This window comes from Ranitomeya variabilis, chromosome 3 (genome assembly GCF_051348905.1).
Source record: "Ranitomeya variabilis isolate aRanVar5 chromosome 3, aRanVar5.hap1, whole genome shotgun sequence".
NCBI classification, from domain to species: Eukaryota; Metazoa; Chordata; class Amphibia; order Anura; family Dendrobatidae; genus Ranitomeya; species Ranitomeya variabilis.
In genome coordinates, this window is record NC_135234.1 from 378284009 (window position 1) to 378355816 (window position 71808).

General features: G+C 44.3%; 2 protein-coding genes and 8 non-coding genes across 10 annotated transcripts; 1 reads left to right on the plus strand and 9 right to left on the minus strand.

Moving 5' to 3' along the window:
* Positions 1–14612: 14612 nt before the first annotated feature.
* On the minus strand, positions 14613–16883 carry LOC143818245 (uncharacterized). Its single transcript, XM_077299603.1, has 2 exons — positions 15787–16883; positions 14613–15711 (listed from the first exon to the last, which is right to left on the minus strand). The coding sequence occupies exons 1-2, from the start codon at positions 15966–15968 to the stop codon at positions 14709–14711; spliced, it is 1185 nt and encodes a 394-aa protein (XP_077155718.1). The 5' UTR covers positions 15969–16883; the 3' UTR covers positions 14613–14708.
* A 743-nt stretch (positions 16884–17626) lies between these two features.
* On the minus strand, positions 17627–17809 carry LOC143763473 (U2 spliceosomal RNA). Its single transcript, XR_013212525.1, has one exon. It is a non-coding gene; the product is annotated as a U2 spliceosomal RNA (small nuclear RNA).
* Positions 17810–21077: 3268 nt separating this feature from the next.
* On the minus strand, positions 21078–21260 carry LOC143763589 (U2 spliceosomal RNA). The gene has a single exon (XR_013212626.1). It is a non-coding gene; the product is annotated as a U2 spliceosomal RNA (small nuclear RNA).
* Positions 21261–24528: 3268 nt separating this feature from the next.
* Positions 24529–24711, minus strand: LOC143759451 (U2 spliceosomal RNA). Its single transcript, XR_013212224.1, has one exon. It is a non-coding gene; the product is annotated as a U2 spliceosomal RNA (small nuclear RNA).
* A 3273-nt stretch (positions 24712–27984) lies between these two features.
* On the minus strand, positions 27985–28167 carry LOC143763702 (U2 spliceosomal RNA). Its single transcript, XR_013212728.1, has one exon. It is a non-coding gene; the product is annotated as a U2 spliceosomal RNA (small nuclear RNA).
* An 8689-nt stretch (positions 28168–36856) lies between these two features.
* Positions 36857–37039, minus strand: LOC143763820 (U2 spliceosomal RNA). The gene has a single exon (XR_013212831.1). It is a non-coding gene; the product is annotated as a U2 spliceosomal RNA (small nuclear RNA).
* A 7757-nt stretch (positions 37040–44796) lies between these two features.
* Positions 44797–44979, minus strand: LOC143818719 (U2 spliceosomal RNA). The gene has a single exon (XR_013224676.1). It is a non-coding gene; the product is annotated as a U2 spliceosomal RNA (small nuclear RNA).
* A 3257-nt stretch (positions 44980–48236) lies between these two features.
* Positions 48237–48419, minus strand: LOC143818730 (U2 spliceosomal RNA). The gene has a single exon (XR_013224677.1). It is a non-coding gene; the product is annotated as a U2 spliceosomal RNA (small nuclear RNA).
* An 8971-nt stretch (positions 48420–57390) lies between these two features.
* LOC143818246 (uncharacterized) lies at positions 57391–59876 on the plus strand. The gene is made up of 3 exons (XM_077299604.1): positions 57391–57529; positions 57623–57770; positions 57850–59876. Exon 3 carries the CDS (start codon positions 57872–57874, stop codon positions 58502–58504), a length of 633 nt encoding a protein of 210 aa, XP_077155719.1. The 5' UTR covers positions 57391–57529; positions 57623–57770; positions 57850–57871; the 3' UTR covers positions 58505–59876.
* Positions 59877–63748: 3872 nt separating this feature from the next.
* Positions 63749–63931, minus strand: LOC143759257 (U2 spliceosomal RNA). The gene has a single exon (XR_013212201.1). It is a non-coding gene; the product is annotated as a U2 spliceosomal RNA (small nuclear RNA).
* Between the last annotated feature and the right edge of the window lie 7877 nt (positions 63932–71808).

The following is a 71808-nucleotide window of genomic DNA, read 5'->3' on the forward strand; positions in this document are numbered from 1 at the left end:
ACCAACACCGGAGCAGGAGGCTCAGCAGAAGGAACTACAGGCACAATGTACCGCCGCAACAAGGACCTATGAAATACATTGTGAATAGCAAACGACACAGGAAGATCCAGACGAAAAGATACAGGATTAAGGATTTCCAATATCTTGTAAGGCCCAATAAAACGAGGTTTAAATTTGGGAGAGGAGACCTTCATAGGAACAAAGCGGGAAGAAAGCCATACCAAATCCCCAACGTGTAGTCGGGGACCCACACCGCGGCGGCGGTTGGCAAAGCGCTGAGCCCTCTCCTGTGACAACTTCAAGTTGTCCACCACATGATTCCAGATCCGCTGCAACCTATCTACCACAGAATCCACCCCAGGACAGTCAGAAGGCTCCACATGACCCGAAGAAAAGCGAGGATGGAAACCAGAGTTGCAGAAAAAAGGCGAAACCAAGGTGGCGGAACTAGCCCGATTATTAAGGGCAAACTCAGCCAACGGCAAGAATGTCACCCAATCGTCCTGATCAGCAGAGACAAAACACCTCAAATAAGCCTCCAAAGTCTGATTGGTTCGCTCCGTCTGTCCATTAGTCTGAGGATGGAAAGCAGACGAAAACGACAAATCAATGCCCATCCTACTACAAAAGGATCGCCAGAACCTAGAAACGAACTGGGATCCTCTGTCTGACACAATATTCTCAGGGATGCCGTGCAAACGAACCACGTTCTGGAAAAACACAGGAACCAGATCGGAAGAGGAAGGCAGCTTAGGCAAAGGAACCAAATGGACCATCTTGGAGAAGCGATCACATATCACCCAGATAACGGACATGCCCTGAGATAGCGGAAGATCAGAAATGAAATCCATGGAGATATGTGTCCAAGGTCTCTTCGGGACAGGCAAGGGCAAGAGCAAACCGCTGGCACGAGAACAGCAAGGCTTAGCTCGAGCACAAGTCCCACAGGACTGCACAAATGACCGCACATCCCTTGACAAGGAAGGCCACCAAAAGGACCTGGCCACCAGATCTCTGGTGCCAAAAATTCCCGGGTGACCTGCCAACACCGAGGAATGAACCTCGGAAATGACTCTGCTGGTCCATTTATCCGGGACAAACAGTCTGTCAGGTGGACAAGACTCAGGCCTATCAGCCTGAAATCTCTGCAACACACGTCGCAGATCCGGAGAAATAGCTGACAAGATAACTCCATCTTTAAGAATACCAACAGGATCAGCGACTCCAGGAGCATCAGGCACAAAGCTCCTAGAAAGAGCATCGGCCTTCACATTCTTTGAACCTGGTAAATACGAGACAACAAAATCAAAGCGGGAGAAAAACAATGACCAGCGGGCCTGTCTCGGATTAAGGCGTTTAGCAGACTCGAGATACATCAGATTTTTGTGATCAGTCAAGACCACCACACGATGCTTAGCACCCTCGAGCCAATGACGCCACTCCTCAAATGCCCATTTCATGGCCAACAACTCCCGATTGCCCACATCATAATTTCGCTCGGCAGGCGAAAACTTCCTGGAGAAAAAGGCACAAGGTTTCATAACAGAGCAACCAGGGCCTCTTTGCGACAAAACGGCCCCTGCTCCAATCTCTGAAGCATCCACCTCAACCTGAAAGGGAAGTGAGACATCGGGCTGGCACAAAACAGGCGCCGAAGTAAACCGGCGCTTCAACTCCTGGAAAGCCTCCACGGCAGCAGGAGCCCAGTTAGCTACATCGGAGCCCTTCTTGGTCATATCCGTCAACGGTTTCACAATGCTAGAAAAATTAGCGATAAAACGACGGTAGAAGTTAGCGAAACCCAAGAACTTCTGAAGACTCTTAACCGACGAGGGCTGAGTCCAATCAAGAATAGCTCGGACCTTGACTGGGTCCATCTCCACAGCAGAAGGGGAAAAAATGAACCCCAAAAAGGGAACCTTCTGTACACCAAAGAGACACTTTGAGCCCTTGACAAACAAAGAATTTTCACGCAAAATTTTAAAGACCAACCTGACCTGCTCCACATGCGAATCCCAATCATCAGAAAAAACCAAAATATCATCCAGATAAACAATCAAAAATTTATCCAGATACTTCCGGAAAATGTCATGCATAAAGGACTGAAAAACTGAAGGCGCATTGGAGAGCCCAAAAGGCATCACCAAGTACTCAAAATGACCTTCGGGCGTATTGAATGCGGTTTTCCATTCATAACCTTGCTTAATGCGCACAAGGTTGTACGCACCACGAAGGTCTATCTTGGTGAACCACTTGGCACCTTTAATCCGGGCAAACAAGTCAGACAACAGCGGTAAAGGATACTGAAATTTGACAGTGATCTTATTTAAAAGCCGATAATCAATACAAGGTCTCAAAGATCCGTCCTTTTTTGCCACAAAAAAGAATCCCGCACCAAGGGGGGAAGAAGACGGACGAATATGTCCTTTCTCCAGAGACTCCTTGATATATGAACGCATAGCGGTATGTTCAGGTACCGACAGATTAAACAGTCTTCCCTTAGGAAACTTACTGCCTGGGATCAAATCTATAGCACAGTCACAGTCCCTATGAGGAGGCAGTGCACTGGACTCAGACTCACTGAAGACATCCTGATAATCAGACAAATACTCCGGAACTTCCGAAGGCGTAGAAGAAGCAATAGACACAGGCAGGGAATCCCCATGAATACCACGACAGCCCCAACTTGAGACTGACATAGCCTTCCAGTCCAGGACTGGATTATGGGTCTGTAACCATGGCAGCCCTAAAACAACCAAATCATGCATTTTATGTAAAACCAGGAAACGTATCACCTCGCGGTGTTCAGGAGTCATGCACATGATAACCTGTGTCCAATACTGCGGTTTATTTGCTGCCAATGGCGTAGCATCAATACCCCTAAGAGGAATAGGATTTTCTAATGGTTCAAGAGTAAAACCACAGTGCTTAGCAAATGACAGATCCATAAGACTCAGGGCAGCACCTGAATCTACAAACGCCATGACAGGATAAGACGACAGTGAGCAAATCAAAGTTACAGACAGAATAAATTTAGGTTGCAAATTACCAACGGTGACAGGACTAACAACCTTAGCTATACGTTTAGAGCATGCTGAGATAACATGTGTAGAATCACCACAGTAGTAGCACAAGCCATTCCGGCGTCTATGAATTTTCCGCTCATTTCTAGTCAGGATTCTATCACATTGCATTAAATCAGGTGTCTGTTCAGACAACACCATGAGGGAATTTGCGGTTTTGCGCTCCCGCAACCGCCGGTCAATTTGAATAGCCAGTGCCATAGTATCATTGAGACCTGTGGGAATGGGAAAACCCACCATAACATTCTTAATGGCTTCAGATAGGCCATTTCTAAAATTAGCGGCCAGTGCACACTCGTTCCAATGTGTCAGCACGGACCATTTCCGAAATTTTTGGCAATACACTTCAGCCTCGTCCTGCCCCTGAGACATAGCCAGCAAGGCCTTTTCTGCCTGAATCTCAAGATTGGGTTCCTCATAAAGTAAACCGAGCGCCAGAAAAAACGCATCAATATCAGCCAATGCCGGATCTCCTGGCGCCAGCGAAAAAGCCCAATCCTGAGGGTCGCCCCGTAAGAACGAAATAACTATTTTTACTTGCTGAGCAGAGTCTCCAGATGAACAGGGTCTCAGGGACAAAAACAATTTACAATTATTCACAAAATTCCTAAACTTAAACCTGTCTCCGGAAAACAGTTCAGGAATCGGTATTTTAGGTTCTGACCTAGGATTTCTGATAACATAGTCTTGTATGCCCTGCACACGAGTAGCCAGCTGGTCCACACTTGTAATCAAGGTCTGGACATTCATGTCTGCAGCAAGCATAGCCACTCTGAGGTAAAGGGGAAGAAGAAAGAAAAAAAAAAAAACTCAGAATCTTCTTTCTTATAATCCCTCTTCTGCAACGCATTAAACATTTAATACTGGCCTGGCAAACTGTTATGACCCCAATGGCGAGGGTCTCAGAGGTACGTGGAAGTCTGCAGAATACAAAAATCCAGCTCATAGGGCAGTGGTAACTGGGTTGACCATATATCTACTCCTAACGCCAACACTAGAAGTAGCCGGGGATCATTCCTACGTTGATTCTAGATGACACGCTCCAGCCGGAGAATCTAGCTACCTCTAGTAGAGGAAAACAAAAGACCTTTCTTGCCTCCAGAGAAGGGGACCCCAAAGCTGGATAGAAGCCCCCCACAAATAATAACGGTGAGGTAAGAGGAAATGACAAACACAGAAATGAACCAGGTTTAGCACAGAGAGGCCCGCTTACTGATAGCAGAATAAAGAAAGGTAACTTATATGGTCAACAAAAACCCTATCAAAATCCACACTGGAAATTCAAGAACCCCCGAACCGTCTAACGGTCCGGGGGGAGAACACCAGCCCCCTAGAGCTTCCAGCAAAGGTCAGGATATAGATATGGAACAAGCTGGACAAAAATACAAAACCAAAACAAATAGCAAAAAGCAAAAGGCAGACTTAGCTGATATAACTGGAACCAGGATCAGTAGACAAGAGCACAGCAGACTAGCTCTGATAACTACGTTGCCAGGCATTGAACTGAAGGTCTAGGGAGCTTATATAGCAACACCCCTAACTAACGACCCAGGTGCGGATAAAAGGAATGACAGAAAAACCAGAGTCAAAAAACTAGTAACCACTAGAGGGAGCTAAAAGCAAATTCACAACAGTTTCCTTGTCTGAGCTCCAACCTTCAGGCTCTCATTAAGTAGTTTTGAATGTAACACTGCAGTTGCCCTACTACTTTGGTTGGGTCCTAGTAACGGTGTCTGCCGCTCCTTGGTGTTCTCCAGGTTTCCTTGTCTGAGCTTCAACCTTCAGGCTCTCATTAAGTAGTTTTTAATGTAACACTGCAGTTGCCCTACTACTTTGGTTGGGGCCTAGTAACGGTGTCTGCCGCTCCTTGGTGTTCTCCTCCTCCTTGGTGTTCTCCAGGTTTCCTTGTCTGAGCTTCAACCTTCAGGCTCTCATTAAGTAGTTTTTAATGTAACACTGCAGTTGCCCTACTACTTTGGTTGGGGCCTAGTAACGGTGTCTGCCGCTCCTTGGTGTTCTCCTCCAGGTTTCCTTGTCTGAGCTTCAACCTTCAGGCTCTCATTAAGTAGTTTTTAATGTAACACTGCTGTTGCCCTACTACTTTGGTTTGGGCCTAGTAACGGTGTCTGACGCTCCTTGGTGTTCTCCTCCTCGGTGTTCTCCTCCTGGTTTTCTTGTCTGAGCTTCAACCTTCAGGCTCTCATTAAGTAGTTTTTAATGTAACACTGCAGTTGCTCTACTTCTTTGGTTGGGGCCTAGTAACGGTGTCTGCCGCTCCTTGGTGTTCTCCTCCAGGTCTCCTTGTCTGAGCTTCAACCTTCAGGCTCTCATTATGTAGTTTTTAATGTAACACTGCAGTTGCCCTACTACATTGGTTGGGGCCTAGTAACGGTGTCTGCCGCTCCTTGGTGTTCTCCTCCAGGTTTCCTTGTCTGAGCTTCAACCTTCAGGCTCTCATTAAGTAGTTTTTAATGTAACACTGCAGTTGCCCTACTACTTTGGTTGGGGCCTAGTAATGGTGTCTGCCGCTCCTTGGTGTTCTCCTCCAGGTTTCGTTGTCTGAGCTTCAACCTTCAGGCTCTCATTAAGTAGTTTTTAATGTAACACTGCAGTTGCCCTACTACGTTGGTTGGGGCCTATTAACGGTGTCTGCCGCTCCTTGGTGTTCTCCTCCTCCTTGGTGTTCTCCTCCAGGTTTCCTTGTCTGAGCTTCAACCTTCAGGCTCTCATTAAGTAGTTTTTAATGTAACACTGCAGTTGCCCTACTACTTTGGTTGGGGCCTAGTAACGGTGTCTGCCGCTCCTTGGTGTTCTCCTCCAGGTTTCCTTGTCTGAGCTTCAACCTTCAGGCTCTCATTAAGTAGTTTTTAATGTAACACTGCTGTTGCCCTACTACTTTGGTTGGGGCCTAGTAACGGTGTCTGCCGCTCCTTCGTGTTCTCCTCCAGGTTTCCTTGTCTGAGCTTCAACCTTCACGCTCTCATTAAGTAGTTGTTTATATAAGACAGCAGTTGCCCTACTACTTTGGTTGGGGCCTAGTAACGGTGTCTGCCGCTCCTTGGTGTTCTCCTCCTCCTTGGTGTTCTCCTCCAGGTTTCCTTGTCTGAGCTTCAACCTTCAGGCTCTCATTAAGTAGTTTTTAATGTAACACTGCAGTTGCCCTACTACTTTGGTTGGGGCCTAGTAACGGTGTCTGCCGCTCCTTGGTGTTCTCCTCCAGGTTTCCTTGTCTGAGCTTCAACCTTCAGGCTCTCATTAAGTAGTTTTTAATGTAACAGTGCAGTTGCCCTACTACTTTGGTTGGGGCCTAGTATCGGTGTCTGCCGCTCCTTGGTGTTCTCCTCCAGGTCTCCTTGTCTGAGCTTCAACCTTCAGGCTCTCATTAAGTAGTTTTTAATGTAACACTGCAGTTGCCCTACTACTTTGATTGGGGCCTATTAACTGTGTCTGCCGCTTCTTGGTGTTCTCGTCCTCCTTGATGTTCTCCTCCAGGTTTCCTTGTCTGAGCTTCAACCTTCAGGCTCTCATTAAGTAGTTTTTAATGTAACAGTGCAGTTGCCCTACTACTTTGGTTGGGGCCTAGTATCGGTGTCTGCCGCTCCTTGGTGTTCTCCTCCAGGTCTCCTTGTCTGAGCTTCAACCTTCAGGCTCTCATTAAGTAGTTTTTAATGTAACACTGCAGTTGCCCTACTACTTTGGTTGGGGCCTAGTAATGGTGTCTGCCGCTCCTTGGTGTTCTCCTCCAGGTTTCCTTGTCTGAGCTTCAACCTTCAGGCTCTCATTAAGTAGTTTTTAATGTAACTCTGCTGTTGCCCTACTACTTTGGTTGGGGCCTAGTAACGGTGTCTGCCGCTCCTTGGTGTTCTCCTCCAGGTTTCCTTGTCTGAGCTTCAACCTTCAGGCTCTCATTAAGTAGTTTTTAATGTAACACTGCAGTTGCCCTACTACTTTGGTTGGGGCCTATTAACGGTGTCTGCCGCTCCTTGGTGTTCTCCTCCTCCTTGGTGTTCTCCTCCAGGTTTCCTTGTCTGAGCTCCAACCTTCAGGCTCTCATTAAGTAGTTTTTAATGTAACACTGCAGTTGCCCTACTACTTTGGTTGGGGCCTAGTAATGGTGTCTGCCGCTCCTTGGTGTTCTCCTCCAGGTTTCCTTGTCTGAGCTTCAACCTTCAGGCTCTCATTAAGTAGTTTTTAATGTAACTCTGCTGTTGCCCTACTACTTTGGTTGGGGCCTAGTAACGGTGTCTGCCGCTCCTTGGTGTTCTCCTCCAGGTTTCCTTGTCTGAGCTTCAACCTTCAGGCTCTCATTAAGTAGTTTTTAATGTAACACTGCAGTTGCCCTACTACTTTGGTTGGGGCCTATTAACGGTGTCTGCCGCTCCTTGGTGTTCTCCTCCTCCTTGGTGTTCTCCTCCAGGTTTCCTTGTCTGAGCTCCACCTTCAGGCTCTCATTAAGTAGTTTTTAATGTAACACTGCAGTTGCCCTACTACTTCGGTTGGGGCCTAGTAACGGTGTCTGCCGATCCTTGGTGTTCTCCTCCAGGTTTCCTTGTCTGAGCTTCAACCTTCAGGCTCTCATTAAGTAGTTGTTTAGATAACACTGCATCAGGCCTACTAGTTTGGTTGGGGCCTTCTAACGGTGTCTGCCGCTCCTGGGTTTCCTCCTGTTTGTTTTTCTTGAGCTTCAACCTTCAGGCTCTCGTTAGGTAGTTGTTAATGTAACACTGCAGTTGGCCTACTAGTTTGGTTGGGGCCTAGTAATGGTGTCTGCCGCTGCTTGGTATTCTCCTCCACTGAACAAAGCAGTGCCGCCTGTTTCCTACTGTTACCAATTTAGAACTGCATTTAGCCTAGTTACTTATTTGGCCCTACTCACTGTGTCAGCCTCTCATTACAGTTGTCCTCCACTGAACAAAGCAATGCCGCCTGGTTAGTCCTGTTACCAATTTTGAACTGCATTTAGCCCACTTTATTATTTGGCCCTAGATCTGTGTTTCCTCCTCATCCTGCCCATTGCCCAGCCACTGCTAGATGAGTCCACTGGTACATTGACCCAGACCACTACATTCCCCTTGCACTCTACACAGCCAGAATCTGACCCTGCTGAAAGTCAGGTTCCTCTTCCCGCTTATTATACCACCTTACATGGGGACAAAGAGGAAGGTGCAGGTGAAAGTGCAGGTTCCTTCATCAGGTGGGGGGGCATACTCATTGGCGACGTCACTGGCACAGGGCCCCTCACAGTACGCAAAAGTGTCACTGCCGGTGGGAGGCGCCCCCGCCGTGCAAACACACCGCCGTACTGTGAGGAGCCCTGTGCCAGTGCCAATGCGAACGAGTGGGCCCCCCCTGCTTGCTCAGGATCACAGCACTTGCAACGTTGAAATACTTACCTCTCCCTGCTCCACCGCCGTGACGTAGTCCACGTTTCCTGGGCCCACTAAAAACTTTAACCAGCCCTACCCCCCACAACTTTAGCCAAATGACCCCAAATTTCCAATGCCTAACTATTATTATAAAGTTAATTAATATTGACAAGCTTCAGTAACAAGAATGGATGTTTTTGCCATTAAAATGGGCACTGTAGGTGTTTTCCTGGCCTCCACTCACTGCCGACTATGCTTCCCCATTGACTTGCATTGGGTTTCATGTTTCGGTCGATCCCCGACTTTTCGCGATAATTGGCCGACTTCACTCGACTCGACTTTTGACAAAGTCGGGTTTCGCAAAACCCGACTCGACCCCAAAAAAGTAAAAGTCGCTCAACCCTAAGATGTATATATGCAGATTAATCTAGTGGCATAAAAAATGAACTGGGCCACCGAGTAATGGCATGTATTGAATCATGAACAAACCTGCATGGGTCTATATGATTCAGAGACCATGAAGAGTGCATACAAAAGACAATATAATCAGAGGTATGCCAACATACAGAACTTGTTTCCACCGAATGGCAGGAAAGGGAAGGCCGGAACTCAGACCCCACAATTAGGGTATGGACGTATCAGACACAGAGCCATGGGAGCTGAGAGAAATAGAAGCTGGTGAGCACCCCACGCGTATCGCCACAGCAGTTGTGGCTTCTTCAGGGGAAAAAAAGTATGCTGTGCAAGAAAGTGGTCGAACTGGGTGATGAGTTCAAGAATGCCCAGAAAGTTTCCATTTCTAGGTGATCCAACCATTTCGGTATCTCCTCTAAATGCTAAGCCACGCTTGGCAATAAAATGAATAACATTTACTACTCGTTTCAATACTGACCTCCAATAATACTCCTGAGCCTCGACCTGTTGTGTTAGCTCCATATCAATTCGCCCAATCGCTATTAACCTCATATAGAAAGCAATTGTAGAGTTCAGATGTTCTGCTGACTGCTCATGACTTTTTATACGTTCTTGTGAATGTTTCCAATCACAGAATACATTAGACGAAAGCTGAGAAGACTCAGATTCCGTAATAAAGCACATCAATCTGCACGTGAAGCAGTAAATGCATCCTTTAGAGGGAGAGAAGCATAACCAATTCCTGGTTATGACTTCTCCATTATGATTTTGACGACGGAAAAGACCAAGTGTGCACATTCTTGGAATATTGCGGTCCTTTCTAAGTTGCTGGACCAAGTGTGCAATGAACAAACTCTCATCACAGTGCTGGATTGTTCCTACACCCCATTTCAGCCAGAAATCTCGCATCTGTTCCGAAATAATGGATGGCCAAAGTCCAATGTCATCACCCCCTGGTGGGCCCTCAATTTCACCTTCTTCATAAGATGTGCCACTATCAGTCTCCTTTTCTTTGTGTTCTTCAGTTGTACACGTTACTACTTCAGCCTTTTCTTACCAAGGATCAACAACCATTTCCACTGAAGCATTCTCAGGTTGATCAGATTCTACAAGGTCATTACTCCTTTCCGACACTTGCCTTGAATGAACAGTGAAGAACTCGTCCAATTTTCTTGTCTTCGCTATCTCTTCTGTTGATTTCATTGTTTCTTCTTTTCTTAAGTCTTTTAGAAGCACCAGACTCCCAAATTCTTGTGCGATGTCTGTGCCTATCTCCTTCACGATTGTCCATGATGGTAATCTAAAGTAACAAAATCACCTTGTCAACCCTTGAAGTCCTGAAAGTGAATTAAAGATTAAAATATGTACATATGTATGTATGTACAGTACAGACCAAAAGTTTTGTTTTTCAAATACACTCGTGGATGGTATTGTGTCTCAGGGCTCAATGGATCACTGAAATAAATCTTAAACACAAGCGGCAATTAGTTTTCCAGGTGAATCTAATTAAAGGAAAACTACTTAAAAATGATGTTCCACATTATTAAGCAGGCCACAGGTTTCTAGCATACTTCAAGAAAACTTAAGAGTGATCATCATACTGTGAAGAGATTTGCGACTGAAACAGAGCACAGACAGAGTTCATTCAAATAAAGGCATAATGAAGAAGGTTTCTGCCAGACAAATTCATTGGATTAAGAGAGCAGCTGCCAAAATACTATTAGAAAGCAGTAAACAGTTATTTGAAGCTGCTGGTGCCTCTGGAGTCCCTCGAATCTCAAGGTGTAGAATCCTTCAAAGGCTTGCTGTGGTGCATAAACCTACTATTGGCCACCCATAAACAGTTCACAAGCAGAAATGGTTGCAGTGGGCCCAGACATACATGAAGACTAATTTTCAAACAGTCTTGTTTACTGATGAGTGTCAAGCAACCCTGGATGGTCCAGATGGATGCATAGTGGATGGTTGGTGGATGGCTACCATGTCCCAACAAGGCTGCGACGTCAGCAAGGAGGTGGAGGAGTCATGTTTTGGGCCGGAATCATGGGGAAACAGCTGGTAGGGCCCTTTAACCCCTTTCTGACCTCTGACGGGATAGTCCGAGGTCAGAAGCCCCTCTTTGATGCGGGCTCCGGCAGTGAGCCCGCATCAAAGCCGGGACATGTCAGCTGTTTTGAACAGCTGACATGTGCCCGTAATAGGCGCGGGCAGAATCGCGATCCGCCCGCTCCTATTAACTAGTTAAATGCCGCTGACAAACGCAGACAGCGGCATTTAGCTACCGCATCCGGCCGAGCGGCCGGAAATGACGGCATCGCCGACCCCCGTCACATGATCAGAGGTCGGCGAGGCTTCAGTATTGTAACCATAGAGGTCCTTGAGACCTCTATGGTTACAGATCCCCGGCAGCTGTGAGCGCCACCCTGTGGTCGGCGCTCACAGTACACCTGATTTTCTGCTACATAGCAGCGAACAGCAGATTGCTGCTATGTAGCAGAGCCGATCGTGCTGTGCCTGCTTCTAGCCTCCCATGGAGGCTATTGAAGCATGGCAAAAGTAAAAAAAAAAGTTAAAAAGAATGTGAAAAAAATAAAAAATATCTAAAAGTTTAAATCACCCCCCTTTCGCCCCAATCAAAATAAATCAATAAAAAAAAAATCAAACCTACACATATTTGGTAACGCCGCATTCAGAATCGCCCGATCTATCAATAAAAAAAAGCATTAACCTGATCGCTAAACAGCGTAGCGAGAAAAAAATTAGAAACGCCAGATTTAAGTTTTTTTGGTCGCCGCAACATTGCATTAAAATGCAATAACGAGCGATCAAAAGAACATATCTGCACCAAAATGCTATAATTAAAAACGCCAGCTCAGCACGCAAAAAATAGGTCATAACCCAGGTCATGAAAAATGGAGACGCTACGAGTATCGGAAAATGGCGCATTTTTTTTTTTTTAGCAAAGTTTGGAATTTTTTTTCACCACTTAGGTAAAAAATAACCTAGTCATATTAGGTATCTATGAACTTGTAGTGACCTGGAGAATCATAATGGCAGGTCAGTTTTAGCATTTAGTGAACCTAGCAAAAAAGCCAAGCAAAAAACAAGTGTGGGACTGCACTTTTTCTGCAATTTCACTGCACTTGGAATTTTTTTTCCGTTTCTAGTGCACAACATGGTAAAACCAATGATGTTGTTCAAAAGTACAACTCGTCCCACAAAAAATAAGCCCTCATATGGCCAAATTGACGGAAAAATAAAAAAGTTATGGCTCTGGGAAGGAGGGGAGTGAAAAACGAACACAGAAAAATAAAAAACTCCCAAGGTCATGAAGGGGTTAAGGTTCCTGAAGGTGTGAAAATGACCTCCGCAAAGTATATAGACTTTCTGACTGACAATTTTCTTCCATGGTATAAAAAGCAGAAATGTGCCTTCAGGAGCAAAATCATCTTCATGCATGACAATGCACCATCTCATGGTGCAAAGAATGCCTCTGAGTCATTGGCTGCTATGGGCATAAAAGGAGATAAACTCATGGTGTGGCCACCATCTTCCCCTGACCTCAACCCTATAGAGAACCTTTGAAGTATCATCAAGCAAAAGATCTATGAGGGTGGGAGGCAGTTCACATCAAAACAGCAGCACTGGGAGGCTGGGGTCACACATGGCGTAAGACAATACGCAACGTATTATACGTCCGTATTACGCGTTGAATACGCCAAAATGTCTCCGTAAGCGACTTCCGTAGTTCCGGCGTTGCTGAGGTGTGGTCGCGTATTTTACGCATGTGCTTGTGCGTGTGTGATGCGTGTGTGATCCGTATGGCGTATTTATCACGCACCATCACAAAATGGACATTTAACGGTTTTCAGGCCTGCAAATCATTTAAACCATCATTAACCACACTATTTAAGCCCTCTACAACAGGTGGAGCCCTCCCATCTGCCCTATATGTTCTCTAGCATATTTTGGCTGTGTTGCTTGGAGATTACAACCATGTCTGGCCCTGTGTATGTAAGCACAACTCAGCGGGTGTTGCTTCACTGGGTGTTGTCTCGTCGCTTTGGACAGCCATATTCGGTCAATGTGGATCCGCGAAGGAGGAGACGAAGATTGTGGGTCCATCCTCTATTGATCCAACGCCAGAGTAAAGGCCATTTCCAGAGACTATATTCAGCTTTGAGGGCACATCCAGAGAAGTTTTACCAGTATACTCGCATGTCCATCCGGACTTTTGACATGTTGTTGGAGCTCTTACGTCCTGGGCTCACCTTTAAGGACACCTGGATGAGAAAAGCCATATCTGCTGAGGAGCGTCTGCTCCTAACCTTACGGTATGTATTCCACATTTGAAAATACTGTTTTTTGGGGGTTTTTCTTAACAAATGTGAGGTGTACTACTAGGTTTCATTAACTTCACTTGGACATGAAGCCACAAGCACATATCCAAGAATGTTGGCAAGATTATAGTCTATTTATTTTTTCAACTGCCAATTTGTATACTGTAAATAATGTCATATTCTATGAAATATACACTTGGGCTTCTTCCTTGGATCTTAGTGCTCATGTTTTTTTCTTTTCCCTTTTTGTTGTATTGCAGCTTCCTGGCCACAGGATTGTCCTATGCGGGTCTCCACCTGGAGTTTTTGATTGGGCGGTCGACCATTTCAGGCATTGTTAGGACAACCTGTTCCCAAATCTGGCTGAAACTACATGAAGCTGTGTTGCCTGAGCCAAAACAGGACGATTGGCTTAAAATCGCCACAGGTTTCCAAAATAATTGTGACTTCCCTAATTGCATTGGAGCTGTGGATGGGAAACATATCAGGGTGCGTAAGCCGCCGAACTCTGGTTCCCAATTCTACAATTACAAGCAGTTTTTCTCTGTAGTTCTGTTAGCAGTTGCTGACAGTAACTACAGGTTTGTCATTGTAGACATTGGGGCCTATGGGCGAACTGGAGACTCTAGGGTCTTCAATTCGTCCATAATGGGTCGGCGGCTACGTGACAACCAGTTGAATCTCCCACCACCACAACAACTCCCAGGCTCCAATGCTGAAGCAGTGCCTTTTGTTTTTGTTGGAGATGAGGCCTTCCAACTGTCGCGGAACGTCATGAGGCCTTACCCCAGGCGCAACCTTGACGACCGGCGGAGGGTGTTTAATTTGAGACTTGCCAGGGCACGGAGACTGGTTGAGTGCGCCTTTGGGATTCTTGTGGCCAAATGGCGGGTTCTTCACTCTGCCATACAGCTGAGTGAGGCGACAATCAACGAAGTGATAAAAGCCTGTGTCATTCTACATAATTTCACAAGAATACATGATTGTTCATCACCAAGCGTGGAAGATAACCTCATGATCAATGTTCGTAGGCCTACCCCATATGTCCCTCCTCCGCGTCGGCCACTTTCTGGTCTGAAAGTTCGTGATATCTTTACCAATTTTTTTTTGTCTCCTCAAGGTGCTATTCCCTGGCAAGACTATGCCTTTTTGCATGTGTAATTAATTAGCTATATAAAGTATGTGTGAAACAATTTTCCAACTCTGTGTTTAGTTTTTTCTTATTTCACATATGGTTATCAGCATATCATGTGTGTGTGATGGAAGAATGAATACAGCGCAGGCAGACGGTGATTGCTAGTACAAAAACATTTTACTTACTGGGTAACTTTTTCAACTGTGTAGGTTATTCTTTTGTCATAACCTTTTTTGGGTCTCATATTTTTTTTTTTTTTGCCCTGTAGTGAGAATACAAGCATACAAATTGTATACAAATCATAGAAAAAAAACAAAAAAAAAAAAATTAAAAGAAACATAAAAAACAAAACAAACCTAAAAACAAAAAATTACAAGTCCTGGTAGGTAGGGGCAGGAGAAGCAGCTTGCTCTGGGTCTGCATCAGGTGGCATTTGTAGGCCCAATTGTCCAGAACCCTGTGCAGATGATGTTGTGGCCTGAGGGACATTTGGCCAGCTAGGATGCTGGGAACTTGGAAGAGTAGGGCGTGGATTTTGGACATACCCCTGCTGCTGATAACCATATGGCCGGGAATCATAACCCAACCCAAAATGACCATATTGTCCATACCCAGGTTGGGACCAGCCTCCAGCACTGGGTGTGGACAAGTGGCCATATTGTGATGGTTGAACATATCCCGCCATATGTTGCTGAGGTGGCCATTGTGTGGTTGATGGGGGTTGGGGCTGAGGTGTTGGCTGACGTGGAGGGGGTGGTTCGGATCCTTGTTGAGCTGCCAGGCCTTGTAATCTCAGAGGCCGCAGAACATTTTCAGGTGACATCTGCCACTGTTCAATCATCAGCATGAGATTGTATGGGTTATTTGGGGGGGTGCATGCGTCAACAAGGATCTGAAAACACCCTCTCACACGTAGCCTTAACTCCCTCTCTATGGACCTTAAGTAATTGGCCATGCTCCTGGTAAATCCCTCCTCCCCATCATCGTCTCGAACACGTGCCAAGTAGCTCAGGACCCCAGCATCGACATTTTGGCGGCTTTGTCTCAATTCTCTTCTGCGGCGTGCAAGCTGTGGTCTGACTGCAGCCTGTGGGGATGGAGCCAGGGCAACAGTTGGGCTGCTGCTATTTACAGGGTCATCCTGGCTAGGTGGTGGTGCTGCTGATGAGGCTGCCGCTGAAGAGGCAAACTGTGGGTCCTCTGGGTGTGGGACTGAGACAGATCCAGCTTCATGAAGAGATGAGGAGGATCCAGGAGGGATGGAGCCAGAGGGAGCAGCAGATGGACCAGCCACCTCTTCACCTTCCCCAACTGGGTCAATGACCAGTTCGGAGTCAGACCCTGTCTCCCTGTCAGTGAGGTTAGACTGAGTTCTGGAACCAAAAAAAAAAGTAAGAACACAAATAATACCAAAACCCACACCAAAAATTATTGAGATTGGTACTTACGGCCTGAGGTCCATGCTGGGATTGAGAAAGTTGAGCCGGTCAAAGTATATGTACTTTTTTTTTTTGGGAGGTGCCCCGGCTCCACTTCTCTCCCGCTGCTGCCTCTCCCTCCTGTACTGGTCGCGGATACTCCGCCACCTTGTTGTAACATCACCCACTGAAACAACAAAAAAAACACACATTCTTTAGACCATTAATCAGTGAGCTCCAAAAAGGTGTAAATGACTACACAGATTTATAAGTGTAGCATCCAAATAGGCCTTTGGGGAGAAGAATTCATCTTAAATCGAAACAAAAACCCCAATTAGCAAGCAAAGCCACAAGGACAGAGTCCACTAACCTCTATCACAGAAAGGACAAATAATGGGAAACACTGTTAGTAAGTAAAAGGGACACCTATTGTAAACATTAATGAAATCCGTATATCATGTACCACACCTTGGATCTACTGGTGGGCTTTCTAGTTCCTTCATGACTATTTAGTACATTGCGCAGAAATTCAAAGTAGAAAGGGCCTGATAATTCCAAAGAACATTACATTTCAAACATGGGTGTACTTACTTATCTGTCGCTGTGCCTGACGTGGCTGCTGGTCATAATGTGGGAAGAGGGCCACACACACGCTCCTCCATGCTGCCTCTTTTTGGGCTCTGTTGGCGTAGTTTGGATCTCTTTGGTCCCAAATTACAGGCCTTTCTTGGACCAAAATAATGAGCATGTCCACATTGATAATGTGAGACATGGTGAATCTCACTCCGTGGAGGCGTGCAGCAGACTTCCGGGTTCACTGTCTGGCTTTTTCAGCTAATTAGCATGTCTCACCTGCCTAATTGAGGCCTTTGGACGTTTCAGGACATCTGCCATTAAGTTCCGTATTTCTCGCAAGGCACACGCATGGTCCGTAAGCATTCCGTATTATACGCTCTCCCATAGACTTGCATTGGCGTATTTTTTGCGCGATACGCTGACAAACGCAGCAGGCTGCGATTTTCTGCGCCCGTACAAAGCCGTATATTACGGATCCGTAAGATACGGCTGATAGGACTAGACCCATTGAGAATCATTGTGCCGTATGCAATGCGAGTTTTACGGACGTAGTTTTTTCGCTCTTACGTACGTAAAACACGCATGTGTGACCCCAGCCGGAGGCTATTCTGTCTTCATGCAAAGAAATACAAGCAGAAACTCTCCAAAAACTCACAAGTTCAATGGATGCAAGAATTGTGAAGGTGATATCAAAGAAGGGTTCCTATGTTAACATGTAACTTGGCCTGTTAGGATGTTTTTGAGTTAAATAACTTTTTTTTTCAGTGAATGTGACCTCCTAATGCTACAAATTCCACAAATGAGCATTTACAGTTCTTTAAAACATATCAAATGTTTAGAAATTCTACTGTGCCTAATAATTTGGAACAGTGCATTTTGAGTTTTTGTTCATTTGGGAGATTATGCTTTTATCATTGGGAGGTTTCTTCAATAAAATTTGATGTATACTCTAACGGGTGATGACTTTTATTAGACTGGCTGTCATTTGCTCCGACCGTTTAGGCAAATCCGAGAAAAATGCAATTTGCATAATAATTTGGAACATGGTGTAATGACATTACAAATTGAAAACAATACAATACAATGCTTTAAATCGGTGAAAACAATGAACACACAAGATATAGCAAAGTTGGTCAACTTCCACCAAATTGAGTTTGGCATCTGAAATGTACACTCTTGAACCTGAAAAAACAACTGAAGGGGCAAAAAGAGGAAAGAAAGAATTCAAATATCAGTCCAAAAACACAACTTGCATTGATTTCAATTCAATATGTTTTTGGAAGCCGGATTAGGGAAGGGGTGCACCTGTCCTGGAGGTACTGCAATATCAGGTCAATGCGTGGAGTGGACAGAGCAAGCTCTTTTTCCATCTCTTTGTTCTAAAAATTCATTTAATATATGGTCCCCAGATAGGGGACGTATCAGATATTAAACTGATAAGAACAGATTTTTTGATTGAAGAAACATCCAAAGCTCTGAAAAATAGGACTGAAGTCACACCAAAACAGTGCACAAGGCAAGGATTCATGTAGACCCTTCCCATAAGAGAGGGTCCCCAATTAACCTTCCACGTCCCTCCGAGCAAGGAGGCCACGGCGAGGGTGAGGGATCTTCGATGCTCTCCATATCCAAAGCCATGGAAGTGCCTTTTTGGTGCTCCCAGCATCCAACCAGACTCTCACCTTCACGGAGCAGGGAGCCCTGTTTCGTGTTGATTTCTCAGCCCAAAGCTGACCGTAGTTTTGATTTATAAAAATTCATCTTCCTGACCCGAAGGCCAGGAAAAGAAGGGGGTGCTTAAGAAAGTATGAAAGGTTAGGTGCAGCGTGCTACGGAGTCCAAGAATTACCTGGGATCCCAAACCAAGTAAGCTCAGAGTCCCACTAGGACGACCACTCCCGGGGCACATTGTACCTCAAGCCCTCACACACAGCCAATTGATCTCGATCCTGGGGGGCCATGGTTTCCACCAGATGACGGTATGAGCCACCTGGCATACTAGCAAGTGCACCAAACCATTGTGTATAGTGTATCAATGTACTAAATGGCAGGAGCAGGATACCTTTTTCGAAAAATACTCCACTTGATCTTAGCCAAAAGGCTTAGAAGCAGTGACCCAACTTGGTTTCGCACATGTAGTGTGCCATGGACTACGAAAGACACCTGTTGTGAAGACAGAGCCAAAGACTGCCGTCAGGAAGACATCTTGAAGAACACTGGACACTTTAAAAACAACAGTTCTGCTGCTTGTTCTAGATGCATTTCATACATTTTTACTCTGCCTAAGGCTACCTATTTTAACACGCCCTCCCTCCCCCTTTTGTTCCCATGCGCATCAACACCAGGAGGAGAGAGGAGGAACAATCAACAAACAAATAAGCAGCTGTTTTCCCTTACCTCTCCTTTTGTTGAGTACTCACCTGCTGTTGCTTCTTTAGCAGACTCAAGATGGCTGCTGCACAGCCAGATAATGGCCAAGGGCCCATTGTGACATGTGCAGTGTTCCATTCACACATTCCATCTACTGCAGGCAGTGCACCTGGCTGGCTACAAACCATTAGGACACTCAGATAGACAAAGATAGGCAGCACATTCAAACACCACACACCAAACATTTTTATTTTTTTTAATTTAATCCACATACACAAAATTAAGAAGTCGGTTCTCCACAAGCGGGAGACAATGTTTCACAAAAAAAAACATAGCGCCAAAAAAAATAAATAAATAGAAATGCATGGAATCCAGCAATACCTACACATGGGAATCTAGAATTAAAACAGAAGGTACTAATGCAAGGGAACTGGCTAGGTAGGTGGTGTGCGTGCAACAATGTACCAAAGGCCAAATACATTATTGCAGTTTATCACAACTATAGCAAGCGGCAAAACACTTGTTAATAGATAGATACTTAGATAGATAGAGTACAATACACCATGTTCCAAATTATTATGCAAATTGGATTTAAGTGTCATAAAAATGTAATTGTTTTGTTTTTCAAATACACTCATGGATGGTATTTTGTCTCAGGGCTCAATGGATCACTGAAATCAATCTTAAACACATGTGGTAAATAGTTTTCCAGGTGATTCTAATGAAAGAAAAACTACTTAAAAATGATGTCCCACATTATTAAGCAGGCCACAGGTTTCTAGCAATATGGGAAGTAAAAAGGATCTCTCTGCTGCTGAAAAGCGTTAAATAGTGCAATGCCATGGAGAAGGTATGAAAACATTAGATATTTCACGAAAACTTAAGAGTGATCATCATACTGTGAAGAGATTTGTGACTGAAACAGAGCACAGACAGAGTTCATGCAGATAAAGGCATAATGAGGAAGGTTTCTGCCAGACAAATTCATTGGATTAAGAGACCAGCTGCCAAAATACCATTACAAAGCAGCAAACAGTTATTTGAAGCTGCTGGTGCCTCTGGAGTCCCTCGAATCTCAAGGTGTAGGATCCTTCAAAGGCTTACTGTGGTGCATAAACCTACTACTGGCCACCCATAAACAGTGTTCACAAGCAGAAACGGTTGCAGTGGGCCCAGACATACATGAAGACTAATTTTCAAACAGTCTTGTTTACTAATGAGTGTCAAGCAACCCTGGATGGTCCAGATGGATGCAGTAGTGGATGGTTGGTGGATGGCCACCATGTCCCAAAAAGGCTGCGACGTCAGCAAGGAGGAGGAGGAGTCATGTTTTGGGCCGGAATCATGGGGAGACAGCTGGTAGGGCCCTTTAAGGTTCCTGAAGGTGTGAAAATTACCTCCGCAAAGTATATAGAGTTTCTGACTGACAATTTTCTTCCATGGTATAAAAAGCAGAAATGTGCCTTCAGGAGCAAAATCATCTTCATGCATGACAATGCACCATCTCATGGTGCAAAGAATGCCTCTGAGTCATTGGCTGCTATGGGCATAAAAGGAGATAAACTCATGGTGTGGCCACCATCTTCACTTGACCTCAACCCTATAGAGAACCTTTGGAGTATCATCAAGCAAAAGATCTATGAGGGTGGGAGGCAGTTCACATCAAAACAGCAGCACTGGGAGGCTATTCTGTCTTCATGCAAAGAAATACAAGCAGAAACTCTCCAAAAACTCACAAGTTCAATGGATGCAAGAATTGTGAACGTGATATCAAAGAAGGGCTCCTATGTTAACATGTAACTTGGCCTGTTAGGATGTTTTTGAGTTAAATAACTTTTTTTTTCAGTGAATGTGACCTCCTAATGCTGCAAATTCCACAAATGAGCATTTACAGTTCTTTAAAACATATCAAATGTTTAGAAATTCTACTGTGCCTAATAATTTGGAACAGTGCATTTTGAGTTTTTGTTCATTTGGGAGATTATGCTTTTATCATTGGGAGGTTTCTTCAATAAAATTTGATGTATACTCTAACGGGTGATGACTTTTATTAGACTGGCTGTCATTTGCTCCGACCGTTTAGGCAAATCCGAGAAAAATGCAATTTGCATAATAATTTGGAACATGGTGTAATGACATTACAAATTGAAAACAATACAATACAATGCTTTAAATCGGTGAAAACAATGAACACACAAGATATAGCAAAGTTGGTCAACTTCCACCAAATTGAGTTTGGCATCTGAAATGTACACTCTTGAACCTGAAAAAACAACTGAAGGGGCAAAAAGAGGAAAGAAAGAATTCAAATATCAGTCCAAAAACACAACTTGCATTGATTTCAATTCAATATGTTTTTGGAAGCCGGATTAGGGAAGGGGTGCACCTGTCCTGGAGGTACTGCAATATCAGGTCAATGCGTGGAGTGGACAGAGCAAGCTCTTTTTCCATCTCTTTGTTCTAAAAATTCATTTAATATATGGTCCCCAGATAGGGGACGTATCAGATATTAAACTGATAAGAACAGATTTTTTGATTGAAGAAACATCCAAAGCTCTGAAAAATAGGACTGAAGTCACACCAAAACAGTGCACAAGGCAAGGATTCATGTAGACCCTTCCCATAAGAGAGGGTCCCCAATTAACCTTCCACGTCCCTCCGAGCAAGGAGGCCACGGCGAGGGTGAGGGATCTTCGATGCTCTCCATATCCAAAGCCATGGAAGTGCCTTTTTGGTGCTCCCAGCATCCAACCAGACTCTCACCTTCACGGAGCAGGGAGCCCTGTTTCGTGTTGATTTCTCAGCCCAAAGCTGACCGTAGTTTTGATTTATAAAAATTCATCTTCCTGACCCGAAGGCCAGGAAAAGAAGGGGGTGCTTAAGAAAGTATGAAAGGTTAGGTGCAGCGTGCTACGGAGTCCAAGAATTACCTGGGATCCCAAACCAAGTAAGCTCAGAGTCCCACTAGGACGACCACTCCCGGGGCACATTGTACCTCAAGCCCTCACACACAGCCAATTGATCTCGATCCTGGGGGGCCATGGTTTCCACCAGATGACGGTATGAGCCACCTGGCATACTAGCAAGTGCACCAAACCATTGTGTATAGTGTATCAATGTACTAAATGGCAGGAGCAGGATACCTTTTTCGAAAAATACTCCACTTGATCTTAGCCAAAAGGCTTAGAAGCAGTGACCCAACTTGGTTTCGCACATGTAGTGTGCCATGGACTACGAAAGACACCTGTTGTGAAGACAGAGCCAAAGACTGCCGTCAGGAAGACATCTTGAAGAACACTGGACACTTTAAAAACAACAGTTCTGCTGCTTGTTCTAGATGCATTTCATACATTTTTACTCTGCCTAAGGCTACCTATTTTAACACGCCCTCCCTCCCCCTTTTGTTCCCATGCGCATCAACACCAGGAGGAGAGAGGAGGAACAATCAACAAACAAATAAGCAGCTGTTTTCCCTTACCTCTCCTTCTGTTGAGTACTCACCTGCTGTTGCTTCTTTAGCAGACTCAAGATGGCTGCTGCACAGCCAGATAATGGCCAAGGGCCCATTGTGACATGTGCAGTGTTCCATTCACACATTCCATCTACTGCAGGCAGTGCACCTGGCTGGCTACAAACCATTAGGACACTCAGATAGACAAAGATAGGCAGCACATTCAAACACCACACACCAAACATTTTTATTTTTTTTAATTTAATCCACATACACAAAATTAAGAAGTCGGTTCTCCACAAGCGGGAGACAATGTTTCACAAAAAAAAACATAGCGCCAAAAAAAATAAATAAATAGAAATGCATGGAATCCAGCAATACCTACACATGGGAATCTAGAATTAAAACAGAAGGTACTAATGCAAGGGAACTGGCTAGGTAGGTGGTGTGCGTGCAACAATGTACCAAAGGCCAAATACATTATTGCAGTTTATCACAACTATAGCAAGCGGCAAAACACTTGTTAATAGATAGATACTTAGATAGATAGAGTACAATACACCATGTTCCAAATTATTATGCAAATTGGATTTAAGTGTCATAAAAATGTAATTGTTTTGTTTTTCAAATACACTCATGGATGGTATTTTGTCTCAGGGCTCAATGGATCACTGAAATCAATCTTAAACACATGTGGTAAATAGTTTTCCAGGTGATTCTAATGAAAGAAAAACTACTTAAAAATGATGTCCCACATTATTAAGCAGGCCACAGGTTTCTAGCAATATGGGAAGTAAAAAGGATCTCTCTGCTGCTGAAAAGCGTTAAATAGTGCAATGCCATGGAGAAGGTATGAAAACATTAGATATTTCACGAAAACTTAAGAGTGATCATCATACTGTGAAGAGATTTGTGACTGAAACAGAGCACAGACAGAGTTCATGCAGATAAAGGCATAATGAGGAAGGTTTCTGCCAGACAAATTCATTGGATTAAGAGACCAGCTGCCAAAATACCATTACAAAGCAGCAAACAGTTATTTGAAGCTGCTGGTGCCTCTGGAGTCCCTCGAATCTCAAGGTGTAGGATCCTTCAAAGGCTTACTGTGGTGCATAAACCTACTACTGGCCACCCATAAACAGTGTTCACAAGCAGAAACGGTTGCAGTGGGCCCAGACATACATGAAGACTAATTTTCAAACAGTCTTGTTTACTAATGAGTGTCAAGCAACCCTGGATGGTCCAGATGGATGCAGTAGTGGATGGTTGGTGGATGGCCACCATGTCCCAAAAAGGCTGCGACGTCAGCAAGGAGGAGGAGGAGTCATGTTTTGGGCCGGAATCATGGGGAGACAGCTGGTAGGGCCCTTTAAGGTTCCTGAAGGTGTGAAAATGAGCTCCGCAAAGTATATAGAGTTTCTGACTGACAATTTTCTTCCATGGTATAAAAAGCAGAAATGTGCCTTCAGGAGCAAAATCATCTTCATGCATGACAATGCACCATCTCATGGTGCAAAGAATGCCTCTGAGTCATTGGCTGCTATGGGCATAAAAGGAGATAAACTCATGGTGTGGCCACCATCTTCACTTGACCTCAACCCTATAGAGAACCTTTGGAGTATCATCAAGCAAAAGATCTATGAGGGTGGGAGGCAGTTCACATCAAAACAGCAGCACTGGGAGGCTATTCTGTCTTCATGCAAAGAAATACAAGCAGAAACTCTCCAAAAACTCACAAGTTCAATGGATGCAAGAATTGTGAACGTGATATCAAAGAAGGGCTCCTATGTTAACATGTAACTTGGCCTGTTAGGATGTTTTTGAGTTAAATAACTTTTTTTTTCAGTGAATGTGACCTCCTAATGCTGCAAATTCCACAAATGAGCATTTACAGTTCTTTAAAACATATCAAATGTTTAGAAATTCTACTGTGCCTAATAATTTGGAACAGTGCATTTTGAGTTTTTATTCATTTTGGAGATTATGCTTTTATCATTGGGAGGTTTCTTCAATAAAATTTGATGTATACTCTAACGGGTGATGACTTTTATTAGACTGGCTGTCATTTGCACCGACCGTTTAGGCAAATCCGAGAAAAATGCAATTTGCATAATAATTTGGAACATGGTGTAATGACATTACAAATTGAAAACAATACAATACAATGCTTTACATCGGTCAAAACAATGAACACACAAGATATAGCAAAGTTGGTCAACTTCAACCAAATTGCGTTTGGCATCTGAAATGTACAATTTTGAACCTGAAAAAACAAATGAAGGGATAAAAAGAGGAAAGAAAGAATTCAAATATCAGTCCAAAAACACATCTTGCATTGATTTCAATTCAATCTGTTTTTGGAAACCGGATTAGGGAAGGGGTGCACCTGTCCTGGAGGTACTGCAATATTAGGTCAATGCGTGGAGTGGACAGAGCAAGCTCTTTTTCCATCTCTTTGTTCTAAAAATTCATTTAATATATGGTCCCCAGATAGGGGACGTATCAGGTATTAAACTGATAAGAACAGATTTTTTGATTGAAGCAACATCCAAGGCTCTGAAAAATAGGACTGAAGTCACACCAAAACAGCGCACAAGGCAAGGATTCATGTGGACCCTTCCCATAAGAGAGGGTCCCCAATTAACCTTCCACGTCCCTGCGAGCAAGGAGGCCACTGCGAGGGTCAGGGATCTTCTATGCTCTCCATATCCGAAGCCATGGAAGTACCTTTTTCGTGCTCCCAGCATCCAACCGGACTCTCAACTTCACGGAGCAGGGAGCCCTGTTTCGTGTTGATTTCTCAGCCCAAAGCTGACCGTAGTTTCGATTTATAAAAATTCACCTTCCTGAACCGAAGGCCAGGAAAAGAAGGGGGTGCTTAAGAAAGTATGAAAGGTTAGGTGCGGCGTGCTACGGAGTCCAAGAATTACCTCGGATCCCAAACCAAGTAAGCTCAGAGTCCCACTAGGGCGACCACTCCCGGGGCACATTGTACCTCAAGCCCTGACACACAGCCAATTGATCTCGATCCTGGGGGGCCATGGTTTCCACCAGATGACTGTATGAGCCACCTGGCATACTAGCAAGTGCACCAAACCAGTGTGTATAGTGTATCAATGTACTAAATGGCAGGAGCAGGATACCTTTTTCGAAAAATACTCCACTTGATCTTAGCCAAAAGGCTTAGAAGCAGTGACCCAACTTGGTTTCACACATGTAGTGTGCCATGGACTACGAAAGACACCTGTTGTGAAGACAGAGCCAAAGATTGCCGTCATGAAGACATCTTGAAGAACACTGGACACCTTAAAAACAACAGTTCTGCTGCTTGTTCTAGATGCATTTCATACATTTTTACTCTGCCTAAGGCTACCTATTTTAACACGCCCTCCCTCCCCCTTTTGTTCCCATGCGCATCAACACCAGGAGGAGAGAGGAGAAACAATCAACAAACAAATAAGCAGCTGTTTTCCATTACCTCTCCTTCTGTTGAGTACTCACCTGCTGTTGCTTCTTTAGCAGACTCAAGATGGCTGCTGCACAGCCAGATAATGGCCAAGGGCCCATTGTGACATGTGCAGTGTTCCATTCACACATTCCATCTACTGCAGGCAGTGCACCTGGCTGGCTTCAAACCATTAGGACACTCAGATAGACAAAGATAGGCAGCACATTCAAACACCACACACACCAAACATTTCTTTTTTTTTTTATTTAATCCACATACACAAAATTAAGAAGTCGGTTCTCCACAAGAGGGAGACAATGTTTCACAAAAAAAACCATAGCGCCAAAAAAAAAAAAAAAAATAGAAATGCATGGAATCCAGCAATACCTACACATGGGAATCTAGAATTAAAACAGAAGGTACTAATGCAAGGGAACTGGCTAGGTAGGTGGTGTGCGTGCAACAATGTACCAAAGGCCAAATACATTATTGCAGTTTATCACAACTATAGCAAGCGGCAAAACACTTGTTAATAGATAGATACTTAGATAGATAGAGTACAATACACCATGTTCCAAATTATTATGCAAATTGGATTTAAGTGTCATAAAAATGTAATTGTTTTGTTTTTCAAATACACTCATGGATGGTATTTTGTCTCAGGGCTCAATGGATCACTGAAATCAATCTTAAACACATGTGGTAAATAGTTTTCCAGGTGATTCTAATGAAAGAAAAACTACTTAAAAATGATGTCCCACATTATTAAGCAGGCCACAGGTTTCTAGCAATATGGGAAGTAAAAAGGATCTCTCTGCTGCTGAAAAGCGTTAAATAGTGCAATGCCTTGGACAAGGTATGAAAACATTAGATATTTCATGAAAACTTAAGAGTGATCATCATACTGTGAAGAGATTTGTGACTGAAACAGAGCACAGACAGAGTTCATGCAGATAAAGGCATAATGAGGAAGGTTTCTGCCAGACAAATTCATTGGATTAAGAGACCAGCTGCCAAAATACCATTACAAAGCAGCAAACAGTTATTTGAAGCTGCTGGTGCCTCTGGAGTCCCTCGAACCTCAAGGTGTAGGATCCTTCAAAGCCTTACTGTGGTGCATAAACCTACTACTGGCCACCCATAAACAGTGTTCACAAGCAGAAACGGTTGCAGTGGGCCCAGACATACATGAAGACTAATTTTCAAACAGTCTTGTTTACTGATGAGTGTCAAGCAACCCTGGATGGTCCAGATGGATGCAGTAGTGGATGGTTGGTGGATGGCCACCATGTCCCAAAAAGGCTGCGACGTCAGCAAGGAGGAGGAGGAGTCATGTTTTGGGCCGGAATCATGGGGAGACAGCTGGTAGGGCCCTTTAAGGTTCCTGAAGGTGTGAAAATGACCTCCGCAAAGTATATAGAGTTTCTGACTGACAATTTTCTTCCATGGTATAAAAAGCAGAAATGTGCCTTCAGGAGCAAAATCATCTTCATGCATGACAATGCACCATCTCATGGTGCAAAGAATGCCTCTGAGTCATTGGCTGCTATGGGCATAAAAGGAGATAAACTCATGGTGTGGCCACCATCTTCCCCTGACCTCAACCCTATAGAGAACCTTTGGAGTATCATCAAGCAAAAGATCTATGAGGGTGGGAGGCAGTTCACATCAAAACAGCAGCACTGGGAGGCTATTCTGTCTTCATGCAAAGAAATACAAGCAGAAACTCTCCAAAAACTCACAAGTTCAATGGATGCAAGAATTGTGAAGGTGATATCAAAGAAGGGTTCTTATGTTAACATGTAACTTGGCCTGTTAGGATGTTTTTGAGTTAAATAACTTTTTTTTTTCAGTGAATGTGACCTCCTAATGCTGCAAATTCCACAAATGAGCATTTACAGTTCTTTAAAACATATCAAATGTTTGGAAATTCTACTGTGCCTAATAATTTGGAACAGTGCATTTTGAGTTTTTATTCATTTTGGAGATTATGCTTTTATCATTGGGAGGTTTCTTCAATAAAATTTGATGTATACTCTAATGGGTGATGACTTTTATTAGACTGGCTGTCATTTGCACCGACCGTTTAGGCAAATCCGAGAAAAATGTAATTTGCATAATAATTTGGAACATGGTGTAATGACATTACAAATTGAAAACAATACAATACAATGCTTTACATTGGTGAAAACAATGAACACACAAGATATAGCAAAGTTGGTCAACTTCAACCAAATTGCGTTTTGGCATCTGAAATGTACAATTTTGAACCTGAAAAAACAACTGAAGGGACAAAAAGAGGAAAGAAAGAATTCAAATATCAGTCCAAAAACACAACTTGCATTGATTTCAATTCAATCTGTTTTTGGAAACTGGATTAGGGAAGGGGTGCACCTATCCTGGAGGTACTGCAATATCAGGTCAATGCGTGGAGTGGACAGAGCAAGCTCTTTTTCCATCTCTTTGTTCTAAAAATTCATTTAATATATGGTCCCCAGATAGGGGACGTATCAGATATTAAACTGATAAGAACAGATTTTTTGATTGAAGCAACATCCAAAGCTCTGAAAAATAGGACTGAAGTCACACCAAAACAGTGCACAAGGCAAGGATTCATGTAGACCCTTCCCATAAGAGAGGGTCCTGTTATGATCCTTAGTGGTTGAGGATCACAAATTACTCCAGCTAAGTAACAAACATAGGACAAGCTCTAGGGAGGTGGCACTACTAACTAACGGTGTGGGGGGAGAAACTCAGTCCCCTAGAGCAACCAGCAAGCGAGGAAATCACATTTTAGCGAGCTGGACTAAAAACATAATGAACGCTGATAATCAAAAAATGATCAATCAAAAACTTAGCTTGTCTTGGAGAGACTGGGAGCAAGGTAGACACAAGGAATCTGAAGAGCACTGAATACATTGATAGCAGGCAAGGAACTGAGTATCCAGGTGGGCTAAATAGGAAACCAACCAAGGATAACGAACCAGCTGATGCTGCAACCTGCAGAAAGACAACACTACACAGTACCGCTTGTGACCACTAGAGGGAGCCTAAAAATAGAGTTCACAACAGTACCCCCCCCTTGAGGAGGGGTCACCGAACCCTCATCAAGACCCCCAGGGCGATCAGGATGAGCCGCGTGGAAGGCACGAACCAAATCGGCCGCATGAACATCAGAGGCGACAACCCAGGAATTATCCTCCTGACCATAGCCCTTCCACTTCACCAAATACTGAAGCCTCCGTCTAGTGATACGAGAATCCAAAATCTTCTCCACCATGTACTCCAATTCGCCCTCGACCAGCACCGGAGCAGGAGGCTCAACAGAAGGAACCACAGGTACCACATACCTCCGCAACAAAGACCTATGGAACACATTATGAATGGCAAACGATGCTGGGAGATCCAAACGAAAAGACACCAGGTTAAGGATTTCCAAGATCTTATAAGGACCGATGAAGCGAGGCTTGAATTTAGGAGAGGAGACCTTCATAGGAACATACCGAGAAGACAGCCACACCAAATCCCCAACACGAAGTCGGGGACCCACACCGCGGCGGCGGTTGGCAAAGCGCTGAGCCTTCTCCTGTGACAACCTCAAATTGTCCACCACATGGTTCCAAATCTGCTGCAACCTATCCACCACAGAATCCACCCCAGGACAGTCAGAAGGCTCAACCTGACCCGAGGAAAAACGAGGATGGAAACCAGAATTGCAGAAAAAAGGCGAAACCAAAGTAGCAGAACTAGCCCGATTATTAAGGGCAAACTCGGCCAAAGGCAAAAAAGTCACCCAATCATCCTGATCAGCAGAAACAAAACATCTCAAATAAGTTTCCAACGTCTGATTAGTTCGCTCGGTTTGGCCATTAGTCTGAGGATGGAAGGCCGACGAAAAAGACAAATCAATGCCCATCTTAGCACAAAAAGTCCGCCAAAACCTGGACACAAACTGGGATCCTCTATCAGATACAATATTTTCAGGAATGCCGTGCAAGCGAACCACATTCTGAAAAAATAGAGGAACCAAATCGGAGGAAGAAGGCAACTTAGGCAAGGGCACCAAATGGACCATCTTGGAAAAACGATCACACACCACCCAGATGACAGACATTTTCTGAGATACTGGAAGATCCGAAATAAAATCCATGGAAATGTGCGTCCAAGGCCTTTTCGGAACAGGCAAAGGCAAAAGCAAACCGCTGGCACGAGAACAGCAAGGCTTAGCCCGAGCACAAATCCCACAAGACTGCACAAAGGAACGCACATCCCGCGACAAGGAAGGCCACCAGAAGGACCTAGCCACCAAATCTCTGGTACCAAAAATCCCAGGATGACCCGCCAACACCGAAGAATGAACCTCGGAAATAACTCTGCTGGTCCATCTATCCGGGACAAACAGTCTCTCTGGTGGACAACGGTCAGGTCTATCCGCCTGAAATTTCTGCAGCACTCGTCGCAAATCTGGGGAAATGGCAGACAAAATAACTCCCTCTCCGAGAATACCAGCCGGCTCAGAAACTCCCGGAGAGTCAGGCACAAAACTCCTAGAAAGTGCATCAGCTTTCACGTTCTTCGAACCGGGCAGGTATGAGACCACGAAGTTGAAACGGGAGAAAATCAACGACCAACGAGCCTGTGTAGGATTCAGGCGCTTGGCAGATTCAAGGTAAATCAGATTTTTGTGATCCGTCAAGACCACCACACGATGTTTAGCTCCTTCGAGCCAATATCGCCACTCCTCAAATGCCCACTTCATAGCCAACAACTCCCGATTACCAACATCATAATTCCGCTCGGCAGGCGAAAACTTTCTTGAAAAGAAAGCACATGGCTTCATCACAGAGCCATCAGAGCTTCTCTGCGACAAAACAGCCCCTGCTCCAATCTCAGAAGCATCAACCTCGACCTGAAAGGGGAGAGAGACATCTGGCTGACATAAGACTGGAGCTGAAGAAAACCGGTGCTTCAGCTCCCGAAAGGCCTCCACGGCCGCAGGAGACCAATTAGTCACATCAGAACCATTCTTGGTCAAATCCGTCAAAGGTTTAACCACGCTAGAAAAATTAGCGATGAAACGACGGTAAAAATTAGCAAAACCCAAGAACTTCTGAAGACTCTTAACAGACGTGGGCTGAGTCCAGTCATGAATAGCCTGGACCTTGACTGGGTCCATCTCCATAGTAGAAGGAGAAAAAATAAAACCCAAAAAGGAGACCTTCTGTACTCCGAAGAGGCATTTTGAGCCCTTCACAAATAAAGCATTAGCACGCAAGACCTGAAACACCATCCTGACCTGCTTCACATGGGACTCCCAATCATCAGAAAAGACCAAAATGTCATCCAGATAAACAATCATAAATTTATCCAGATATTCTCGGAAGATGTCATGCATGAAGGACTGAAACACAGAAGGAGCATTAGAGAGTCCAAAAGGCATCACTAAGTACTCAAAATGGCCTTCGGGCGTATTAAATGCTGTTTTCCATTCATCTCCCTGCTTAATGCGCACAAGGTTATACGCACGATGGAGATCTCTCTTGGTGAACCAACTGGCACCCTTAATCCGAGCAAACAAATCAGACAATAGTGGCAAAGGATACTGAAATTTGACTGTAATTTTATTCAGAAGACGATAATCTATACAAGGTCTCAAAGAACCGTCCTTCTTGGCCACAAAAAAAAATCCTGCACCAAGAGGGGAAGAGGATGGGCGAATATGTCCCTTCTCCAAAGACTCCTTTATATAACTCCGCATCGCGGCATGCTCTGGTATAGACAAATTAAAAAGTCGTCCCTTAGGGAATTTACTACCAGGAATTAAATTTATAGCACAGTCACAATCCCTATGAGGGGGCAGGGCACTGGACCTGGGCTCATCAAATACATCCTGGAAGTCAGACAAAAACTCAGGGACCTCAGAAGGAGTGGAAGAAGCAATAGACACCAACGGAGTATCGCCATGAATTCCCTGACAACCCCAACTCGACACAGACATAGCTTTCCAATCTAAAACTGGATTATGAGCTTGCAGCCATGGCAGACCCAAAACGACAACATCATGCAAATTATGCAGAACAAGAAAGCGAATCACCTCCTTATGTACGGGAGTCATGCACATGGTCATTTGCGTCCAATACTGAGGCTTATTCTCAGCCAATGGCGTAGCATCAATTCCCCTCAGAGGAATAGGAAATTCCAAAGGCTCCAGGACAAAACCACAGCGCCTGGCAAACGACAAATTCATCAGATTCAGGGCAGCACCCGAATTCACAAAAACCATAACCGGGTAGGACGACAAAGAACAAATCAAAGTAACAGACAAAATAAATTTAGGCTGTATAGTACCAATGGTGACAGGTTTAGCGATTTTTTTAAGCGTTTAGAGCATGCTGAGATAACATGAGTAGAATCACCACAGTAAAAGCACAACCCATTTTGACGTCTATGACTTTGTCGCTCAATCCTGGTCAGAGTTCGGTCACATTGCATAGACTCAGGTCTCTGTCCAGAAAATACCGCCAAAGGATGAGCAGATTTGCGCTCCCGCAAACGCCGATCAACCTGAATGGCTAAAGCGATAGAATCACTCAGACTTGTAGGGGTGGGAAACCCCACCATAACATTCTTAACGGCCTCAGAAAGACCTTCTCTGAAATTTGCAGCCAGGGCACACTCATTCCATTGAGTAAGCACCGACCATTTACGAAATTTTTGACAATACACCTCTGCTTCATCCTGACCTTGAGAGATAGCCAGCAACGCTTTTTCTGCCTGATTCTCAAGATTAGGCTCCTCATAAAGCAGTCCAAGAGCCAGAAAAAATGCATCTACATTAAGCAATGCAGGATCTCCTGGCGCCAGAGAGAAAGCCCAATCTTGAGGGTCGCAACGCAACAAGGAGATAACAATTTTAACTTGCTGAGCGGAATCACCAGAGGAACGAGGTATCAGAGATAGAAATAACTTACAATTATTCTTAAAATTTAGAAAACTAGATCTATCTCCAGAAAACAACTCAGGAATGGGTATCTTTGGTTCTGACATAGGACTATGAATAACAAAATCCTGAATACTTTGCACCCGTGCAGTAAGATAATCCACACTAGAAGTCAGAGTCTGAACATTCATGTCTGCAGCTGAGCTCAAAACCACCCAGAGTTCAAGGGGATGAAAGAAGCTAAACAGACTGCAGCAAAGGAAAAGCGGGAGGGAAAAAAAAAAAAAGTACTCAGGTCTTCTTTTTATCCCACTTCTGCGATGCATTAAACACTTTTAGGCCTGCTATACTGTTATGATCCTTAGTGGTTGAGGATCACAAATTACTCCAGCTAAGTAACAAACATAGGACAAGCTCTAGGGAGGTGGCAAACTGGACTGACCGCAAATCTGAACCTATCCAAACACACTAGAAGTAGCCGGTGAACGTGCCTAAAAATCCTAGACGTCTCGAGCCAGCCTGAGGAACTAACTACCCCTAGAGAGAGAGAAAGAAAGACCTCTCTTGCCTCCAGAGAAATAATCCCCAAAGATATAGAAGCCCCCAACAAATAATAACGGTGAGGTAAGAGGAAGGCACATACACAGGGGTGAAAGCAGATTCAGCAAATGAGGCCCACTAATACTAGATAGCAGAAAATAGAAAAGGGAATCTATGCGGTCAGTAAAAAACCCTTACAAAATATCCACTCTGAGATTTCAAGAACCCCCACACCAACTAACGGTGTGGGGGGAGAAACTCAGTCCCCTAGAGCAACCAGCAAGCGAGGAAATCACATTTTAGCGAGCTGGACTAAAAACATAATGAACGCTGATAATCAAAAAATGATCAATCAAAAACTTAGCTTGTCTTGGAGAGACTGGGAGCAAGGTAGACAAGGAATCTGAAGAGCACTGAATACATTGATAGCAGGCAAGGAACTGAGTATCCAGGTGGGCTAAATAGGAAACCAACCAAGGATAACGAACCAGCTGATGCTGCAACCTGCAGAAAGACAACACTACACAGTACCGCTTGTGACCACTAGAGGGAGCCCAAAAATAGAGTTCACAACAGGGTCCCCAATTAACCTTCCACGTCCCTCCGAGCAAGGAGGCCACGGCGAGGGTCAGGGATCTTCGATGCTCTCCATATCCGAAGCCATGGAAGTGCCTTTTTGGTGCTCCCAGCATCCAACCAGACTCTCACCTTCACGGAGCAGGGAGCCCTGTTTCGTGTTGATTTCTCAGCCCAAAGCTGACCGTAGTTTCGATTTATAAAAATTCATCTTCCTGACCCGAAGGCCAGGAAAAGAAGGGGGTGCTTAAGAAAGTATGAAAGTTTAGGTGCAGCGTGCTACGGAGTCCAAGAATTACCTGGGATCCCAAACCAAGTAAGCTCAGAGTCCCACTAGGGCGACCACTCCCAGGGCACATTGTACCTCAAGCCCTCACACCCAGCCAATTGATCTCGATTCTGGGGGGCCATGGTTTCCACCAGATGACTGTATGAGCCACCTGGCATACTAGCAAGTGCACCAAACCAGTGTGTATAGTGTATCAATGTACTAAATGGCAGGAGCAGGATACCTTTTTCGAAAAATACTCCACTTGATCTTAGCCAAAAGGCTTAGAAGCAGTGACCCAACTTGGTTTCGCACATGTAGTGTGCCATGGACTACGAAAGACACCTGTTGTGAAGACAGAGCCAAAGATTGCCGTCAGGAAGACATCTTGAAGAACACTGGACACCTTAAAAACAACAGTTCTGCTGCTTGTTCTAGATGCATTTCATACATTTTTACTCTGCCTAACGCTACCTATTTTAACACACCCTCCCTCCCCCTTTTGTTCCCATGCGCATCAACACCAGGAGGAGAGAGGAGAAACAATCAACAAACAAATAAGCAGCTGTTTTCCATTACCTCTCCTTCTGTTGAGTACTCACCTGCTGTTGCTTCTTTAGCAGACTCAAGATGGCTGCTGCACAGCCAGATAATGGCCAAGGGCCCATTGTGACATGTGCAGTGTTCCATTCACACATTCCATCTACTGCAGGCAGTGCACCTGGCTGGCTTCAAACCATTAGGACACTCAGATAGACAAAGATAGGCAGCACATTCAAACACCACACACACCAAACATTTCTTTTTTTTTTTATTTAATCCACATACACAAAATTAAGAAGTCGGTTCTCCACAAGAGGGAGACAATGTTTCACAAAAAAAACCATAGCGCGAAAAAAAAAAAAAAAATAGAAATGCATGGAATCCAGCAATACCTACACATGGGAATCTAGAATTAAAACAGAAGGTACTAATGCAAGGGAACTGGCTAGGTAGGTGGTGTGCGTGCAACAATGTACCAAAGGCCAAATACATTATTGCAGTTTATCACAACTATAGCAAGCGGCAAAACACTTGTTAATAGATAGATACTTAGATAGATAGAGTACAATACACCATGTTCCAAATTATTATGCAAATTGGATTTAAGTGTCATAAAAATGTAATTGTTTTGTTTTTCAAATACACTCATGGATGGTATTTTGTCTCAGGGCTCAATGGATCACTGAAATCAATCTTAAACACATGTGGTAAATAGTTTTCCAGGTGATTCTAATGAAAGAAAAACTACTTAAAAATGATGTCCCACATTATTAAGCAGGCCACAGGTTTCTAGCAATATGGGAAGTAAAAAGGATCTCTCTGCTGCTGAAAAGCGTTAAATAGTGCAATGCCTTGGACAAGGTATGAAAACATTAGATATTTCATGAAAACTTAAGAGTGATCATCATACTGTGAAGAGATTTGTGACTGAAACAGAGCACAGACAGAGTTCATGCAGATAAAGGCATAATGAGGAAGGTTTCTGCCAGACAAATTCATTGGATTAAGAGACCAGCTGCCAAAATACCATTACAAAGCAGCAAACAGTTATTTGAAGCTGCTGGTGCCTCTGGAGTCCCTCGAACCTCAAGGTGTAGGATCCTTCAAAGCCTTACTGTGGTGCATAAACCTACTACTGGCCACCCATAAACAGTGTTCACAAGCAGAAACGGTTGCAGTGGGCCCAGACATACATGAAGACTAATTTTCAAACAGTCTTGTTTACTGATGAGTGTCAAGCAACCCTGGATGGTCCAGATGGATGCAGTAGTGGATGGTTGGTGGATGGCCACCATGTCCCAAAAAGGCTGCGACGTCAGCAAGGAGGAGGAGGAGTCATGTTTTGGGCCGGAATCATGGGGAGACAGCTGGTAGGGCCCTTTAAGGTTCCTGAAGGTGTGAAAATGACCTCCGCAAAGTATATAGAGTTTCTGACTGACAATTTTCTTCCATGGTATAAAAAGCAGAAATGTGCCTTCAGGAGCAAAATCATCTTCATGCATGACAATGCACCATCTCATGGTGCAAAGAATGCCTCTGAGTCATTGGCTGCTATGGGCATAAAAGGAGATAAACTCATGGTGTGGCCACCATCTTCCCCTGACCTCAACCCTATAGAGAACCTTTGGAGTATCATCAAGCAAAAGATCTATGAGGGTGGGAGGCAGTTCACATCAAAACAGCAGCACTGGGAGGCTATTCTGTCTTCATGCAAAGAAATACAAGCAGAAACTCTCCAAAAACTCACAAGTTCAATGGATGCAAGAATTGTGAAGGTGATATCAAAGAAGGGTTCTTATGTTAACATGTAACTTGGCCTGTTAGGATGTTTTTGAGTTAAATAACTTTTTTTTTTCAGTGAATGTGACCTCCTAATGCTGCAAATTCCACAAATGAGCATTTACAGTTCTTTAAAACATATCAAATGTTTGGAAATTCTACTGTGCCTAATAATTTGGAACAGTGCATTTTGAGTTTTTATTCATTTTGGAGATTATGCTTTTATCATTGGGAGGTTTCTTCAATAAAATTTGATGTATACTCTAATGGGTGATGACTTTTATTAGACTGGCTGTCATTTGCACCGACCGTTTAGGCAAATCCGAGAAAAATGTAATTTGCATAATAATTTGGAACATGGTGTAATGACATTACAAATTGAAAACAATACAATACAATGCTTTACATCGGTGAAAACAATGAACACACAAGATATAGCAAAGTTGGTCAACTTCAACCAAATTGCGTTTTGGCATCTGAAATGTACAATTTTGAACCTGAAAAAACAACTGAAGGGACAAAAAGAGGAAAGAAAGAATTCAAATATCAGTCCAAAAACACAACTTGCATTGATTTCAATTCAATCTGTTTTTGGAAACTGGATTAGGGAAGGGGTGCACCTATCCTGGAGGTACTGCAATATCAGGTCAATGCGTGGAGTGGACAGAGCAAGCTCTTTTTCCATCTCTTTGTTCTAAAAATTCATTTAATATATGGTCCCCAGATAGGGGACGTATCAGATATTAAACTGATAAGAACAGATTTTTTGATTGAAGCAACATCCAAAGCTCTGAAAAATAGGACTGAAGTCACACCAAAACAGTGCACAAGGCAAGGATTCATGTAGACCCTTCCCATAAGAGAGGGTCCTGTTATGATCCTTAGTGGTTGAGGATCACAAATTACTCCAGCTAAGTAACAAACATAGGACAAGCTCTAGGGAGGTGGCACTACTAACTAACGGTGTGGGGGGAGAAACTCAGTCCCCTAGAGCAACCAGCAAGCGAGGAAATCACATTTTAGCGAGCTGGACTAAAAACATAATGAACGCTGATAATCAAAAAATGATCAATCAAAAACTTAGCTTGTCTTGGAGAGACTGGGAGCAAGGTAGACACAAGGAATCTGAAGAGCACTGAATACATTGATAGCAGGCAAGGAACTGAGTATCCAGGTGGGCTAAATAGGAAACCAACCAAGGATAACGAACCAGCTGATGCTGCAACCTGCAGAAAGACAACACTACACAGTACCGCTTGTGACCACTAGAGGGAGCCTAAAAATAGAGTTCACAACAGTACCCCCCCCTTGAGGAGGGGTCACCGAACCCTCATCAAGACCCCCAGGGCGATCAGGATGAGCCGCGTGGAAGGCACGAACCAAATCGGCCGCATGAACATCAGAGGCGACAACCCAGGAATTATCCTCCTGACCATAGCCCTTCCACTTCACCAAATACTGAAGCCTCCGTCTAGTGATACGAGAATCCAAAATCTTCTCCACCATGTACTCCAATTCGCCCTCGACCAGCACCGGAGCAGGAGGCTCAACAGAAGGAACCACAGGTACCACATACCTCCGCAACAAAGACCTATGGAACACATTATGAATGGCAAACGATGCTGGGAGATCCAAACGAAAAGACACCAGGTTAAGGATTTCCAAGATCTTATAAGGACCGATGAAGCGAGGCTTGAATTTAGGAGAGGAGACCTTCATAGGAACATACCGAGAAGACAGCCACACCAAATCCCCAACACGAAGTCGGGGACCCACACCGCGGCGGCGGTTGGCAAAGCGCTGAGCCTTCTCCTGTGACAACCTCAAATTGTCCACCACATGGTTCCAAATCTGCTGCAACCTATCCACCACAGAATCCACCCCAGGACAGTCAGAAGGCTCAACCTGACCCGAGGAAAAACGAGGATGGAAACCAGAATTGCAGAAAAAAGGCGAAACCAAAGTAGCAGAACTAGCCCGATTATTAAGGGCAAACTCGGCCAAAGGCAAAAAAGTCACCCAATCATCCTGATCAGCAGAAACAAAACATCTCAAATAAGTTTCCAACGTCTGATTAGTTCGCTCGGTTTGGCCATTAGTCTGAGGATGGAAGGCCGACGAAAAAGACAAATCAATGCCCATCTTAGCACAAAAAGTCCGCCAAAACCTGGACACAAACTGGGATCCTCTATCAGATACAATATTTTCAGGAATGCCGTGCAAGCGAACCACATTCTGAAAAAATAGAGGAACCAAATCGGAGGAAGAAGGCAACTTAGGCAAGGGCACCAAATGGACCATCTTGGAAAAACGATCACACACCACCCAGATGACAGACATTTTCTGAGATACTGGAAGATCCGAAATAAAATCCATGGAAATGTGCGTCCAAGGCCTTTTCGGAACAGGCAAAGGCAAAAGCAAACCGCTGGCACGAGAACAGCAAGGCTTAGCCCGAGCACAAATCCCACAAGACTGCACAAAGGAACGCACATCCCGCGACAAGGAAGGCCACCAGAAGGACCTAGCCACCAAATCTCTGGTACCAAAAATCCCAGGATGACCCGCCAACACCGAAGAATGAACCTCGGAAATAACTCTGCTGGTCCATCTATCCGGGACAAACAGTCTCTCTGGTGGACAACGGTCAGGTCTATCCGCCTGAAATTTCTGCAGCACTCGTCGCAAATCTGGGGAAATGGCAGACAAAATAACTCCCTCTCCGAGAATACCAGCCGGCTCAGAAACTCCCGGAGAGTCAGGCACAAAACTCCTAGAAAGTGCATCAGCTTTCACGTTCTTCGAACCGGGCAGGTATGAGACCACGAAGTTGAAACGGGAGAAAATCAACGACCAACGAGCCTGTGTAGGATTCAGGCGCTTGGCAGATTCAAGGTAAATCAGATTTTTGTGATCCGTCAAGACCACCACACGATGTTTAGCTCCTTCGAGCCAATATCGCCACTCCTCAAATGCCCACTTCATAGCCAACAACTCCCGATTACCAACATCATAATTCCGCTCGGCAGGCGAAAACTTTCTTGAAAAGAAAGCACATGGCTTCATCACAGAGCCATCAGAGCTTCTCTGCGACAAAACAGCCCCTGCTCCAATCTCAGAAGCATCAACCTCGACCTGAAAGGGGAGAGAGACATCTGGCTGACATAAGACTGGAGCTGAAGAAAACCGGTGCTTCAGCTCCCGAAAGGCCTCCACGGCCGCAGGAGACCAATTAGTCACATCAGAACCATTCTTGGTCAAATCCGTCAAAGGTTTAACCACGCTAGAAAAATTAGCGATGAAACGACGGTAAAAATTAGCAAAACCCAAGAACTTCTGAAGACTCTTAACAGACGTGGGCTGAGTCCAGTCATGAATAGCCTGGACCTTGACTGGGTCCATCTCCATAGTAGAAGGAGAAAAAATAAAACCCAAAAAGGAGACCTTCTGTACTCCGAAGAGGCATTTTGAGCCCTTCACAAATAAAGCATTAGCACGCAAGACCTGAAACACCATCCTGACCTGCTTCACATGGGACTCCCAATCATCAGAAAAGACCAAAATGTCATCCAGATAAACAATCATAAATTTATCCAGATATTCTCGGAAGATGTCATGCATGAAGGACTGAAACACAGAAGGAGCATTAGAGAGTCCAAAAGGCATCACTAAGTACTCAAAATGGCCTTCGGGCGTATTAAATGCTGTTTTCCATTCATCTCCCTGCTTAATGCGCACAAGGTTATACGCACGATGGAGATCTCTCTTGGTGAACCAACTGGCACCCTTAATCCGAGCAAACAAATCAGACAATAGTGGCAAAGGATACTGAAATTTGACTGTAATTTTATTCAGAAGACGATAATCTATACAAGGTCTCAAAGAACCGTCCTTCTTGGCCACAAAAAAAAATCCTGCACCAAGAGGGGAAGAGGATGGGCGAATATGTCCCTTCTCCAAAGACTCCTTTATATAACTCCGCATCGCGGCATGCTCTGGTATAGACAAATTAAAAAGTCGTCCCTTAGGGAATTTACTACCAGGAATTAAATTTATAGCACAGTCACAATCCCTATGAGGGGGCAGGGCACTGGACCTGGGCTCATCAAATACATCCTGGAAGTCAGACAAAAACTCAGGGACCTCAGAAGGAGTGGAAGAAGCAATAGACACCAACGGAGTATCGCCATGAATTCCCTGACAACCCCAACTCGACACAGACATAGCTTTCCAATCTAAAACTGGATTATGAGCTTGCAGCCATGGCAGACCCAAAACGACAACATCATGCAAATTATGCAGAACAAGAAAGCGAATCACCTCCTTATGTACGGGAGTCATGCACATGGTCATTTGCGTCCAATACTGAGGCTTATTCTCAGCCAATGGCGTAGCATCAATTCCCCTCAGAGGAATAGGAAATTCCAAAGGCTCCAGGACAAAACCACAGCGCCTGGCAAACGACAAATTCATCAGATTCAGGGCAGCACCCGAATTCACAAAAACCATAACCGGGTAGGACGACAAAGAACAAATCAAAGTAACAGACAAAATAAATTTAGGCTGTATAGTACCAATGGTGACAGGTTTAGCGATTTTTTTAAGCGTTTAGAGCATGCTGAGATAACATGAGTAGAATCACCACAGTAAAAGCACAACCCATTTTGACGTCTATGACTTTGTCGCTCAATCCTGGTCAGAGTTCGGTCACATTGCATAGACTCAGGTCTCTGTCCAGAAAATACCGCCAAAGGATGAGCAGATTTGCGCTCCCGCAAACGCCGATCAACCTGAATGGCTAAAGCGATAGAATCACTCAGACTTGTAGGGGTGGGAAACCCCACCATAACATTCTTAACGGCCTCAGAAAGACCTTCTCTGAAATTTGCAGCCAGGGCACACTCATTCCATTGAGTAAGCACCGACCATTTACGAAATTTTTGACAATCCACCTCTGCTTCATCCTGACCTTGAGAGATAGCCAGCAACGCTTTTTCTGCCTGATTCTCAAGATTAGGCTCCTCATAAAGCAGTCCAAGAGCCAGAAAAAATGCATCTACATTAAGCAATGCAGGATCTCCTGGCGCCAGAGAGAAAGCCCAATCTTGAGGGTCGCAACGCAACAAGGAGATAACAATTTTAACTTGCTGAGCGGAATCACCAGAGGAACGAGGTATCAGAGATAGAAATAACTTACAATTATTCTTAAAATTTAGAAAACTAGATCTATCTCCAGAAAACAACTCAGGAATGGGTATCTTTGGTTCTGACATAGGACTATGAATAACAAAATCCTGAATACTTTGCACCCGTGCAGTAAGATAATCCACACTAGAAGTCAGAGTCTGAACATTCATGTCTGCAGCTGAGCTCAAAACCACCCAGAGTTCAAGGGGATGAAAGAAGCTAAACAGACTGCAGCAAAGGAAAAGCGGGAGGGAAAAAAAAAAAAAGTACTCAGGTCTTCTTTTTATCCCACTTCTGCGATGCATTAAACACTTTTAGGCCTGCTATACTGTTATGATCCTTAGTGGTTGAGGATCACAAATTACTCCAGCTAAGTAACAAACATAGGACAAGCTCTAGGGAGGTGGCAAACTGGACTGACCGCAAATCTGAACCTATCCAAACACACTAGAAGTAGCCGGTGAACGTGCCTAAAAATCCTAGACGTCTCGAGCCAGCCTGAGGAACTAACTACCCCTAGAGAGAGAGAAAGAAAGACCTCTCTTGCCTCCAGAGAAATAATCCCCAAAGATATAGAAGCCCCCAACAAATAATAACGGTGAGGTAAGAGGAAGGCACATACACAGGGGTGAAAGCAGATTCAGCAAATGAGGCCCACTAATACTAGATAGCAGAAAATAGAAAAGGGAATCTATGCGGTCAGTAAAAAACCCTTACAAAATATCCACTCTGAGATTTCAAGAACCCCCACACCAACTAACGGTGTGGGGGGAGAAACTCAGTCCCCTAGAGCAACCAGCAAGCGAGGAAATCACATTTTAGCGAGCTGGACTAAAAACATAATGAACGCTGATAATCAAAAAATGATCAATCAAAAACTTAGCTTGTCTTGGAGAGACTGGGAGCAAGGTAGACAAGGAATCTGAAGAGCACTGAATACATTGATAGCAGGCAAGGAACTGAGTATCCAGGTGGGCTAAATAGGAAACCAACCAAGGATAACGAACCAGCTGATGCTGCAACCTGCAGAAAGACAACACTACACAGTACCGCTTGTGACCACTAGAGGGAGCCCAAAAATAGAGTTCAGTAGAGATAATGGCCAAGGGCCCATTGTGACATGTGCAGTGTTCCATTCACACATTCCATCTACTGCAGGCAGTGCACCTGGCTGGCTACAAACCATTAGGACACTCAGATGGACAAAGATAGGCAGCACATTCAAACACCACACACCAAACATTTTTATTTTTTTTAATTTAATCCACATACACAAAATTAAGAAGTCGGTTCTCCACAAGAGGGAGACAATGTTTCACAAAAGAAACCATAGCGCCCAAAAAAAAAAAAAAAATAGAAATGCATGGAACCCAGCAATACCTACACATGGGAATCTTGAATTAAAACAGAAGGTACTAATGCAAGGGAACTGGCTAGGTAGGTGGTGTGCATGCAACAATGTACCAAAGGCCAAATACATTATTGCAGTTTATCACAACTATAGCAAGCGGCAAAACACTTGTTAATAGATAGATACTTAGATAGATAGAGTACAATACACCATGTTCCAAATTATTATGCAAATTGGATTTAAGTGTGATAAATATGTATTTGTTTTGTTTTTCAAATACACTCATGGATGGTATTTTGTCTCAGGGCTCAATGGATCACTGAAATCAATCTTAAACACAAATAGTTTTCCAGGTGATTCTAATGAAAGAAAAACTACTTAAAAATGATGTCCCACATTATTAAGCAGGCCACAGGTTTCTAGCAATATGGGAAGTAAAAAGATCTCTCTGCTGCTGAAAAGCGTTAAATAGTGCAATGCCTTGGACAAGGTATGAAAACATTAGATATTTCACGAAAAGAGTGGTCATCATACTGTGAAGAGATTTGTGACTGAAACAGAGCACATACAGAGTTCATGCAGATAAAGGCATAATGAGGAAGGTTTCTGCCAGACAAATTCATTGGATTAAGAGACCAGCTGCCAAAATACCATTACAAAGCAGCAAACAGTTATTTGAAGCTGCTGGTGCCTCTGGAGTCCCTCGAACCTCAAGGTGTAGGATCCTTCAAAGCCTTACTGTGGTGCATAAACCTACTACTGGCCACCCATAAACAGTGTTCACAAGCAGAAACGGTTGCAGTGGGCCCAGACATACATGAAGACTAATTTTCAAACAGTCTTGTTTACTGATGAGCGTCAAGCAACCCTGGATGGTCCAGATGGATGCAGTAGTGGATGGTTGGTGGATGGCCACCATGTCCCAAAAAGGCTGCGACGTCAGCAAGGAGGAGGAGGAGTCATGTTTTGGGCCTGAATCATGGGGAGACAGCTGGTAGGGCCCTTTAAGGTTCCTGAAGGTGTGAAAATGAGCTCCGCAAAGTATATAGAGTTTCTGACTGACAATTTTCTTCCATGGTATAAAAAGCAGAAATGTGCCTTCAGGAGCAAAATCATCTTCATGCATGACAATGCACCATCTCATGGTGCAAAGAATGCCTCTGAGTCATTGGCTGCTATGGGCATAAAAGGATATAAACTCATGGTGTGGCCACCATCTTCCCCTGACCTCAACCCTATAGAGAACCTTTGGAGTATCATCAAGCAAAAGATCTATGAGGGTGGGAGGCAGTTCACATCAAAACAGCAGCACTGGGAGGCTATTCTGTCTTCATACAAAGAAATACAAGCAGAAACTCTCCAAAAACTCACAAGTTCAATGGATGCAAGAATTGTGAAGGTGATATCAAAGAAGGGTTCCTATGTTAACATGTAACTTGGCCTGTTAGGATGTTTTTGAGTTAAATAACTTTTTTTTTTCAGTGAATGTGACCTCCTAATGCTGCAAATTCCACAAATGAGCATTTACAGTTCTTTAAAACATATCAAATGTTTAGAAATTCTACTGTGCCTAATAATTTGGAACAGTGCATTTTGAGTTTTTATTCATTTTGGAGATTATGCTTTTATCATTGGGAGGTTTCTTCAATAAAATTTGATGTATACTCTAACGGGTGATGACTTTTATTAGACTGGCTGTCATTTGCACCGACCGTTTAGGCAAATCCGAGAAAAATGTAATTTGCATAATAATTTGGAACATGGTGTAATGACATTACAAATTGAAAACAATACAATACAATGCTTTACATCGGTGAAAACAATGAACACACAAGATATAGCAAAGTTGGTCAACTTCAACCAAATTGCGTTTGGCATCTGAAATGTACAATTTTGAACCTGAAAAAACAAATGAAGGGACAAAAAGAGGAAAGAAAGAATTCAAATATCAGTCCAAAAACACAACTTGCATTGATTTCAATTCAATCTGTTTTTGGAAACCGGATTAGGGAAGGGGTGCACCTGTCCTGGAGGTACTGCAATATCAGGTCAATGCGTGGAGTGGACAGAGCAAGCTCTTTTTCCATCTCTTTGTTCTAAAAATTCATTTAATATATGGTCCCCAGATAGGGGACGTATCAGATATTAAACTGATAAGAACAGATTTTTTGATTGAAGCAACATCCAAGGCTCTGAAAAATAGGACTGAAGTCACACCAAAACAGCGTACAAGGCAAGGATTCATGTGGACCCTTCCCATAAGAGAGGGTCCCCAATTAACCTTCCACGTCCCTCCGAGCAAGGAGGCCACGGCGAGGGTCAGGGATCTTCGATGCTCTCCATATCCGAAGCCATGGAAGTACCTTTTTCGTGCTCCCAGCATCCAACCGGACTCTCAACTTCACGGAGCAGGGAGCCCTGTTTCGTGTTGATTTCTCAGCCCAAAGCTGACCGTAGTTTCGATTTATAAAAATTCACCTTCCTGAACCGAAGGCCAGGAAAAGAAGGGGGTGCTTAAGAAAGTATGAAAGGTTAGGTGCGGCGTGCTACGGAGTCCAAGAATTACCTGGGATCCCAAACCAAGTAAGCTCAGAGTCCCACTAGGGCGACCACTCCCGAGGCACGTTGTACCTCAAGCCCTCACACTCAGCCAATTGATCTCGATTATGGGGGGGGCCATGGTTTCCACCAGATGACTGTATGAGCCACCTGGCATACTAGCAAGTGCACCAAACCAGTGTGTATAGTGTATCAATGTACTAAATGGCAGGAGCAGGCTACCTTTTTTGAAAAATACTCCACTTGATCTTAGCCAAAAGGCTTAGAAGCAGTGACCCAACTTGGTTTCGCACATGTAGTGTGCCATGGACTACGAAAGACACCTGTTGTGAAGACAGAGCCAAAGATTGCCGTCAGGAAGACATCTTGAAGAACACTGGACACCTTAAAAACAACAGTTCTGCTGCTTGTTCTAGATGCATTTCATACATTTTTACTCTGCCTAACGCTACCTATTTTAACACACCCTCCCTCCCCCTTTTGTTCCCATGCGCATCAACACCAGCAGGAGAGAGGAGGAACAATCAAAAAACAAATAAGCAGCTGTCTTCCCTTACCTCTCCTTCTGTTGAGTACTTACCTGCTGTAGCTTCTTCAGCAGACTCAAGATGGCTGCTGCACAGCCAGATAATGGCCAAGGGCCCATTGTGACATGTGCAGTGTTCCATTCACACATTCCATCTACTGCAGGCAGTGCACCTGGCTGGCTACAAACCATTAGGACACTCAGATGGACAAAGATAGGCAGCACATTCAAACACCACACACCAAACATTTTTATTTTTTTTAATTTAATCCACATACACAAAATTAAGAAGTCGGTTCTCCACAAGAGGGAGACAATGTTTCACAAAAGAAACCATAGCGCCCAAAAAAAAAAAAAAATAGAAATGCATGGAACCCAGCAATACCTACACATGGGAATCTTGAATTAAAACAGAAGGTACTAATGCAAGGGAACTGGCTAGGTAGGTGGTGTGCATGCAACAATGTACCAAAGGCCAAATACATTATTGCAGTTTATCACAACTATAGCAAGCGGCAAAACACTTGTTAATAGATAGATACTTAGATAGATAGAGTACAATACACCATGTTCCAAATTATTATGCAAATTGGATTTAAGTGTGATAAATATGTATTTGTTTTGTTTTTCAAATACACTCATGGATGGTATTTTGTCTCAGGGCTCAATGGATCACTGAAATCAATCTTAAACACAAATAGTTTTCCAGGTGATTCTAATGAAAGAAAAACTACTTAAAAATGATGTCCCACATTATTAAGCAGGCCACAGGTTTCTAGCAATATGGGAAGTAAAAAGATCTCTCTGCTGCTGAAAAGCGTTAAATAGTGCAATGCCTTGGACAAGGTATGAAAACATTAGATATTTCACGAAAAGAGTGGTCATCATACTGTGAAGAGATTTGTGACTGAAACAGAGCACATACAGAGTTCATGCAGATAAAGGCATAATGAGGAAGGTTTCTGCCAGACAAATTCATTGGATTAAGAGACCAGCTGCCAAAATACCATTACAAAGCAGCAAACAGTTATTTGAAGCTGCTGGTGCCTCTGGAGTCCCTCGAACCTCAAGGTGTAGGATCCTTCAAAGCCTTACTGTGGTGCATAAACCTACTACTGGCCACCCATAAACAGTGTTCACAAGCAGAAACGGTTGCAGTGGGCCCAGACATACATGAAGACTAATTTTCAAACAGTCTTGTTTACTGATGAGCGTCAAGCAACCCTGGATGGTCCAGATGGATGCAGTAGTGGATGGTTGGTGGATGGCCACCATGTCCCAAAAAGGCTGCGACGTCAGCAAGGAGGAGGAGGAGTCATGTTTTGGGCCTGAATCATGGGGAGACAGCTGGTAGGGCCCTTTAAGGTTCCTGAAGGTGTGAAAATGAGCTCCGCAAAGTATATAGAGTTTCTGACTGACAATTTTCTTCCATGGTATAAAAAGCAGAAATGTGCCTTCAGGAGCAAAATCATCTTCATGCATGACAATGCACCATCTCATGGTGCAAAGAATGCCTCTGAGTCATTGGCTGCTATGGGCATAAAAGGATATAAACTCATGGTGTGGCCACCATCTTCCCCTGACCTCAACCCTATAGAGAACCTTTGGAGTATCATCAAGCAAAAGATCTATGAGGGTGGGAGGCAGTTCACATCAAAACAGCAGCACTGGGAGGCTATTCTGTCTTCATACAAAGAAATACAAGCAGAAACTCTCCAAAAACTCACAAGTTCAATGGATGCAAGAATTGTGAAGGTGATATCAAAGAAGGGTTCCTATGTTAACATGTAACTTGGCCTGTTAGGATGTTTTTGAGTTAAATAACTTTTTTTTTCAGTGAATGTGACCTCCTAATGCTGCAAATTCCACAAATGAGCATTTACAGTTCTTTAAAACATATCAAATGTTTAGAAATTCTACTGTGCCTAATAATTTGGAACAGTACATTTTGAGTTTTTATTCATTTTGGAGATTATGCTTTTATCATTGGGAGGTTTCTTCAATAAAATTTGATGTATACTCTAACGGGTGATGACTTTTATTAGACTGGCTGTCATTTGCACCGACCGTTTAGGCAAATCCGAGAAAAATGTAATTTGCATAATAATTTGGAACATGGTGTAATGACATTACAAATTGAAAACAATACAATACAATGCTTTACATCGGTGAAAACAATGAACACACAAGATATAGCAAAGTTGGTCAACTTCAACCAAATTGCGTTTGGCATCTGAAATGTACAATTTTGAACCTGAAAAAACAAATGAAGGGACAAAAAGAGGAAAGAAAGAATTCAAATATCAGTCCAAAAACACAACTTGCATTGATTTCAATTCAATCTGTTTTTGGAAACCGGATTAGGGAAGGGGTGCACCTGTCCTGGAGGTACTGCAATATCAGGTCAATGCGTGGAGTGGACAGAGCAAGCTCTTTTTCCATCTCTTTGTTCTAAAAATTCATTTAATATATGGTCCCCAGATAGGGGACGTATCAGATATTAAACTGATAAGAACAGATTTTTTGATTGAAGCAACATCCAAGGCTCTGAAAAATAGGACTGAAGTCACACCAAAACAGCGTACAAGGCAAGGATTCATGTGGACCCTTCCCATAAGAGAGGGTCCCCAATTAACCTTCCACGTCCCTCCGAGCAAGGAGGCCACGGCGAGGGTCAGGGATCTTCGATGCTCTCCATATCCGAAGCCATGGAAGTACCTTTTTCGTGCTCCCAGCATCCAACCAGACTCTCAACTTCACGGAGCAGGGAGCCCTGTTTCGTGTTGATTTCTCAGCCCAAAGCTGACCGTAGTTTCGATTTATAAAAATTCACCTTCCTGAACCGAAGGCCAGGAAAAGAAGGGGGTGCTTAAGAAAGTATGAAAGGTTAGGTGCGGCGTGCTACGGAGTCCAAGAATTACCTGGGATCCCAAACCAAGTAAGCTCAGAGTCCCACTAGGGCGACCACTCCCGAGGCACGTTGTACCTCAAGCACCACTCCCGAGGCACGTTGTACCTCAAGCCCTCACACTCAGCCAATTGATCTCGATTATGGGGGGGGCCATGGTTTCCACCAGATGACTGTATGAGCCACCTGGCATACTAGCAAGTGCACCAAACCAGTGTGTATAGTGTATCAATGTACTAAATGGCAGGAGCAGGCTACCTTTTTTGAAAAATACTCCACTTGATCTTAGCCAAAAGGCTTAGAAGCAGTGACCCAACTTGGTTTCGCACATGTAGTGTGCCATGGACTACGAAAGACACCTGTTGTGAAGACAGAGCCAAAGATTGCCCTCGGGAAGACATCTTGAAGAACACTGGACACCTTAAAAACAACAGTTCTGCTGCTTGTTCTAGATGCATTTCATACATTTTTACTCTGCCTAAGGCTACCTATTTTAACACACCCTCCCTCCCCCTTTTGTTCCCATGCGCATCAACACCAGGAGGAGAGAGGAGGAACAATCAACAAACAAATAAGCAGCTGTTTTCCCTTACCTCTCCTTCTGTTGAGTACTTACCTGCTGTAGCTTCTTCAGCAGACTCAAGATGGCTGCTGCACAGCCAGATAATGACCAAGGGCCCATTGTGACATGTGCAGTGTTCCATTCACACATTCCATCTACTGCAGGCAGTGCACCTGGCTGGCTACAAACCATTAGGACACTCAGATAGACAAAGATAGGCAGCACATTCAAACACCACACACCAAACATTTTTATTTTTTTTAATTTAATCCACATACACAAAATTAAGAAGTCGGTTCTCCACAAGAGGGAGACAATGTTTCACAAAAGAAACCATAGCGCAAAAAAAAAAAAAAAAAAAATAGAAATGCATGGAACCCAGCAATACCTACACATGGGAATCTTGAATTAAAACAGAAGGTACTAATGCAAGGGAACTGGCTAGGTAGGTGGTGTGCGTGCAACAATGTACCAAAGGCCAAATACATTATTGCAGTTTATCACAACTATAGCAAGCGGCAAAACAGTTGTTAATAGATAGATACTTAGATAGATAGAGTACAATACACCATGTTCCAAATTATTATGCAAATTGGATTTAAGTGTGATAAATATGTATTTGTTTTGTTTTTCAAATACACTCATGGATGGTATTTTGTCTCAGGGCTCAATGGATCACTGAAATCAATCTTAAACACAAATAGTTTTCCAGGTGATTCTAATGAAAGAAAAACTACTTAAAAATGATGTCCCACATTATTAAGCAGGCCACAGGTTTCTAGCAATATGGGAAATAAAAAGGATCTCTCTGCTGCTGAAAAGCGTTAAATAGTACAATGCCTTGGACAAGGTATGAAAACATTAGATATTTCACGAAAACTTAAGAGTGATCATCATACTGTGAAGAGATTTGTGACTGAAACAGAGCACATACAGAGTTCATGCAGATAAAGGCATAATGAGGAAGGTTTCTGCCAGACAAATTCATTGGATTAAGAGACCAGCTGCCAAAATACCATTACAAAGCAGCAAACAGTTATTTGAAGCTGCTGGTGCCTCTGGTGTCCCTCGAACCTCAAGGTGTAGGATCCTTCAAAGGCTTACTGTGGTGCATAAACCTACTACTGGCCACCCATAAACAGTGTTCACAAGCAGAAATGGTTGCAGTGGGCCCAGACATACATGAAGACTAATTTTCAAACAGTCTTGTTTACTGATGAGTGTCAAGCAACCCTGGATGGTCCAGATGGATGCAGTAGTGGATGGTTGCTGGATGGCCACCTCTTATGATCTGGTGGCCTAGGAGCAGCATGGACGAGCTCTGGAGTAGGTGGCTTCTATACTGACCGCAGACCCTGAACTTAACACCGCAACTATAAGTAGCCGTGGGATGTTCCTGTCACTCCCTCGACACCTCGTCACAGCCGGAGGACTAATTACCCCTAAAGAAAGATACAGGAAAACTATCTTGCCTCAGAGAAAATCCCCAAAGGAAAGACAGCCCCCCACAAATATTGACTGTGAGAGGAGAGGGAAATTACAAACGCAGACTGAAAACAGAATTTAGCAAAGGAGGCCACGCTACCTAGAAAGAAAAGACAGGACAGAGTACTGTGCGGTCAGTATTAAAATACTACAAAAATCCACCACAGAGAATTCAAAAATCTCCACACCTAACTAAAGGCATGGAGGATAACTCTGTGACTCCAGAGCTTCCAGCTTGGCTGAATAAATCCTTACACAGACAAAGCTGGACAAGAAAAACATAGCAATTCACTGAACTATAAAGTCCACCGCATGTGGACTGCAAAAACAAAGCCAGGACTTATCTTTGATGATTTGGACAATCCAGCAGGAGAAACCAAGCAGAGATGTGAATCCTCAAGAAAACAATGGACAACTGGCACTCACTAAAGGGTGAAGCCAGACTAAATAGCCCCGTCCAAAGTGGAAGCACCTGATGACTGCTGTGAAGGACAAACAGCAGCACTACCACTTATAACCACCGGAGGGAGCCCAAGAGCAGAACCCACAACAGAATTCACAACAGTACCCCCCCTTGAGGAGGGGTCACCGAACCCTCACCAGAGCCCCCAGGCCGATCCGGACGAGCCAAATGGAAGGCACGAACCAAAACATCAGCATGAACATCGGAGGCAACAACCCAAGAATTATCCTCCTGGCCATAACCCTTCCACTTGACAAGATACTGAAGCCTCCGTCTTGAAAAACGAGAATCCAAGATCTTCTCCACAACATACTCCAACTCCCCATCAATCAACACCGGGGCCGGAGGATCAACAGAGGGAACCACGGGCACCACATATTTCCACAACAAAGATCTATGAAAAACATTATGGATGGAAAAAGAGGCTGGAAGGGCCAAACGAAAAGACACTGGATTGATAATCTCAGAAATCCTATAAGGACCAATAAACCGAGGCTTGTACTTCTGGGAAGAAACCTTCATAGGAACATGACGAGAAGACAACCAGACCAAATCCCCAACCCGAAGCCGGGAACCCACACGCCGACGACGGTTGGCAAAACGCTGAGCCTCCTCCTGAGACAACACCAAATTGTCCACCACATGAGCCCAAATCTGCTGCAACCTGTCAACCACAGAGTCCACCCCAGGACAATCAGAAGACTCAACCTGCCCTGAAGAAAAACGAGGATGAAACCCAGAATTACAAAAGAATGGTGAAACCAAGGTAGCAGAACTAACCCGATTATTAAGGGCAAACTCGGCCAATGGCAAGAAAGCCACCCAATCATCCTGATCGGCAGACACAAAGCATCTCAAATAAGTTTCCAAAGTCTGGTTAGTTCGCTCGGTTTGGCCGTTTGTCTGAGGATGAAATGCGGAAGAAAAAGACAAATCAATGCCCAGCTTAGCACAAAAGGACCGCCAAAACCTAGAAACAAACTGGGAACCTCTATCGGACACAATATTCTCCGGAATGCCAAGCAAACGAACCACATGCTGAAAAAACAACGGAACCAACTCAGAAGAGGAAGGCAATTTAGGCAAAGGTACCAAATGAACCATCTTAGAAAACCGGTCACAGACCACCCAGATAACAGACATCCTCTGGGAAACAGGAAGATCCGTTATAAAATCCATAGAAATATGCGCCCAAGGCCTTTCAGGGACCGGCAAAGGCAAAAGCAACCCACTGGCGCGGGAGCAGCAAGGTTTGGCCCGCGCACAAGTCCCACAGGACTGCACAAAAGAACGCACATCCCGTGACAAAGAAGGCCACCAAAAGGACCTACTAACCAAATCTCTGGTACCAAAAATCCCAGGATGGCCAGCCAACACAGAACAGTGAACCTCAGAAATCACTTTACTAGTCCATCTGTCAGGAACAAACAGTTTCCCCGCTGGACAGCGATCAGGTTTATCAGCCTGGAACTCCTGAAGAACCCGTCGCAAATCAGGGGAGATGGCAGAAAGAATCACCCCCTCCTTCAGAATACCAACCGGCTCAAGAATCCCAGGGGAATCAGGCAAAAAACTCCTAGAGAGGGCATCAGCCTTAACATTCTTAGAACCCGGAAGATACGAGACAACAAAATCAAAACGGGAGAAAAACAGGGACCATCGGGCCTGTCTAGGATTCAGCCGTTTGGCAGACTCGAGGTAAATCAGATTCTTATGATCGGTCAAGACCACAATACGGTGCTTGGCCCCCTCAAGCCAATGTCGCCACTCCTCAAATGCCCACTTCATAGCCAACAACTCACGATTGCCGACATCATAATTGCGTTCCGCAGGTGAAAACTTTCGAGAAAAGAAGGCACACGGTTTCATCAAGGAACCATCAGAATTCTTCTGAGACAAAATGGCCCCTGCCCCAATCTCAGAAGCGTCAACCTCAACCTGAAAAGGAAGAGAAACATCCGGCTGACGCAACAGAGGGGCAGAAGTAAATCGGCGCTTAAGCTCCTGAAAGGCAGAAACAGCCTCAGAGGACCAATTAGCTACATCAGCGCCCTTCCTCGTCAAATCGGTCAGGGGTTTAACCACACTGGAGAAGTTGGCAATGAAACGGCGATAAAAATTAGCAAATCCCAAAAATTTCTGAAGGCTCTTCACGGATGTGGGCTGGATCCAATCATGAATGGCCTGAACCTTAACCGGATACATTTCTATAGATGATGGAGAAAAAATGAAGCCCAAAAAAGAAACCTTCTGTACTCCAAAGAGGCACTTAGACCCCTTCACAAACAAGGCATTATCACGAAGGACCTGAAATACCATCCTGACTTGTTTCACATGAGTCTCCCAATCATCTGAAAAAATCAAAATATCATCCAAATATACAATCATGAATTTATGAAGATAATTCCAAAAAATATCATGCATGAAGGACTGAAACACAGATGGGGCATTAGAGAGTCCGAATGGCATCACAAGATATTCAAAATGGCCCTCGGGCGTATTAAACGCAGTTTTCCATTCGTCACCCTGCTTAATACGAACAAGATTATATGCCCCTCGAAGGTCAATCTTAGTAAACCAACTAGCCCCCTTAATCCTGGCAAACAAATCAGAAAGCAAAGGCAAAGGGTATTGGAATTTGACCGTGATCTTATTCAAGAGGCGATAATCAATACAGGGTCTCAAGGAGCCATCCTTCTTGGCAACAAACAAAAAAAACCTGCTCCCAATGGAGAAGAAGATGGCCGAATATGCCCCTTCTCCAAAGACTCCTTTACTTAGCTCCGCATGGCGGCATGTTCAGGCACAGACAGGTTGAAAAGTCGGCCCTTAGGAAACTTAGAGCCTGGAATCAAGTCAATAGCACAATCACAGTCCCTATGCGGTGGAAGGGAACTGGACTTGGGCTCATCGAAAACATCCTGGAAATCTGACAAAAACTCAGGAATTTCAGAAGAGGGGGAGGAGGAAATTGACATCAGAGGAATGTCGTCATGAACCCCCTGACAACCCCAAATAGTCACAGACATAGATTTCCAATCCAACACCGGATTATGTACCTGTAACCATGGAAACCCCAGCACAATAGCATCATGCAAATTATGCAACACCAGGAAACGACAATCTTCCTGATGGGCTGGCGCCGTGCACATGGTTAACTGTGTCCAAAACTGAGGTTTATTTTTAGCCAATGGTGTAGCATCAATACCCCTCAAAGGGATAGGAATCCGCAAAGGCTGTAAGGGAAAACCACAACGTCTGGCAAATTCTAAGTCCATCAAATTTAAAGCGGCGCCTGAATCCACAAATGCCATGACAGAGAATGACGATAATGAGCAGATCAGGGTCACAGATAACAGAAATTTAGGTTGTACAGTACTGATGGTAACGGAATTAGCGATTCTCTTGGCATGCTTAGGGCAATCAGAAATAACATGAGCAGAATCGCCGCAGTAAAAGCACAACCTATTCTGACGTCTGAATCCTTGGCGTTCAGCTCTAGACACAATCCTATCACACTGCATTGGCTCAGGACTCCGCTCGGAAGACAATGCCATAGTGTGCACAACTCTGCGCTCACGCAAGCGCCGATCAATTTGAATGGCCAGAGACATAGAATCGCTCAGACCTGCAGGCGTGGGGAAGCCCACCATAACATCTTTAACAGATTCAGAAAGACCCTTTCTGAAAATTGCCGCCAAAGCATCCTCATTCCACTTAGTAAGCACAGACCATTTTCTAAATTTCTGGCAATATGATTCTGCCGCTTCTTGACCCTGACACAGGGCCAACAAGGTTTTCTCAGCATGATCCACAGAATTAGGTTCATCATACAATAACCCAAGTGCCTGAAAAAAGGTGTCTACATTAAGCAAGGCCGGATTCCCAGATTCCAGGGAAAATGCCCAATCCTGCAGGTCGCCACGCAACAGAGAAATGACAATTTTTACCTGCTGGATGGGATCACCAGAGGAACGGGGCTTCAGAGCAAAAAACAGTTTACAGTTATTTTTAAGGCTACTTTCAGACATAGCGCATTTTTGAGCGCTATTTTGCGGGCGCTTTTCAAAAATGCGCAATGTCATTTTCGTCTGCCGGCAAAGTGAATGAGAAATTCACTTTGCCGTTCAGACACACCGCAAAAAAACGCGGCGCTTTTGTCTGCAAACACGCCGGCGTAAAAAGAATTGACATGTCAATTCTTTACGCAGCAGCGTGTCTGCGTATCCCCATAGGGCCCCATCTTACTGTCCACACACAGCGCCTTTGTCCTGGGTGTCGGCGTCTTTGTACGGAGGGGTTGACACCCAGGACCGGACGTGACGTCGGACAGGAAGAGGGAAGCCCCCGCCCCCCAGTGCCAGTGAAGCAGCATGGAGTCATTCAACAGAATGACCATAAACGTGGGGCTGCTGATCGAGACGGTATGTGTGTGTGTGTGTGTGTGTGTGTGTGTCCCCATGCGACGCTAGTGCCTCCATTGTGATAAGTCGCCGTATGGGACTACTACTCCCATCCGGTATTAGGATGGGAGAGTTGTCCCTGTGTCCGGCGACTTAGCACAATTGTAAAGTTACACAAAACACCTACACACAATACACATACATGACACACAGTACAGTACATACAACACATAACATAGAGTATATACTCACCAACAGCACACTTGTAGGCGAAGCCCTCGATCCTCCAGGAAAAAATCCAAAAATAATAAACCAAATTCATACTCCCTGTCCGCAGAATCCATAAAACGAGTGTCCCACGCCGATCCCCTGCTCTCCGGCGATACACTGCCAGGAGCGAAGCTCCTAGCAGTGTATCGCGTACTGTTCCGGAGCTCAATGACTCCGGCGTCTTGGTTAACAGCAGTACAGCTGCGTTGAACTTTCCCACGCAGCACTGCCGTTAAGCGAGAGTGCCGGGGTCAATGACCGCCGGTAAACTCGCTCGCGCATGCGCAGTGACACACCGACAGGAACTATGGCTCCTGTCAGTGTGTTGCTGCAGCCGTGGAGAGCAGACATATCTCTGGATGTGTCTGTTCTCCATGGAAAATCTTGATACGTGGCACTTAAATACGTGGCAATTAAATACGTGGCACTTATACGTGATACGTGTCACTTAAATACGTGGCACTGAAATACGTGATACGTGGCACTTTGATACGTGGCACGTGTCTCTTAAATACGTAGCACGTGGCACTGAAATATGTGGCACGTGGTACTTTGATACGTGGCACGTGGCACTGAAATACGTGGCACGTGTCACTTAAATACGTGGCACGTGGCACTGAAATATGTGGCACGTGGCACTGACATACGTGGCACGTGGCCCTGAAATATGTGGCACGTGGCACTTTGATACGTGGCACGTGGCACTGAAATACGTGGCACGTGGCCCTGAAATACGTGGCACGTGGCACTGAAATATGTGGCACTTTGATACGTGGCACTTTGATACGTGGCACGTGTCACTTAAATACGTGGCACTGAAATATGTGGCACGTGGCACTTTGATACGTGGCACGTGGCACTGAAATACGTGGCACGTGTCACTTAAATACGTGGCACGTGGCACTGAAATATGTGGCACGTGGCACTTTGATACGTGGCACGTGGCACTGAAATACGTGGCACGTGGCCCTGAAATACGTGGCACGTGGCACTGAAATATGTGGCACGTGGCACTTTGATACGTGGCACTGAAATACGTGGCACGTGGCCCTGAAATACGTGGCACGTGGCACTGAAATATGTGGCACGTGGCACTTAAATACTTGGCACGTGGCACCGAAATACGTGATACGTGGCACTTAGATACGCAACTTGCTGCGTTCTCTGCGCCCTGCGTTGAATCCCTATTTATTTCCAATTTAGTTTTAAACCTAGCAAAATATTTATTAAAAAAAACGCTCTTCACCGGATTTTCTGTCCCCTGTGCGTGTGTGTCCCCTGTGCGTGTGTGTCCCATATGCGTGTGAAGGTAATAACAAGCAGTTGGGGTTGTCATTCCTCAGCAGCCTGTGTTACTTTTTCTGCCTCTATCAAGTTTGTCAAATTTTGTGTGTATAACTAGTAGTTAATGTTTTACCTTTTTTAGGTTCAAAACTTCCCATGTCTTTGGGATAAGGGGTGCCGGGAGTTTTCCAACAAATATACAAAAACTGCTTCCTGGCACAAGGTCTGTGTCACCCTCTATCCCCTGTACGAGTCATACACAAAGGAGCGGCAAAAAGAAATTGGTAAATATTTTCCATTTTGGAGGAGTATTTTTGAATTTCTTGTCTGTATGTAGTTGAATAGTATATTAATAGGTTCAATTTTTCACTTTTTAGTTTCAGCCTTGAGAACCCGCTGGAGGTCGGTGAGGGACAGATTTACACGGTCACGGTCAGAAGCACCAAGTGGCTCTGCGGCACCTGCTTCTCAAGGGCGTTTTGAACAGGAACTCCAATTTTTAAGCGGCAGTCTACATTACCGACCGTAAGTATCAGTAACGTCTTTAATTTTGAATAGAAAATAAAATGTATTAAAACTATTGTTTTGATGTTTCTCTTTACAGAACCATAGGCAATGTCCAGCCGATGACCGAAATCCCGGCCACAGCAACAACTCCAGTGTATGAACATGCTTCACAGCCTGCTACCAGCTCTCTTCCAAATGAGCCAAGGCCTGACCCTTCTACCCAAAATGATGATCTGCCCCTCTCCGAGACTAGTTCATTGGCATCGCCGCCGCCACCACCGCCACCAACACCACCTCCACCTCCAGCCTCAACACAGAGGAAGAGGAAAAGAGGCTCTTCAAAGGAGGATGAGGAGACGGCTGCCTTGGCAAGGGCAATTTCTCTAATTGATCGCCAACCTGAAGAGGATCAATTCTCAGCATATGGAACCACTCTAGCTTCCAGAATGCGTACTCTGTCCCCCGAGGTCCAGGACTCCTGCATGACGTATATTTCAATGGCGGTGACATGTTTTAAGAAGTATCCGCATATAAATCCAACCTTTGAAGAAATGGTTTGTTCACTAAACCACATCTGGCATCCACCGACGCCGACTCCTCTTGCACCTGCAGCAGCATTCAATAGACCTCTGCCATCTGCTCCAAGTGCTGCTGCAGGTGCACCAACATCCAGAGTAGTAGCCCAGTCTGAAGAACACCATCCAGACTGGAGCTACTACTCATATTCACAAAGCCTATATGAGGACCAGTAGGCATAATGTTGCTTTTCATGTTTAAAACGCCATGATGTCCAAGTCCACTCCTCAGTTTCCGCCAAGAGGGCATGTTTCCAGCTCTGATTAGTGTTGCGCAAGTGCCGAATGACTCACCGTCAGTGGTGACGAGGAAAGGGCCTTGCGCAATACTAATGAAAGCTGGAAGCATGCCCTCCTGGCGGCAATTAATGAGTGGACTTGGACATCCACAGGTTTATAATCCCATTTTGGGGATGTTATCCAGACTGGAGCTACTACTCATATTCACAAAGCCTATATGAGGACCAGTAGGCATAATGTTGCTTTTCATGTTTAAAACGCCATGATGTCCAAGTCCACTCCTCAGTTTCCGCCAAGAGGGCATGTTTCCAGCTCTGATAAGTGTTGCGCAAGTGCCGAATGACTCACCGTCAGTGGTGACGAGGAAAGGGCCTTGCGCAATACTAATGAAAGCTGGAAGCATGCCCTCCTGGCGGCAATTAATGAGTGGACTTGGACATCCACAGGTTTATAATCCCATTTTGGGGATGTTATCCAGACTGGAGCTACTACTCATATTCACAAAGCCTATATGAGGACCAGTAGGCATAATGTTGCTTTTCATGTTTAAAACGCCATGATGTCCAAGTCCACTCCTCAGTTTCCGCCAAGAGGGCATGTTTCCAGCTCTGATTAGTGTTGCGCAAGTGCCGAATGACTCACCGTCAGTGGTGACGAGGAAAGGGCCTTGCGCAATACTAATGAAAGCTGGAAGCATGCCCTCCTGGCGGCAATTAATGAGTGGACTTGGACATCCACAGGTTTATAATCCCATTTTGGGGATGTTATCCAGACTGGAGCTACTACTCATATTCACAAAGCCTATATGAGGACCAGTAGGCATAATGTTGCTTTTCATGTTTAAAACGCCATGATGTCCAAGTCCACTCCTCAGTTTCCGCCAAGAGGGCATGTTTCCAGCTCTGATAAGTGTTGCGCAAGTGCCGAATGACTCACCGTCAGTGGTGACGAGGAAAGGGCCTTGCGCAATACTAATGAAAGCTGGAAGCATGCCCTCCTGGCGGCAATTAATGAGTGGACTTGGACATCCACAGGTTTATAATCCCATTTTGGGGATGTTTACAGTGTTTACGTGTTGAATTTTGTTAATAACAAAAAAAAACAACAAATCATTCTATTCTCAATTTTATTAGAAAAGTTTTTCAATTTTGACAGTTACTACAAATAAATATTTGAACTTTTAACTATGATGTAGTCTGCTTCTTTGATTTGTCGACCATGGCAAAAAATACACATTACATAACACCCACTTGCCATGAATAGAGGACACCCCCTAGAAATCAGATATACTACGAGGGGAACTGCTGAATAGAAGGCACTCTACACTCACTGGCCACTTTATTAGGTACACCTGTCCAACTTCTTGTTAACACTTAATTTCTAATCAGCCAATCACATGGCGGCAACTCAGTGCATTTAGGCATGTAGACATGGTCAAGACAATCTCCTGCAGTTCAAACCGAGCATCAGTATGGGGAAGAAAGGTGATTTGAGTGCCTTTGAACGTGGCATGGTTGTTGGTGCCAGAAGGGCTGGTCTGAGTATTTCAGAAACTGCTGATCTACTGGGATTTTCACGCACAACCATCTCTAGGGTTTACAGAGAATGGTCCGAAAAAGAAAAAAAATCCAGTGAGCGGCAGTTCTGTGGGCGGAAATGCCTTGTTGATGCCAGAGGTCAGAGGAGAATGGGCAGACTGGTTCGAGCTGATAGAAAGGCAACAGTGACTCAAATCGCCACCCGTTACAACCAAGGTAGGCCTAAGAGCATCTCTGAACGCACAGTGCGTCGAACTTTGAGGCAGATGGGCTACAGCAGCAGAAGACCACACCGGGTACCACTCCTTTCAGCTAAGAACAGGAAACTGAGGCTACAATTTGTACAAGCTCATCGAAATTGGACAGTAGAAGATTGGAAAAACGTTGCTTGGTCTGATGAGTCTCTATTTCTGCTGCGACATTCGGATGGTAGGGTCAGAATTTGGCGTAAACAACATGAAAGCATGGATCCATCCTGCCTTGTATGGAGCATCTTTGGGATGTGCAGCCGACAAATCTGCGGCAACTGTGTGATGCCATCATGTCAATATGGACCAAAATCTCTGAGGAATGCTTCCAGCACCTTGTTGAATCTATGCCACGAAGAATTGAGGCAGTTCTGAAGGCAAAAGGGGTCCAACCCGTTACTAGCATGGTGTACCTAATAAAGTGGCCGGTGAGTGTATATCTATGGTAGAAGAACTCACAGGAGTGTCAGGAATAACGTACAGCAAACAATGTGGAGTACCGGAAAACTCCAGTGTTAACTCCAGTGTGTATTGTATTCTGAGTCACAAAGACAGGAAATGACCTCAATGACTCTTTTTTTTTTCCCCCTTTTTTTTTTTTTCAAACAAACTTTAATTTCAGTACACAATGCTGAAAAAAACGCAGCTGCAAAAAACGCAGCAAAAAACGCAGCAAAAAATGCAGTGTGTGAAAGCAGCTGCGTTTTTTGCCTGCGTAAAAAAACGCAGGTAAAGCAGCAGCAAAATACGCGCGCGTAAAAATACGCAGCAAATATGCTGTGTGTGAAAGTAGCCTAAAGGTCAAAAATTTGGACCTGTCCCCAAAAAACAGATCGGGGCTAGGAATTCTAGGCTCTAAAACAGGAGTCTGCACGATATAATCAGAAATACCCTGTACTCTAGCAGCAAGTTGATCCACCTGAGAAGCAAGTCCCTGAACATCCATGTCAGCGCCTAACTCTTGAGCCACCCAGAGGTGAAGAGGAAAAAAAAAAAACACAACAGACTACAGAAAAAAAAATGGCTCAGCACTTTCTTTCCCTTCTTTTGAGATGCGGTTAACTCATTGTTGGCCAGTTGTACTGTTATGATCTGGTGGCCTAGGAGCAGCATGGACGAGCTCTGGAGTAGGTGGCCTCTATACTGACCGCAGACCCTGAACTTAACACCGCAACTATAAGTAGCCGTGGGATGTTCCTGTCACTCCCTCGACACCTCGTCACAGCCGGAGGACTAATTACCCCTAAAGAAAGATACAGGAAAACTATCTTGCCTCAGAGAAAATCCCCAAAGGAAAGACAGCCCCCCCACAAATATTGACTGAGAGGAGAGGGAAATTACAAACGCAGACTGAAAACAGAATTTAACAAAGGAGGCCACGCTACCTAGAAAGAAAAGACAGGACAGAGTACTGTGCGGTCAGTATTAAAATACTACAAAAATCCACCACAGAGAATACAAAAATCTCCACACCTAACTAAAGGTATGGAGGGTAACTCTGCGACTCCAGAGCTTCCAGCTTGGCTGAATAAATCCTTACACAGACAAAGCTGGACAAGAAAAACATAGCAATTCACTGAACTATAAAGTCCACCGCATGTGGACTGCAAAAACAAAGCCAGGACTTATCTTTGATGATTTGGACAATCCAGCAGGAGAAACCAAGCAGAGATGTGAATCCTAAAGAAAACAATGGACAACTGGCACTCACTAAAGGGTGAAGCCAGACTAAATAGCCCCGTCCAAAGTGGAAGCACCTGATGACTGCTGTGAAGGACAAACAGCAGCACTACCACTTATAACCACCGGAGGGAGCCCAAGAGCAGAACCCACAACAGAATTCACAACAGCCACCATGTCCCAAAAAGGCTGCGACGTCAGCAAGGAGGAGGAGTCATGTTTTGGGCCAGAATCATGGGGAGACAGCTGGTAGGGCCCTTTAAGGTTCCTGAAGGTGTGAAAATGACCTCCGCAAAGTATATAGAGTTTCTGACTGACAATTTTCTTCCATGGTATAAAAAGCAGAAATGTGCCTTCAGGAGCAAAATCATCTTCATGCATGACAATGCACCATCTCATGGTGCAAAGAATGCCTCTGAGTCATTGGCTGCTATGGGCATAAAAGGAGATAAACTCATGGTGTGGCCACCATCTTTCCCTGACCTCAACCCTATAGAGAACCTTTGGAGTATCATCAAGCAAAAGATCTATGAGGGTGGGAGGCAGTTCACATCAAAACAGCAGCACTGGGAGGCTATTCTGTCTTCATGCAAAAAAATACAAGCAGAAACTCTCCAAAAACTCACAAGTTCAATGGATGCAAGAATTGTGAAGGTGATATCAAAGAAGGGTTCCTATGTTAACATGTAACTTGGCCTGTTAGGATGTTTTTGAGTTAAATAACTTTTTTTTTCAGTGAATGTGACCTCCTAATGCTGCAAATTCCACAAATGAGCATTTACAGTTCTTTAAAACATATCAAATGTTTAGAAATTCTACTGTGCCTAATAATTTGGAACAGTGCATTTTGAGTTTTTATTCATTTTGGAGATTATGCTAATAATCATTGGGAGGTTTCTTCAATGAAATTTGATGTATACTCTAACGGGTGATGACTTTTATTAGACTGGCTGTCATTTGCACCGACCGTTTAGGCAAATCCGAGAAAAATGTAATTTGCATAATAATTTGGAACATGGTGTAATGACATTACAAATTGAAAACAATACAATACAATGCTTTACTTCGGTGAAAACAATGAACACACAAGATATAGCAAAACTCAGCGTTTAGACTTCCATGGAGAGGCGGCAGGAGAACGAACAGAAGAGGGTGCGGGGAAAGAGGTGAGGACGACGGCCGTTTCGCACGAATGTGCTTCCACGGGTCCAAGAGCACATTCGTGCGAAACGGCCGTCGTCCTCACCTCTTTCCCCGCACCCTCTTCTGTTCGTTCTCCTGCCGCCTCTCCATGGAAGTCTAAACGCTGAGTTCAGCGAATAAAGGACATTAATCACAGCAACGTTGGGTGAGTGCCTGATCTATTTTTTCGTTTGTTATACATAAAGTCTGGATTCATCCTTCTTCGGTGCACCGCCCTCATGTGCTGATGTCTTGGAAGTGTGGAAGTCTGCACAACTCCGGTCAATGATATTAACCTGATAAGAGCATTTCACCTAGTGCCGCAAATTATTCTGAATCTTTAAACAGTTCAACAAGATATAGCAAAGTTGGTCAACTTCAACCAAATTGCGTTTGGCATCTGAAATGTACAATTTTGAACCTGAAAAAACAAATGAAGGGACAAAAAGAGGAAAGAAAGAATTCAAATATCAGTCCAAAAACACAACTTGCATTGATTTCAATTCAATCTGTTTTTGGAAACCGGATTAGGGAAGGGGTGCACCTGTCCTGGAGGTACTGCAATATCAGGTCAATGCGTGGAGTGGACAGAGCAAGCTCTTTTTCCATCTCTTTGTTCTAAAAATTCATTTAATATATGGTCACCAGATAGGGGACGTATCAGATATTAAACTGATAAGAACAGATTTTTTGATTGAAGCAACATCCAAGGCTCTGAAAAATAGCCCTCACACCCAGCCAATTGATCTCGATCCTGGGGGGCTATGGTTTCCACCAGATGACTGTATGAGCCACCTGGCATACTAGCAAGTGCACCAAACCAGTGTGTATAGTGTATCAATGTACTAAATGGTAGGAGCAGGCTACATTTTTTGAAAAATACTCCACTTGATCTTAGCCAAAAGGCTTAGAAGCAGTGACCCAACTTGGTTTCGCACATGTAGTGTGCCATGGACTACGAAAGACACCTGTTGTGAAGACAGAGCCAAAGATTGCCCTCGGGAAGACATCTTGAAGAACACTGGACACCTTAAAAACAACAGTTCTGCTGCTTGTTCTAGATGCATTTCATACATTTTTACTCTGCCTAAGGCTACCTATTTTAACACACTCCCCCTGCCCCTTTTGTTCCCATGCGCATCAACACCAGGAGGAGAGAGGAGGAACAATCAACAAACAAATAAGCAGCTGTTTTCCCTTACCTCGCCTTCTGTTGAGTACTCACCTGCTGTTGCTTCTTTAGCAGACTCAAGATGGCTGCTGCACAGCCAGATAATGGCCAAGGGCCCATTGTGACATGTGCAGTGTTCCATTCACACATTCCATCTACTGCAGGCAGTGCACCTGGCTGGCTACAAACCATTAGGACACTCAGATAGACAAAGATAGGCAGCACATTCAAACACCACACACCAAACATTTTAATTTTTTTTAATTTAATCCACATACACAAAATTAAGAAGTCGGTTCTCCACAAGAGGGAGACAATGTTTCACAAAAGAAACCATAGCGCCAAAAAAAAGAAAGAAATAGAAATGCATGGAACCCAGCAATACCTACACATGGGAATCTTGAATTAAAACAGAAGGTACTAATGCAAGGGAACTGGCTAGGTAAGTGGTGTGCGTGCAACAATGTACCAAAGGCCAAATACATTATTGCAGTTTATCACAACTATAGCAAGCGGCAAAACACTTGTTTAATAGATAGATACTTAGATAGATAGAGTACAATACACCATGTTCCAAATTATTATGCAAATTGGATTTAAGTGTCATGAATATGTAATTGTTTTGTTTTTCAAATACACTCATGGATGGTATTTTGTCTCAGGGCTCAATGGATCACTGAAATCAATCTTAAACACATATGTTAAATAGTTTTCCTGGTGATTCTAATGAAAGAAAAACTACTTAAAAATGATGTCCCACATTATTAAGCAGGCCACAGGTTTCTAGCAATATGGGAAGTAAAAAGGATCTCTCTGCTTCTGAAAAGCATTATATAGTGCAATGCCTTGGACAAGGTATGAAAACATTAGATATTTCACGAAAACTTAAGAGTGATCATCATACTGTGAAGAGATTTGTGACTGAAACAGAACACAGACAGAGTTCATGCAGATAAAGGCATAATGAGGAAGGTTTCTGCCAGACAAATTCATTGGATTAAGAGACCAGCTGCCAAAATACCATTACAAAGCAGCAAACAGTTATTTGAAGCTGCTGGTGCCTCTGGAGTCCCTGGAACCTGAAGGTGTAGGATCCTTCAAAGGCTTACTGTGGTGTTGTGAATTAGACTTTTTTGGCTCCCTCTTGTGGTCACTAGTGATATGACTCTGGGATTGTCTTTCCTCAGTTTGGCACCCACCTGGGTCGTTAGTCCAGGGGTGTTGCTATATAAACTTCCTGGATTCTCAGTCCAGTGCCTGGCATCGTTGTAATCAGATCCTTTCTGTTTGCTCCTGTCTGCTGGTCCTGGTTCTTGCAAAATTAAGCTAAGTCCTGCTTCCTTGTTTTTTTGGTTATTTGTATTGCTCTTATTTTCTGTCCAGCTTGTACTAAATGTGATTCCTGATTTTGCTGGAAGCTCAAGGGGGCTGGTATTCTCCCCCCGGGCCGTTAGACGGTTCCGGGGTTCTTGAATATCCAGCGTGGAAATTTTGATAGGGTTTTTGCTGACCGTATAAGTCATCTTACTATATTCTGCTATTAGTCAGTGGGCCTCTCTTTGCTAAATATCTAGCTCATTCTTACGTTTGTCTTTTCTCCTTACCTCACCGTTATTATTTGTGGGGGGCTTGTATCCAACTTTTGGGGTCTTTTCTCTGGAGGCAAGAAAGGTCTATTTTTTCCCTTCTATGGTTAGTTAGTTCTCCGGCTGGCGCGAGACGTCTAGAACCAACGTAGGCACGTTCCCCGGCTGCTGCTATTTGTGGTGCTAGGATTAGATATACGGTTAGCCCAGTTACCACTGCCCTATGAGCTGGTTTTTTATGTTGGCAGACTTGGTATGTACTTTTGAGACCCTCTGCCATTGGGGTCATAACAGTATGCCAGGCCAAAGTTGAATGTTTAATGCATTGCAGAAGTGGGATAATAAGAAAGGAAATTCTGAGGTTTTTTTTTTTTTTCCTCTCTTTGTTCCTCCCCTTTACCTCTGAGTGGCTTGTGCTTGCTGCAGACATGAATGTCCAGACCTTGATTACAAGTGTGGATCAGCTTGCTGCTCGTGTGCAGGGCATACAAGATTTTGTTACCAGTAGTCCAATGTCTGAACCTAAAATACCTATTCCTGAACTGTTCTCTGGAGACCGATTCAGGTTTAGGAATTTCAGGAATAATTGTAAATTGTTTCTATCTCTGAGACCCCGTTCATCTGGAGACTCAGCTCAGCAAGTTAAAATTGTTATCTCTTTCTTACGGGGAGACCCTCAGGATTGGGCCTTCTCGCTAGCGCCAGGAGATCTGGCATTGGCAAATATTGATGCGTTTTTTCTGGCGCTCGGATTGCTTTACGAGGAACCCAATCTTGAAATTCAGGCAGAAAAAGCCTTGCTGGCTATTTCTCAGGGCCAGGATGAAGCTGAAGTGTATTGCCAAAAATTTCGGAAATGGTCCGTGCTTACTCAGTGGAATGAGTGTGCTCTGGCCGCAAATTTCAGAAATGGCCTTTCTGAAGCCATTAAGAATGTGATGGTGGGTTTCTCCATTCCTACAAGTCTGAATGATTCCATGGCGCTGGCTATTCAAATTGACCGGCGTTTGCGGGAGCGCAAAACTGCTAATCCTCTGGTGGTGTTGTCTGAACAAACACCTGATTTAATGCAATGTGATAGAATTCAGACTAAAAATGAACGGAAAAATCATAGACGTCAGAATGGGTTGTGTTTTTACTGTGGTGATTCTACACATGTTATATCAGCATGCTCTAAACGCCTAACAAGGGTTGTTAGCCCTGTCGCCATTGGTAATTTGCAACCTAAATTTATTTTGTCTGTGACTTTAATTTGCTCATTGTCTTCCTACCCTGTTATGGCGTTTGTGGATTCAGGTGCTGCCCTGAGTCTTATGGATCTGTCATTTGCCAAGCGCTGTGGTTTTGTTCTTGAGCCTTTGGTAAATCCTATCCCTCTTAGAGGTATTGATGCTACGCCATTGGCGGAAAATAAACCGCAGTTTTGGACACAGGTAACCATGTGCATGACTCCTGAACATCGGGAGGTGATTCGTTTTCTTGTTCTGCATAAAATGCATGATTTGGTCGTTTTGGGTCTGCCATGGTTACAGACCCATAATCCAGTCTTGGATTGGAAGGCAATGTCTGTGTCAAGTTGGGGCTGTCAGGGAATTCATGGTGATTCCCCGCCGGTGTCTATTGCTTCCTCTACTCCTTCGGAAGTTCCTGAGTATTTGTCTGATTATCAGGATGTATTCAGCGAGTCCAGGTCCAGTGCTCTGCCTCCTCATAGGGACTGTGACTGCGCCATAGATTTGATTCCAGGTAGTAAATTTCCTAAGGGAAGACTATTTAATCTGTCTGTACCTGAGCATACCGCAATGCGTTCGTATATCAAGGAGTCTCTGGAGAAGGGGCATATCCGTCCATCCTCTTCCCCTCTTGGTGCGGGATTCTTTTTTGTGGCCAAGAAGGACGGATCTTTGAGACCTTGTATTGACTATCGGCTTCTGAATAAAATCACTGTTAAATTTCAGTATCCTTTGCCTCTGTTGTCGGACTTGTTTGCCCGGATTAAAGGTGCCAAGTGGTTCACCAAGATAGATCTTCGTGGTGCGTACAACCTTGTGCGCATTAAGCAAGGAGATGAATGGAAAACTGCATTTAATACGCCCGAAGGTCATTTTGAGTACTTGGTGATGCCTTTTGGGCTCTCTAATGCTCCTTCAGTGTTTCAGTCCTTTATGCATGATATTTTCCGGAAGTATCTGGATAAATTTATGATTGTTTATCTGGATGATATTCTGGTTTTTTCTGATGATTGGGACTCGCATGTAGAGCAGGTCAGGATGGTGTTTCAGGTTTTGCGTGAGCATGCTTTGTTTGTTAAGGGCTCAAAGTGTCTCTTTGGAGTACAGAAGGTTCCCTTTTTGGGTTTTATTTTTTCCCCTTCTGCGGTGGAGATGGACCCAGTCAAGGTCCGAGCTATTCATGATTGGACTCAGCCCACGTCAGTTAAAAGTCTTCAGAAGTTCTTGGGTTTTGCTAACTTTTACCGTCGTTTTATCGCTAATTTTTCTAGCGTTGTTATTGTTAAACCTTTGACGGATATGACCAAGAAAGGTTCTGATGTTGCTAACTGGGCTCCTGCAGCCGTGGAAGCTTTCCAAGAGTTGAAGCGCCGGTTTACTTCGGCGCCTGTTTTGTGCCAGCCTGATGTCTCAGTCACTGCCCTTTCAGGTTGAAGTGGATGCTTCTGAGATTGGGGCAGGGGCCGTTTTGTCGCAGAGAGGCCCTGGTTGCTCTGTAATGAGACCATGTGCCTTTTTCTCTAGGAAGTTTTCGCCTGCTGAGCGGAATTATGATGTTGGCAATCGGGAGTTGTTGGCCATGAAGTGGGCATTTGAGGAGTGGCGTCATTGGCTCGAGGGTGCTAAGCATCGTGTGGTGGTCTTGACTGATCACAAAAATCTGATGTATCTCGAGTCTGCTAAACGCCTGAATCCTAGACAGGCCCGCTGGTCATTGTTTTTCTCCCGTTTTGACTTTGTGGTCTCGTATTTACCAGGTTCAAAGAATGTGAAGGCTGATGCTCTTTCAAGGAGCTTTGTGCCTGACTCTCCTGGAGTCGTAGAACCAGTTGGTATTCTTAAAGAGGGAGTTATCTTGTCAGCCATTTCTCCGGATTTGCGACGTGTGTTGCAGAGATTTCAGGCTGGTAGACCTGACTCTTGTCCACCTGACAGACTGTTTGTTCCTGATAAGTGGACCAGCAGAGTCATTTCCGAGGTTCATTCCTCGGTGTTGGCAGGGCATCCGGGAATTTTTGGCACCAGAGATCTGGTGGCTAGGTCCTTTTGGTGGCCTTCCTTGTCACGGGATGTGCGGTCATTTGTGCAGTCCTGTGTTACTTGTGCTCGAGCTAAGCCTTGCTGTTCTCGTGCCAGCGGGTTGCTCTTGCCCTTGCCTGTTCCGAAGAGGCCTTGGACACACATTTCCATGGATTTCATTTCAGATCTTCCGGTGTCTCAGGGCATGTCTGTCATCTGGGTGGTATGTGATCGCTTTTCCAAGATGGTCCATTTGGTATCTTTGCCTAAGCTGCCTTCCTCTTCCGATCTGGTTCCTTTGTTCTTTCAGAATGTGGTTCGTTTACACGGCATTCCTGAGAATATTGTGTCTGACAGAGGATCCCAGTTTGTTTCCAGGTTCTGGCGATCTTTTTGTGCTAAGATGGGCATTGATTTGTCGTTTTCGTCTGCCTTTCATCCTCAGACTAATGGACAAACGAAGCGAACTAATCAGACTCTGGAGGCTTATTTGAGGTGTTTTGTTTCGGCAGATCAGGATGATTGGGTGACCTTCTTGCCGTTGGCTGAGTTTGCCCTTAATAATCGGGCTAGTTCCGCTACTTTGGTTTCGCCTTTTTTTTGCAACTCTGGTTTCCATCCCCGTTTTTCCTCGGGACATGTGGAGCCTTCTGACTGTCCTGGGGTAGATTCCGTGGTGGATAGGTTGCAGCAGATCTGGAATCATGTGGTGGACAACTTGAAGTTGTCACAGGAGAAGGCTCAGCGTTTTGCCAACCGCCGCCGCGGTGTGGGTCCCCGACTTCGTGTTGGGGATTTGGTATGGCTGTCTTCTCGATTTGTTCCTATGAAGGTCTCCTCTCCTAAATTTAAGCCTCGCTTCATCGGTCCTTACAAGATATTGGAAATCCTTAATCCTGTGTCCTTTCGCTTGGATCTTCCGGTGTCGTTTGCCATTCACAACGTGTTCCATAGGTCTTTGTTGCGGCGGTACGTTGTACCTGTGGTTCCATCTGTTGAGCCTCCTGCTCCGGTGTTGGTTGAGGGTGAGTTGGAGTACGTGGTGGAGAAGATCTTGGATTCTCGTCTCTCCAGGTGGAGGCTTCAGTATCTGGTCAAGTGGAAGGGCTATGGTCAGGAGGATAATTCCTGGGTGGTTGCCTCTGATGTGCATGCAGCCGACTTAGTTCGTGCCTTTCACGCTGCTCATCCTGATCGCCCTGGTGGTCTTGGTGAGGGTTCGGTGACCCCTCCTTAAAGGGGGGGTACTGTTGTGAATTAGACTTTTTTGGCTCCCTCTTGTGGTCACTAGTGATATGACTCTGGGATTGTCTTTCCTCAGTTTGGCACCCACCTGGGTCGTTAGTCCAGGGGTGTTGCTATATAAACTTCCTGGATTCTCAGTCCAGTGCCTGGCATCGTTGTAATCAGATCCTTTCTGTTTGCTCCTGTCTGCTGGTCCTGGTTCTTGTGTCATGATCTCAATGGCAAGAGAACATAGCATCAGCATATATATGAACTAGCTCTTGGAAGATGGAACTGAGCTGACCATGAACTAAACCTAACGCACAACTAGCAGTGGCCGGGTAGCATGCCTACGTTGATTCTAGATGCCCAGCACCAGCCGGAGGACTAACTAAAGCTAGCAGAGGAAAATATTAGTCCTAGCTCACCTCTAGAGAAATACCCCGAAAGGAGACAGAGGCCCCCCACATGTATTGGCGGTGAGTTAAGAAGAAATAACAAACGTAGTATGAAAATAGGTTTAGCAAATTTGAGGTCCACTTACTACATAGCAGAAGACAGAAAGGACACTTTCATGGTCAGCTGAAAACCCTATCAAAACACCATCCAGAAATTACTTTAAAACTCTGGCATTAACTCATAACACCAGAGTGGCAATTCCTGTTCACAAGAGCTTTCCAGACACAGTAACGAAACTACAGCTGTGAACTGGAACAAAAATGCAAAAACAAACATGGACAAGAGTCCAACTTATCTAGTAGTTGTCTAGGAGCAGGAACAAGCACAGAGAGGCTTCTGATAACATTGTTGACCGGCAAGGAACTAACAGAGCAGCAAGGTTATATAGCGACTCCCACATCCTGATGGGAACAGGTGAACAGAGAAGATGAAGACACAGTTCAATTCCACCAGTAGCCACCGGGGGAGCCCAGAATCCAAATTCACAACATTCTTGCAAAATTAAGCTAAGTCCTGCTTCCTTGTTTTTTTGGTTATTTGTATTGCTATTATTTTCTGTCCAGCTTGTACTAAATGTGATTCCTGATTTTGCTGGAAGCTCTAGGGGGCTGGTATTCTTCCCCCGGGCCGTTAGACGGTTCGGGGGTTCTTGAATATCCAGCGTGGAAATTTTGATAGGGTTTTTGCTGACCGTATAAGTCATCTTACTATATTCTGCTATTAGTCAGTGGGCCTCTCTTTGCTAAATATCTAGTTCATTCTTACGTTTGTCTTTTCTCCTTACCTCACCATTATTATTTGTGGGGGGCTTGTATCCAACTTTTGGGGTCTTTTCTCTGGAGGCAAGAAAGGTCTATTTTTTCCCTTCTAGGGTTAGTTAGTTCTCCGGCTGGCACGAGACG

Excerpts from the sequence above, each read along its gene's own strand:
- LOC143818245 (XM_077299603.1), bottom strand. The coding sequence starts at position 15,968 with ATGTGTGTTTTTTTTGTTGTTTCAGTGGGTGATGTTACAACAAGGTGG. Across the intron at positions 15,712-15,786 it reads CCCAGCATGGACCTCAGGCC|AACTCAGTCTAACCTCACTG; the intron begins GTAAGTACCAAT and ends TTTTGGTTCCAG.
- LOC143818246 (XM_077299604.1), top strand. The coding sequence starts at position 57,872 with ATGACCGAAATCCCGGCCACAGCAACAACTCCAGTGTATGAACATGCT.